The sequence below is a fragment of the Myxine glutinosa genome, chromosome 1 (assembly GCF_964187855.1).
Source record: "Myxine glutinosa chromosome 1, kmMyxGlut1.1, whole genome shotgun sequence".
Classification (NCBI taxonomy): Eukaryota; Metazoa; Chordata; class Myxini; order Myxiniformes; family Myxinidae; genus Myxine; species Myxine glutinosa.
Window position 1 is genome coordinate 405,004,690 of NC_136261.1, and position 72,089 is coordinate 405,076,778.

The window sequence follows — 72,089 nt, forward strand, 5'->3', positions numbered from 1 at the left end:
AGACCTCGACTCCTGAGGTATTTGACATTGTGGAGCAGTATCGATTTAAACCCTTACACAAAAGCGGACGAACCGATGGTAAACCGATTCCGGATTCCCAGTAACGGTTATTACAATTTATGTTACAATAAGGGAAAACAATAAAGGTCAGTGACCTTTCAGTTTCAATTTTATAAATACCAGAATGTTTTACTTTTCATACATTAAGGCTGCATATCTTGGGCAGTTTGCTGGAAACTTTCAGAAAAATGAAACGAAGGGGTATCTACCTAGAAGACGAATTGTAGACCAGAAAAGTTAATTTTTACCCAAAAAATGACAAAAAATTATTATTTTTTGCTCAAAATTGTGTAAACCTTTTAACATATTGATTTGTTTTAGGTATCACCATGTCAGATATGTTCTTAGCTTTAAAATGAGCCTACTTTGAATAATTTTGATGCTTCCTGTCGGATACTGTGACCCAGAATGTAAATATAAGAAACATTTGATCTTAAAAAAGGTAATTGACCGCTGTTGACCCCTGTCACGGGTTCCCCTAGGGGACTTGAATTTAAACTTTTTGAAATGTGTTAGTGGACACCCTTACAAACACATTGGTGAAGAAATTTCTTGGTAAGGAATTTGTTCCCAGATTTCCCAGATTTCTGATAATATTCCCTGACTAATAACGCACATGACCAACCATAAACAGATTTTCGCAGGTAACAAACAAACAGGGATGAAAACATAACTTCCGTCCACCTTTGGTGGTGGAGGAAAAATACTTTGATTCGATGAAAGAAACAATCATTTTATTTATTCTTCGTGCATGAAAAAGGAATTTTACCAAAACGAGATGAGCATTGAAGCATCTGCCTCGTGATGAGGCCAAATGAAGCACCCTCCGACAAACTTGTCGTTGCAGAAACAAGATTGAGCTCAGCAAACGAGACCAACTTGTGAAATTCACTCCTGGTTTGCCGATTACTCTCCTGACTGCAACACATCCTCTTCCTATGTCATCGTGCCCCGCCCTTCCTTCTTCATCTAAATTACATTTCATCCCGGTAATTTCAACAAAAATCATCATTTCCTCAACGTGTCGTGATCCTGCTACCTCGCGTATGCAAATGTCACATCTTTCATCACTCAAATTGATCCGGAACAATCGGTCCTCCGAACCTTTCTGTCTCTTCCATTTTCCCCTTCTCAGGTGGTGTGTAAAGCTGAGAGCAATCCATTTTGTGTTGCAGATCCTCCGTAAGCCTGTAAATAAAGAAATTTTTAAAAGTTGAAGGGGAAGTGGGACGTGACCAAGTCGAGCAGAGTAGGCGTCATTGGGAAAAATGTAGGATTGAAATCCAATGGATCCAGGATGGCATGAAGTGCAACAAATGGGCCTGGCTGCATTACCATGGGCAATGGACTGAACCGAGGACTGAAAACAATCAAACTCTTCGATTCTATTAAATAAATAAATAATCTCTATGGATTCTCTCAGTTTGGCACTTCAATTTCTCCAATTGTTTTTATTGGCCCATTTCCTTTCTCAATTGCAATTTGCCTTTTGGGTCTGTTCCCATTGGTGCATGGACGTATATCGGGATGGCGAACAATGTCGATTTTGCTCCAGAGGGACGTTCTCGGTGGCATTACCTGAGTGCGGAGGTTGTTCTCCTCACCCAAATTGCAACGCTCTTCCCGATTCAGTCGGCCTGCTCTTCAATCAGTTTGTGCTGCTCCTCTTCCTCTTCATTCACTCAATCGTTCCTCTCCTCAATCAGCATTCCCATCCACTGCAGTGCCTGTTTTTTTTTGCATGTGGCACTTCTTCAGAGTTGAAGAGACTTTCTCTTTGTTGTCCCTAAATGTGGATGTGAATGTGACTTTTCAGGCTAACGGACAAGACAGCGTCAAGGTACCAACATCATGACCGCATGGATGCTCATTTGTGTGTTCGCATGTGTCGCTTGCAGTGCACCAACTGTATGAATGCTTTGCCACATATGGCACACTTGTATGGACGCTCCCCTGTGTGAATAAACATGTGCCTCTTTACGTTTGCATACAGGCTGAATCCTCTGCCACAAATGTGGCATGTATGTGGCCTACACACAACAGAATGAGTGTGCTTATGGTACAATGTGGAAGCTCGAGACAAGAACGTCCTCGAACAAACTTCGCAACGGTATTGATGCCCTTTCAAGAAGTGCGATTGCACGTGTTCCCAAAACAGCGACGACCGATAGAAACTCTTCTTCTTGCACAACGGACAAGTGTACAGTCGACCCCCATTGTGAATTCGCACGTGTCGATTGTAGCGCCATGGCTGAATGAACTTTTCAGCGCACACACCGCAGGTGTACCGCTTCCTTTTTGCATGGATCCGAGTGTGTCTCGCAAAGATGCCTTTATAACGCGTGCTGTAATAGCAATCTCTGCATTTGTACTTTTTAATGGTGGCAGCTGCTCGATGTCCGTTCCTGTGCCTCTTCAAAGCGGTCTTGGTTGGAAAGCTGAATGCCAATGAAGTGCACGGGAACTTCCTGCTGAGCTTTTCATGCAAGCCTGTGAAGATCGTTCACAAAAAAAGAAAAGAAGAGAAGTCATTTATCAGGCCCTGTTGCATTGGAAAGACTATACACGCATCTCAACAAGCACATTGATCGCAGACAGCCTAGAAATTGGGTCAAAACCTTAATTGTCTCTTTAATCCGAGACACTAATAAATGTCATCCCAAATGTCATCTCCAGGCACCTTCTTGCAAATCGGGATAACGTCGGCAACTTTCAACGATGAAGACGATTGACTTTCCGAAATCTTGCAGAGTATCGACAATTAAAATAAAAAGGAGAAAATAAAAAGGAATAAAACTACAGTTCATAGAACACTTTACCCCACGTGGTCTTGAGAATAAGGACATAGGGGTTCATTTTTAGGTAATCTCATCTTGATTCTTGAAGAGATCATCTTATAAAATTAGTCGTGATGTCCGGACATCTGTCTGTCCGGTCGTCCGTCCATTAACTTTGCCATTTCTACTACTCTTCCCTTATCATCCAACTGATTGTTTTGAAACTTTGCACATGAACAGAAGACAGTGGCCCACACAATCACTTCATAGGGGCTTTCAAGGGAGAGGGGGAGTGGTAAGGGGGTTACCCCCCAAACTTCGGAAACCATTCTCTTCCCTTATTCAATATTAACAAGCGTTATGCCTAGGTCCCCCATCGGTGAAGTGATGTGAGTTGACAAAGTGGAAGATGCAAGGTGGCCATCTTGGATTTTGACGGGGCGACCCAATTTTCAATAGCATTCTCCCTTATGCGTAGATACACCCACACAGCAGATTAGAAGTTGGTACTTCGTTTATTTTTCAAGATATTTCGCTCACAAGTTTCAGACATATATATGGTGGCGGCCATCTTGGATTTTGACGTGGCGACCCAATTTTCAATAGGGTTCTTCCTTATGCCAAGATACACCCACACACCAGATTAGAAGTTGGTACTTCGCTTATTTTTAAAGATATTCCACTCACAAGGTTCAGACATAAATGGTGTCGGCCATCTTGGATTTTGACGTGGGTTGCACCCACACACCAAATTAGAATTCGGTCCTTCGCTTATGCACGCACGCACGCATGTACGCCACGTACGGGCGGACGCATGCACGCACGGAGGGGAGAACCATAGTCCCCCTTTCGCTCCGCGGTGCGACGGGGGACAATTATTCTCCTCTCCCCTATGTGTGATCCTCTCTTCTCCCCCGATTGCGGTCCCCTCCCTCCTCTCCCCTGTGTGTGATCCTCTCCCCAGTGTGTGATCCCCTCCCTACTCTCCCCTGTGTGTGATCCCCGCCCTCCTCTCCCCTGTGTGTGATCCCCTCCCTCCTCTCTCCTGCGTGTGATCCCCTCCCTCCTCTCCCCGTGTGCGATCCCCTCCCTCCTCTCCCCTGTGTGTGATCCCCTCCCTCCTCTCCCCTGCGTGCGATCCCCTCCCTCGTCCGCCCTGCGCGCGATCCTCTCCTCATCTCCCCTGTGTGCGATCCTCCTCCCATCTCTCCCATGTGTGATCCTCTCCTTCCTTGCCCCCTACCCCCTTACATGATCGATCCTCTCCCCATCTCCCCTGTGTGCAATCGTCTCTCCATTTCTCCTGTGTGCGATCTTCTCCCCCATCTCCTGTGTGTGATCCTCTCCCCAGTATGCGATCCTCTCCTATCTCCCTTGGATGTGATCCTCTCCCCATCTCTCCTGTGCGCGATCCTCTCCCCCTCTCCCATGTGCAGTGTGTGTGATGATGGGGGAGGAGGGGAGGGAGGAGGGAGGATTTGAGTTCTCGAAGTCAGATTTTAAATTACGTATATTACAAACTCAAGACATTACAAACTGTATTTCCCGTATTCATGGACATGTATTCACATATTAGGTGAAGTAAATGAATTGTGTTGATTACATCATTTCTGGATCTGTGGAGTTGCCAGCAATTACATCATTTCTGTAAAACTGAATGTGCATCATCTAACTCAATTGTCCAAATGTCACACACGTCACTGCCAGTGGGTTTCCCACGGGTGCCAGACTTGTATCTCTATATAATAAAGCAGGATGTCTATCCATCCATCCGTCCGTCCGTACATCCCAGAAAAGTTATACGACTGCACCTCAAGTGGGAAATACCTCTACAGTATTGGAATGTACCTTTTAAACCATGACATCCATTAGTTAGACTGTTGAAGACCCTTTAGACCAGCAAGACCCTTTCGACCACAAAGACCCTTAAGATCACAAAGACCCATATGACCCCTAAGACTCCTCAGAGCCCAAAGACTTTTAAAACCCAAAGACTCTGAAGGCCCTTTAAGACCTCGAAGAGTCCAAAGGCCCATTACACCCTTTAAGACCTCAAAGACCCCGAAGACCATTTCAACCTTTTAGACACGTAAGACCCTTAGAACAAGACTTTTAAGAGCCCAAGGACCCTTAAGACTCCTAAGACACCTAAAACCCTTTGAGACTCTTCAATTTAGACCCTAAAGATATTTTAGACCTCAAAGACCTTTAAGACCCCTAAGAGCTCAAATACCCTTAAGAGCTCAAAGACCCTTAAGAGCTCAAAGACCCTGAAGAGCTCAAAGACCCTTAAGAGCTCAAATACCCTGAAGAGCTCAAAGACCCTTAAGAGCTCAAAGACCCTTAAGAGCTCAAAGACCCTCGAGACCATCAAAACCCTTTAGACCGTCAAAACCCTTTAGACCATTAAAACCCTTTAGACCCCAAAGGCCCTTTATTATTATTTTTATATTTTTTTGTATACAAGATCGAGGCTCGTGTAAGAGCTAACATCGATCCCCCAAAATAAAAAAACGGACACACAAAACATACAAAAAAGGGAGCGGGAGACAAGATGGGGAGAGAGAGGAAAGCACACAAGTACAACAGCAGAGAACAGGGACGACGGAAGATCCGTGGGAGGGAGAGGGCTTGTGAGGAGGAGGCATGGGAAGGCGGGGGGGGGGGGGGAAGTATAAAACACATGGACACTGCTGGAATTTCCAGGAAAGAAAACAGTCGGTATTTCCAAAAAAAAAAAGTGGATCTGGGTTGAATTAACAGGGGTAGAAAAGATCAAGGTTTTGAATGGGGGAAGATAAGAGATGGTGGTGAACAGCTGTTTTAAAGACCTGGAGGGAGGAGTGGGATTGAAGAGAGTGAGGGAGTTTGTTCCAGAGGCAGGAGAAAAGAGGAATGAAGGAGTGAAGGTCAGCAGAGAGTCTTGATTTTGGCAGTTTAACCATAAGAAGGTTGCTGGAAGATATTGTGCGACCTGTAGGAATATTTGGGGGACAGAGCACAGATAGAGCTGGGGGAGCTAGGCCAGATAAGAGTCGGTAGAAGACAGAAAGGCCACCAACCTGCCTGTGGTGAGTGAGTGAAAGGCCCTCGGAGTTAGCTTCATTGCGGGAGATTCCAATGATTCTGAAAGATCTGAAAGACCTTTAGACCTCAAGGACCCTTTAAGACCCTATAAGATGTCAACAACCCTTTAAAACCCCATATACCCTTCAGACCTATAGGACCCAAAAGACTCTTTAAACCCCAAAGACTCTTTAGACCCAAAAGACCCTTTCGACCCCCAAAGACCCTTTAAGACCTCAAAGACCCCTAAGCCTCTTTAAGATCCCATACACCCCTAAGACCAAAAGATCCTTTTCACCCATTAGACCCCAAAGACCCAAATTATCCATAAGATCCCAAGACCCATAAGACCCTTAACACCCCAAGAAACATAAGACCCCAAAACCCCACAAGACCCTTAAGAACCTCAAGACCCCAAGATCCTCAAGACCTTTTTCAACACTTCTTCAGACACCTTTAGATCCCTTCACCCATTAGACCCTATATACCCCTTTAGACCCCAAAAACCTCGAAGGCCTTTACACCCCTTAAATTCCTTTGGACCCCTTAGACCTTAACCCCATTTAGACAGATTAGACAGCATGGACCCTTAACCATTTAGGGCTTTACACCAATTGGACCTTTTTAGACCCTTCCTACTTGCTTGAGAGATTAGACCCTTACGACCCCTTAGATGCTAACTACCAATGGAACATACCCTTTAGACCTTCTAGAACCTTTTAAGCACACACCACGCAAGCATCTATAGTCTTCTTGCAAAAGACAGACTATTATTGTATTCAGCAAGTAATGCACAAACTCGACACACCCAGGGGGTTGGTACTCAGATAATAAAAGTACAAAATCAAGTTCATCGTGAACGGCCTGCAGTCCATGCAACCCACCATTTTTCAGGTGCTTTGCCTCCTCTTCAGGAACAATAGAATACTTTTCTTTCAAATTATTCCGCAGGACTCCAGCATGTCCTCTCGTCTCATCGGCATCCTTTGAACAACTGGGCACAGCCGGCCGTTCAGCCCTTTGCCCTGCACGGCAGCTCTCCATGAAACGGCAGAGATCAACATACATATTGGAGGTGAACTTTTCTGTGACCAAAGAGCAGAGTCGAAGCCTTGCCTGAGCGGGCTCAGCTCGGGCACAGAGCGCTCCGAAGATCTCGACCCCCATACCAGTAACTGCGGCTTGGAGAGACTCCTCCATCAAGCCCTGGGTCTCCAGCCAGGACGGGATGGGAACGAGGCTGCCCCGAGCTTTTGTGTCCATTATCTGCAGAAAAAGGCACTGCGATATTCAAAATCAAATCAATAAATTATACACATGATGTGCATTCAACTTTCCCTACTTTTTGACAAGTTATATTTGTCTAATACAAGCAGAATTACCCGGCGTTGCCCGGAAAATAAATAGTCAGTCACGTCTGTGTAGTGGGCTTTTTATAGTCAGAGGAAGCCACACCCCGCTACCACGCCCCTTGGGCACGCTCCTAGTCCAAATCTGATGCGCCCATGTTTTTTGTCATGAAAAGCTACCCCCCCCCCCCCCCCCCACCCTCCCCCGCCCATTGGACCCCTCTTCTCTCTCCAAGTCACTTCCTTAGGCTGTCCATGAGGCACAACCGAACAAGCAGACGTTCACAAATTGGGTTATAGATACAAGATATGAGAATAAGAATATAGATAGAAAGATAGATATAAAGCTCTTTTTAAGCACTGACTGACTGATATTAATGTTCGGTACCTTCCGGGTGCCGTAGAAAGCTGAAATTGGGCGTGCCGATGGACATCGAAGCCAGTACACCGGGAAAAATCACAGAACCGTTGGAAAGTGTCCGTGAATTGAAAATTTACATTAAAAAAAACCGTAAACGCATATGTATAAAAAGAAAAAAGAAAATAAACCTCAATCAATATCTAGCATTTGAAAATTGTAATTTATTAGTCCCCTACCGGGGTACACCGGAGGGGACTATAGGTTTGCACTTCGTCCCTCCATCTGTCAGTCTGTCAGTCTGTCACGCAAGGAACAGTTTTCCGGACTTTTTTTCTAAACTCTTAATGCTAATGATTTCAAACTTGGCACATGGTTTCCTCATGATAAGTTACAGATCAAGTTCGAACTTCACGACGTTTCGATCATTTTTGACAAAGTTATGGCACTTTGAACTTTGGTAATTTCCCCAACAGTTTTCCGGATGACAGACTGCCGGTAGGGGACATGTATTGCAGCGCAATACTCAGAATGCTTGTTTAACTGCAAACTGTGAAATAAACATGACCATAATGTCCATAAATGAAAAAAATATAAAGCGTCCATAAATGAGAAGTTACGTTAAAAAACACAAGCGCAAACATTAAAAAAAACTAGATGGTATTCATAGAATACTTACCTCACAGTCAACTTGGTGCGAGCCAACTCTTCTGTTTTTGAAGCGTTTTTTTTCCTCTTTGATCAAATATGGCTGCCAGACCATGTGAGCGATGACGTCATAAATTTACATTCTCTGATATAATTGTTGCGTAAAGCACGCCCAATAAATTTCAAACTGATCACGCTAAGCATTGTCCCTGTCATATTATGACGTCATAATTAACACTTATTCCCCATGCGGAGTTCTTTCCAATGAGCCATGCTTCATTTGTTTCCATGGAGCAGTTTAGGAGAAAGGTGAAACGTTTTTCCAAGATGGCGTGCGTACCATGTGACCTATGACATCATAATTATGAAAAAAAACTACAACAATGCGACTGTGTCACCAATATGCCTCCGCATAGTCCCACAACGGGTAGATGCCATCACTTGTGTCCCCTGTGTCATATCCCCTGTGTGCGATCCCCTCCCTCCTCTCCCCCACGTGTGATCCTCTCTTCTCCCCCAAGTGTGATCCTCTCTTCTCCCCTGCGTGCGATCCTCTCTTCTCCCCTGCGTGTGATCCCCTCCCTCCTCTCCCCTGTGTGGGATTCCCTCCCCCCTCTTCCCTGCGTGCAATCCCCTCCCTCCTCTTCCCTGTGTGCGATCCCCTCCCTCCTCTCCCCTGCATGCGATCCCCTCCCTCCTCTCCCCTGCGTGCGTTTCCCTCCCTCCTCTCCCCTGCGTGCGATCCCCTTCCTCCTCTCCCCTGCGTGCGATCCCCTCCCTCCTCTCCCCTGCGTGCGTTCCTCTCTTATCCCCTGTGTGCGATCCCCTCCCTCCTCTCCCCTGTGTGCAATCCCCTCCCTCCTCTCCCCTGTGTGCAATCCCCTCCCTCCTCTCCCCTGTGTGCGATCCCCTCCCTCCTCTCCCCTGTGTGCGATCCCCTCCCTCTTCTCCCCTGTGTGCGATCCCCTCCCTCCTCTCCCCTGTGTGTGATCCCCTCCCTCCTCTCCCCTGTGTGCGATCCCCTCCCTCCTCTCCCCTGTGTGCGATCCTCTCCCTCCTCCCACCTGCATGCGAACCCCTCCCTCCTCTCCCCTGCATGCGATCTCCTCCCTCCTCCCCCCTGCGTGCGATCCCCTCCCTCCTCTCCGATTCAGTCCGATTATTTCCCTCCAAAACAGGTAAAGGTATCCGAATGATGAATACGAACATCAATCTGTACTCCACCACGGTGTTTATGTGGTAACATGACCACCTCTCCCCTGTGTGCGACTATGTCACTCCTACCCTGAAGGTTTAGTCTCAATCGGACAAAATGGCTGTCATCATCATCATTTATGTGGTAACATAACCACCACTACGGACTGCAGCGCACACATTCCACCTCATGGCCGACCCACGTGGTACGGTAATCTCGGTACTCACATCATTGCATATGTTGGGGTTAGTGGATCAGGTTTGTGAAGTTTCGTGTTGATTGGATAAGGTTCGTTTTTCTATCCAAGATGGCCAAACCACGTGACCTACGACATCATCATTTTCAAACTATATGCAACTCTGCTGCTAGATGACATTTGTAAAATTTCACATCGATAGGGTGAGTGGTTTGAGAGATATAATTATTTAATATTTTCCCTTATTCCAAAATGGCTGCCAAACCATGTGATCTATGATGTCATACGTTTAATATTTCAATACAAATGGGTCATAGATCATGTGTATGCAATTTCAGATTTTTAGGATAAGGAATTCGATTAAAACATTTTTGGCCTATATACCACTTCACCTATGATGTCATCATCATCATGCTTTTGTTCCCCATTGGGAGTACTTGACAATGTGCCAAGTTTCAAATTTTTCCATTTAGCGGTTTCCGAGAAATAATTTATTTAATTGGCTTTTAATCCAAGATGGCTGCCATACCACGTGACCTATGACATCACAATTAACATAAAAACATTCTGGATGGGTGTCACTCCTACCCTGAAAGTTTAGTCTCAATCGGACATATGGTTGCTGAGAAAAAAGACGTCGAGCCCGGGCGGACGGATGTACGTACGGAAGGACGGAAGGATGGACAACCCGAAAACATAATGCTTCCCACGACTTTGTCGGCGGAGCCATAAAAATTCTAGAGATGGAGGCGCTCCTTTGGTAAAATTTAGTGTCATTCGGACCAACGATTTCCGAGAAAATGAACTTTTAAAATGCAGACACGCACGTACGTACGCCACAGCACAAGTACACACGTAACCGATCGCTTAACCCTGTCCTTCGCTTGGCGAGAGCAAAAAAACAAACAAAAAAAACCCCTCAATCAATATCTAGCATTTGAAAAATGTAATTTATATAACTAAACTTTTAAATAAAAATCTCAATGAAAATTTACGTTAAAACCGTAAACGAGTCCGTAAAATAAATAAATAATTTTATAAAACCTAAATTTATATCTAGCAGGAGGTCGGTGATGCTTGCCTATAACCATAAAGTTTATATTTATTATGTACCTACGTACAAGCCATGTTTGTTATTCCTTACACTACTTTAAACATAAAATCGAGACTCGTGAAAGAACGAGTTGGCAAATGGTCGAATGGCAGTGTAATCACACTGAGGTCCACGTTAGACACACCAAGAAAGGGAATGAGCTAACGTCAAAAAAGCGAGTGGGTGGGGTGAGGAGGAGAGAGACCGTAACCTGCAAGTAAGAGGGTCGCAGTGAGGTAGTGATACGTGTGTACGATGTCGATCTACCTGTTGAGAAACAAGAAGGCAAGGTTTACCTTTTCCACAGTGCAAGAGTCCATTTATCTATCAAGTACACATGGGATGGAGTGGAAGGGGGCGGGGTTACCTCCAAATCCAGATCATGATCATAATCCTGACTTGACAAATCTATCTAGTCCACTGCAGGATGGTCTCCCTAAACACGAGCGAACATTTCCAACTCCTTTCAAAAGCATACAATGTTACAACTAGGATTCACAGGTGGACAGGGTGGCCTGAAAGGCGCTTTACCCCTCCCCCAAGTAAAGCATTAATTCTCGAGTTCTTTCAATATACCTGCACAGGTTTTATTGTGGCATGTGCAGTACTTACAAATGATAGGTGACAAGGTATCAACTGAAGATCTTTTTTCATGCAAGTTTGCAGAGTGGTCCATGATATGTCGAGTTCACTTTCTCAGCAACATATCAACCGACGCCAACACAGCAGTGCACGTGTTTCGTCCTGTTATCGGTCTTCCAACGCGCTTCTTTTTCTTCATACTTCCTGTTTCAACAACCCTTTTTCCCACCGCAACAACGTCTGCTTAGGTGAAGGTTTTCCGAAGCATTCCGCAATCGTTTGGCCCGTGTGTGACTTTTCATGCAACCAGACACAGCAAACAACCACTCTTCAACACTGGAATAACTTGTGTCCGCCATGCCATCTAAAGTCCGACTGACTCACGTGTCAGTGAGTCAGTGTTTCCGCAGAGAACGGCGGGGGATGGGAAGGGAGGTGCAAGTAGTTTATCAGGGGCAAAGCGACTTCGAGGCCACCCTGTATATCATCCACTAATCTAACCCAAAATCCTGCCCTTTTACACCAACTTGCACACGAGGAGATGATATTGACCTGAAACTACCTCACGAGACCACATGACGAGGGCACCGGGACGATCCTCGATGAGGCACAGAGGCCACGTAGTGTGCTACTCGTGGATGAAGAGAAATGTCGGACAGCAAGGCAGCAGTGGTGGGAAGAGTGTGATCGGGTGTTGAACTGACAAACAAGTATTGTGATCCCCAAAGTGGTCGTGTGCCCCCACCCACTCCCAAAACTGGTTGTGCTATCCCTAAACCTTGCATTCCCCAAACCGCCGGTCGAGCGTTCCCCAAACCACCGGCCGAGCGTTCCCAAAACCGCCGGCCAAGCGTTCCCCAAACCGCCGGCCGAGCGTTCCCCAAACCGCCGGCCGAGCGTTCCCCAAACCGCCGGCCGAGCGTTCACCAAACCGCCGGCCAAGCGTTCCCCAAACCGCCGGCCGAGCGTTGCCCAAACCGCCGGCCGAGCATTCCCCAAACCGCCGGCCGAGCGTTCCCCAAACCGCCGGCCGAGCGTTCCCCAAACCGCCGGCCGAGCGTTCCCCAAACCGCCGGTCGAGCGTTCCACAAATCGCACACGCATTTCCGAAAAGCGGTCGTGAGATCCGAAAAGCGGTCGTGAGATCCGAAAAGCGATCGTGGGATCCGAAAAGCGATCGTGGGATCCGAAAAGCGGTCGTGGGATCCGAAAAGCGGTCGTGGGATCCGAAAAGCGGTCGTGGGATCCGAAAAGCGGTCGTGGGATCCGAAAAGCGGTCGTGGGATCCGAAAAGCGGTCGTGGGATCCGAAAAGCGGTCGTGGGATCCGAAAAGCGGTCGTGGGATCCGAAAAGCGGTCGTGAGATCCGAAAAGCGGTCGTGAGATCCGAAAAGCGGTCGTGAGATCCGAAAAGCGGTCGTGAGATCCGAAAATCGGTCGTGAGATCCGAAAATCGGCCGTGAGATCCGAAAATCGGCCGTGAGATCCGAAAATCGGCCGTGAGATCCGAAAATCGGCCGTGAGATCCGAAAATCGGCCGTGAGATCCGAAAAGCGGCCGTGAGATCCGAAAAGCGGTCGTGAGATCCGAAAAGCGGTCGTGAGATCCGAAAAGCGGTCCTGAGATCCGAAAAGCGGTCGTGAGATCCGAAAAGCGGTCGTGAGATCCGAAAAGCGGTCGTGAGATCCGAAAAGCGGTCGTGAGATCCGAAAAGCGGTCGTGAGATCCGAAAAGCGGTCGTGGGATCCGAAAAGCGGTCGTGGGATCCGAAAAGCGGTGGTGGGATGCGAAAAGCGGTCGTGAGATCCGAAAAGCGGTCGTGAGATCCGTAAAGCGGTCGTGAGATCCGTAAAGCGGTCGTGAGATCCGAAAAGCGGTCGTGAGATCCGAAAAGCGGTCGTGAGATCCGAAAAGCGGTCGTGAGATCCGAAAAGCGGTCGTGAGATCCCAAATGCGGTCGTGAGATCCCAAAAGCGGTCGCGGTCGTGAGATCCCAAAAGCGGTCACGGTCGTGACATCCCAAAAGCAGTCGTGAGATCCCAAAAGCGGTCGTGAGATCCCAAAAGCGGTCGTGAGATACCAAAAGCGGTCGTGAGATCCCATACAACGTCGATCGATCAGGATCAATCGATCGCCTTTACGCTCGTAAAGTGTGAAGCAAACACCGGAGAGAATATTCATACTACGTGCACCACATTCTTGCTGCTCTCTGCCAATCCGCAAGCAGCACCTCGTCTGCCAATCACCATCTTGCATGTACTCTCCACAGATCAGCGTCACTCATGTTCTCCCTCAAACAGGTCTTCTCAATCTATCTAATCATACATCGGGTATTCTCCCCTCAATCCATGAACACAAACCCACATCAACCTTACATGGAGCAGTATGGAGGACGCGTGTTGAAAGGTAATGCCTCCGATCATTTCCCTCCAAAACAGGTAAAGGTATCCGAATGACGAATACGAACATCAATCTGTACTCCACCACGGTATTTATGTGGTAACATAACCACCACCACGGACTGCAGTGCACACATTCCACCCCGTAGCCGACCCACGTGGTACGGTAGTCTCGGTACTCACATCATCGCAAAATTGGTCGCCATACACGAGTTTCATTCTCCGTTTAATATCCGCAGGAGGAACGTTCTCGGCCGTGAGAAACTCCATAACAGCAGTCTGCTTTAACCGCACCGACATCGTCCATGCTTGGTTGCTCCCCGCTGACATCTTGACCGACATCGACGGGATCAGAAATGACGGACTGCGCTTCGTTTCAATCGAACACCTTTACCTGTTTTGCACAAAAAAAACAATAGGAGGCATTACTTTTCAGCATCCGGTAAACGAATAGTTCGTTAGGACAGTCGAAGAGTGAAGAAGAGTGAGGATGGTAGTAAGAGAGGGTTCCCAGAGGTATCCCACAATGCCTTGCACGTCGCCATGTTGGTTGCATTCACTTCCCTTGCCAAGGACGTTTATCTGGTTATTCTGACTTAGTGCAATAGAAGGTTACGCTAATTATCTGGCCTTGTTTACCTTTTCGCGCCAACCAACATGGCGCCCGCGCACTGCATCATGGGTAGTGAAACCCCTCCATTGGCAGCTTTAATTCGAGTGGTGAACAGTTCAGTCAGTGGGTTGTTCTTTTTTTAACCAGTATGTAAATTATTGTCACGTGGTGCACCAAACGAATACAGTATAGGCGAGATCGACCTCCACGTCTGAAGCGACCGGTTTGCTGCAGCCATGATGGTGTTATCAACTACTGTAGCAAGTACCTTTGTTTTTTTTTTCAGCAACTTTGAGCACCAGAAATTATTTAGCACAACATAAACCTAAACCACAATCACAGCTACATCGTGTGCCACACCCTCCCCAAACACATTCGCACAGCCTTCAAAGAGCGTGGCAATCGCCTTACGTGACGCCATTTTGTATCCAATTGTACGGCCATTATTGATGCAAATCCACGGACAAATGGACACGTAACACGCAACAGGCTTTGTATGATAGAAAAAAAACCTGATTATTAAATTCCAAATACCTGGCATGGGGTCCTGCATTTATTTCTGATGCAGATAAACTGGAAAGGATTTTAAAGAAGATATTGTGGCGGACACGATGGCTCGCTGGTGCGGTGACATCATTCTGCGCACCAAGAGGGTGTCGGCCACGCCCGAGGGGTAGGCGTGGCCTCGGGATATACACGGGGCGCGCAGCCCCAGCACGTCAGTGCTAGAGTTGAGCTTTGGAATAAAGACTCTTTATGGTTACCCGCGTTGTTGCTTATCTTCTTGGCAAACAAGTCGTGCGCATAGCACCGCACTTCATTGGTGACCTCGACGCTGGTTCAGCCGCCGCTGACCAACAGAACACGCCATGTCAAACAACGCGGTTGCGGTGAAGCTCCCTGAGTTTTGGGAAGCTCAGGCCGAGGTATGGTTCGTGCAGGCCAAGGCACAGTTCCAACTTCGAGGCGTAACGGCGGATGAGACGCATTATTACCACGTCATCGCCACCCTCGGGCCCGGCACAGCCGCCCGCGTCATGTCCGTCCTGGGGAACTCACCGGCCGACCACAGGTACGAGGCGCTCAAGCGTCTCCTCATCGCCACGTTCGGCCTCACGGAGTGCGAACGGGCCGACCGCCTCCTGGACCTTCCCGAACTCGGCGACACACGACCATCGGTCCGGATGGACTACATGCTGTCGCTGCTGGGTGACAAAGCCCCGGATTTTTTATTCCGGGCGCTCTTTCTACGCCAGCTACCGGCACAGGTATGCCTCGCGTTGGCCGGTTCCAAAATAAAGGAACCCCGCGCTCTGGCCCTCCAGGCCGACAAGTTTTTTGCGGCTTGTGGCACGCGGGCGAGAGTCGGTGCGGCCGTCGCGGATCCCAAGGCTGATGCTGCTGCACACCTCGTGGATCCCGAGGCTGATGCCGATGCACACCTCGTGGCCGCCGCCACGCCCCGCCCACCACCACCGTGAAAGCCGCGGCCTCCGCCTCCGCCGCAAACCTGGTGCCGTTTCCACGCCAGGTTTGGCCACAAGGCGAGGAATTGTTGCCCGCCGTGCTCGTTTGGCAAGTCGGGAAATGCCCGGGCCGGCGCTCGGTAGCCGCTTTGAGCGTCGGCCTTTCCGGCAGCCTCCTTTTTGTCACAGACACCTTGTCCGGGCGTCGCTTCCTATGCGACACAGGCACACAGGTGAGCGTTATCCCCGCCTCCACGTCCAACAAGCGAACCGCGGGCCGGGGCCCCACGTTGCTTGCAGCCAACGGTACACCCATACGCACATTCGGGAAGCGCTGCCTCTCCCTGCAGTTCGGAGGGCAATGCTTTCAATGGACGTTCATAACCGCCAGCGTGCCCATGGCATTGCTCGGTGCGGACTTCCTATGTGCAAATGGGTTGTTGGTGGACGTGAAGCACAGACGCCCCGTCCAGGCCGAAACGTTCAGCTCGCTTGCTTGCGCGCTGAGCAGTTCGTTGAGCAGCTCCCTGAGCGGCTCACCAAGCGGCTCGCCAAGCGGTTTGCTGAGCGGTTCGGTCCTGGCGAGGTTGGTCTGTACGCTTCCGGCAGCGGACGAGTTCACCCGCCTCCTCGCCAGCTTCCCGGCCCTCACGCGGCCCACCTTCTCGGTGGTGGCCGTCAAGCACGGGGTGGAACATCACATCCCCACCGTCGGGCCACCGGTCTACGCCCGGGCACGCCGCCTCGAGCCGACGAAGCTCGCGGTGGCGAAGGCGGAGTTCGCTACGCTGGAGCGGCTGGGCATCGTACGGCACTCCAAGAGCGCTTGGCCGTCGCCACTCCACATCGTGCCGAAGCCCGGTGGGGGATGGCGGCCGTGCGGAGACTACCGCCGCCTCAACGATGCCACCACCCCCGACCGCTACCCGGTCCCTCACATTCAGGACTTTTCCTCCCGGTTTTCGAAAATGTCCTTCTTTTCTAAGGTGGACCTCATTCGCGGATACCACCAGGTCCCCGTCAGGCCGGAGGACATACCGAAGACAGCCGTCATTACACCATTCGGCCTCTTCGAGTTTCTTCGGATGCCCTTCGGGTTGAAGAATGCGGCCCAGGCGTTCCAACGGTTGATGGACAGCATCTTGCGCGACTTGGATTGCGTTTACGTCGACCTGGACGACATCCTCGTCGCAAGTGCGTCCCGCGAAGAGCACCTCCGCCACCTCCGCATGCTCTTCGAATGCCTGGGCCAGCATGGCCTGATCGTAAACCCCGCCAAGTGCCGGTTCGGCGTCGCCGAAATCGACTTTTTGGGGCACCGCGTCACCAGGCACGGGGCCACCCCCTTACCGGCAAAGGTGGAGGTGGTCAAGGGGTTTCCGTGCCCCCGCACGATCAGGGGGCTCCAGGAGTTCCTGGGCATGGTGAACTTTTACCACCGTTTCCTGCCCCGCATCGCCCAGCTCCTGCGCCCCCTGCACGAGGCCCTCCGGGGGAAGCCGGGCAAAGGTGACGTTGTTGGACCGAGCAGATGGACGCGGCATTCGCGGGCGCGAAGCTCGCCTTGGCTAACGCCACCATGCTCGCGCACCCGGCGCTCGATGCACCGATCGCCCTCACCACCGACGCGTCGGACTACGCGGTGGGCGCGGTGCACGAGCAATGGGTGAGTGGTGCTTGGCAACTGCTGGCGTTTTTCAGCCGGCAGCTTCACCTGCACGAACGCCGGTACAGCACCTTCGACAGCGAGTTGCTCGGGCTCCACCTGGCGGTCCGGCACTTCCGCCATCTGCTCGAGGGCCATTCGTTCACGGCCCTCGTCGACCACAAGCCCCTGGTCTTCGCGATGGCCAAGGTCGCCGAGCCCTGCCGGTCGGCCCGGTCGGCCCGGCAGCAGCGTCACCTCTCGGCCGTGTCCGAGTACACGACGGACATCCGGCACGTCGCGGGAAAGGACAACCCGGTGGCGGATTGCCTTTCCCGGTCCGTCGCCCACGCGGTCCACCTCGGGATCGACTATGCCCGGATGGCGGCGGACCAGACCGCCGACCCCGACGTCCAGGCCTTGCGGACCGCTGTCACGGGCCTCCGAGTCACCGAGGTGCCGTTCGACGGCGTGGGCACGGCCCTCTTGTGCGACGTCTCCCTCGGGCGGCCTCGCCCCATCGTGCCCGCGGGCTGGCAGCACCAGGTTTTTGATGCCATCCATGGCCTGTCCCACCCGGGCACAAAGGCCTCCCAGAGGCTGGTCGCCGACAAGTTCGTCTGGCATGGCCTCCGGAAGGCCGTCCACGATTGGACCAGGACGTGCCTCGCGTGCCAGCGCGCGAAGGTGCACCACCACACCCAGGCCCCGTTGGCCCCGTTCACAGTGCCCGAACGTCGGTTCGACCACGTTCACGTGGACTTGGTGGGACCTCTGCCCCCCTCGCGGGGTTTCACCCACGTCCTCACCATGGTGGACCGCACCACCCGGTGGCCGGAGGTCGTGCCTTTGGGGGCGACGACGGCAGCGGACGTTGCGCAGGCGTTCATCGCCACCTGGGTTGCCCGGTTCGGCGCCCCCTCGGACATCTCGTCCGACAGCGGCCCCCAGTTCACCTCGGAGCTCTGGGGGGCGGTCGCGCGGGGGCTCGGCGTCCAGCTGCACCGCACCACGGCCTACCACCCCCAGGCCAACGGCTTGTGCGAGCGCTTCCACCGCTCCTTGAAGGCCACGCTCCGGGCCACCCTCCGCGATGGCGGCTGGGCCGACAGGCTCCCCTGGGTCCTGCTGGGCCTCCGGACGGCGCCCAAGGACGACCTGCGCGCATCCGTGGCGGAGATGGTCTTCAGACAACAGCTGCGGGTGCCGGGCGAGTTCCTCCCCGACTCCACGGCACCATGGTCCGTGGCGCAGCAGCGCTCCGCACTGCAGGAGACCGCCCGGAGGTTCGCCCCGGTGCCGACGGCGCACCACGGGTGCCCGCCAACGCACGTCGCCCCGGAGCTTCGCACGGCGGAGTACGTGTTCTTCCGCCACGACGCCCACCGGACACCACTGCAGCCCCCGTACAACGGGCCCTTCCGCGTGCTGGAGACCGGGGCGAAACACTTCACCCTCGACATCGGCGGTACTCCTGACCACGTTTCCGTGGACCGTCTCAAGCCGGCCCACCTCGACGTGGACCAGCCCCCGCCAGTGGCTCGGCCCCCGCGTCGGGGCCGCCCCCCGGCGGGCGGACCTCCGGCACCGCCCAGCCCCGCCGGCACGCCCCCCCCCCCCCACCCCCGGTCCTGCACCCATCCCAGGTGCAGCCGGAGGCATCCCAGATGACATCCCGGCATCCCAGATGCCGCCAGCCGCCAGAGGGCACTTCGGCCGGGTCATCCGTTTGCCCCGCAGGTGCGCGGGAATTCTGGGGGGGCGCGTGTGGCGGACACGATGGCTTGCTAGCACGGTGACATCATTCCGCGCACCAAGAGGGTGTCGGCCACGCCCGAGGGGTAGGCGTGGCCTCGGGATATACACGGGGCGTGCAGCCCCGAGCACGTCAGTGCTATAGTTGAGCTTTGGAATAAAGACTCTTTTTGGTTACCTGCGTTGTTGCTTATCTTCTTGGCAAACAAGTCGTGCGCATAGCACCGCACTTCAATATACTAAGCTTGTGCTCTTGTTCAGCTATCGACCATATCAAGGGAGGTTTATTGTCCCCCGTCGCACAGTGGAGCGAAAGGGGGACTATGGTTTTCCCCTCCGTCCGTGTGTCGTCCGTCCGTCCGTCCGTCCGTCCGTCCGTCCGTCCGTGCATGCGGGCGTGCGTGCGTGCGGGCGTGCGTGCATGCGTGCGTAAGCGAAGGACTGCATTCGAATTTGGTGTGTGGGTACAACCCACGTCAAAATCCAAGATGGCCGCCGCCATGTATGTCTGATGCCATGTATGTCTGAACCTTGTGAGATGAATATCTTGAAAAATAAGCGAAGTACCAACTTCTAATTTGGTGTGTGGGTGTATCTCGGCATAAGGAAGAACGCTATTGAAAATTGGGTCGCCACGTCAAAATCCAAGATGGCCACCGCCATGTATGTCTGAACCTTGTGAGATGAATATCTTGAAAAATAAGCGAAGTACCAACTTCTAATCTGGTGTGTGGGTGTATCTCGGCATAAGGAAGAACGCTATTGAAAATTGGGTCGCCACGTCAAAATCCAAGATGGCCGCCACCATATATATATATATCTGAACCTTGTGAGCGAAATATCTCGAAAAACAAGCGAAGTACCAACTTCTAATCTGGTGTGTGGGTGTATGTATCTAGGAACAAGGAAGAACGTTGTTTAAAATTGGGTCGCCACGTCAAAATCCAAGATGGCCGCCGCCATGTATGTCTGAACCTTGTGAGTGGAATATGTTGAAAAATAAGCGAAATACCAACTTCTAATCTGGTGTTTGGGTGTATCTAGGCACAAGGAAGAACGCTATTGAAAATTGGGTCGCCACGTCAAAATCCAAGATGGCCGCCTCCATGTATGTCTGAACCTTGTGAGCGAAATATCATATCATAGCATGTTTTCTGCGTCTTCCACTTTGTCAACTCACATCACTTCCACGACGGGGGACCGAGGCGTAACGCTTGTTACCATTAGAAATTTGGCATGCACTCATTAAAGTATTGACGCAAGAAAAGAGAGGTAACATGACCCTGGTCTTTAAAATCTCAAATAGCTACGACAGGATTTCTCAAGATCATTTACTTTAAAAGGTAAGATATCAACCTCACTAAAAATATATATATATAGGTACAAGATATAGGCTCGTGAAAGAGCTAGGACACAGAACAGATCAGGATGGCAGAGGGAGAAGGTAGATGGAGATGGACAAACAAGGGATGCAGGTACCAAAGAGGGGTAGAGGACAACAAGGGGGTAGAGAAAGCAAGGGGAGTAGAGGAAGCAAGGGGGGACAACATAGATACATAAGCAACATTTTTGAGAGGGGTGGGGGTGGCTTAACAGGTGCCGAAAAGATCATGGCTTTGGATGGGGGATGACTTGAGATGGTGGTGAATAGCTGTCTCTTGAAGACCTGGAGGGAAGAATGAGATTGAAGAGAGTGTGAAAGGTGGTTCCACAGGTGGGAAAAAGAGGAATAAAGGAGTGGAGGTGAGCAGTGGTTCTGGCTTTGTGTAGTTTCACGAGGAGGGGGTTCCTGGTGGACCATGTGCATCCTACAGACATCTGGAGGGGACGGAGCACGGAGAGGGCAGAAGGTTCAAGACCAGAAATGAGGCAGAAGAAGACAGAGAGATCACGGACCTGTCAGTGATGGCGAAGTGTTAGGCCCATAGATTCAGCTTTGTCGGCAAGCAATTTCAATGATCTTATAGACCTTGGTTTCCGTGGCGTCAAGCTGAGAAAGATTTGAGGCAGGAGCACCAGCCCAGAGGGGAGAGCAGTACTCCAGCTAGCTGCAGATGTTCATGCCTTGTAGGTGGATAGGAGTTCAGGTGTGCCAAGGAAGAACTTTGCATGACGGAGGATGTCTAGTCGACATCTGGCTTTCAATGCCAACTTTGAAATGTGGCTTGCCCAAGAGACATCATGGCTAAGAGTGAGACCCAGGAGTTTCAATGACTGAAAACTTCTTTGGGAGGGTTGTTGAAAAAGTAGATGGGAGGGTTTTCCGTACGGTCCTTTCGGAGAGGCAGAGTGAGTGTGTGGGATATCTCAGCATTGAAAGACATATTCCAAATGTTTGACCAGTTTCGTGTTTACAAAATTATTTGACTAAAGCCACATTTTTATATTCATTGACGAATGACTGACAGACTGATGTGCCATAATCTGTTACATCAATGGTTCCAGCAAAGTAGTTTCCTGGCCAGTGGTCATGTTGGGCGGTTTGCCAACCTTCTCCTATCAGTGGTCATGTTGGGCGGTTTGCTAACCTTCTCCTATCAGTGGTCATGTTGGGCGGTTTGCTAACCTTCTCCTATCAGTGGTCATGTTGGGCGGTTTGCTAACCTGCTCCTATCAGTGGTCATGTTGGGCGGTTTGCTAACCTGCTCCTATCAGTGGTCATGTTGGGCGGTTTGCTAACCTTCTCCTATCAGTGGTCATGTTGGGCGGTTTGCTAACCTTCTCCTATCAGTGGTCATGTTGGGCGGTTTGCTAACCTTCTCCTATCAGTGGTCATGTTGGGCGGTTTGCTAACCTTCTCCTATCAGTGGTCATGTTGGGCGGTTTGCTAACCTGCTCCTATCAGTGGTCATGTTGGGCGGTTTGCCAACCTTTTCCTATCAGTGGTCATGTTGGGCGGTTTGCTAACCTGCTCCTATCAGTGGTCATGTTGGGCGGTTTCCCAACCTTCTCCTATCAGTGGTCATGTTGGGCGGTTTGCCAACCTTCTCCTATCAGTGGTCATGTTGGGCGGTTTCCTAACCTGCTCCTATCAGTGGTCATGTTGGGCGGTTTGCTAACCTGCTCCTATCAGTGGTCATGTTGGGCGGTTTGCTAACCTGCTCCTATCAGTGGTCATGTTGGGCGGTTTGCCAACCTTCTCCTATCAGTGGTCATGTTGGGCGGTTTGCTAACCTGCTCCTATCAGTGGTCATGTTGGGCGGTTTGCCAACCTTCTCCTATCAGTGGTCATGTTGGGCGGTTTGCCAACCTTCTCCTATCAGTGGTCATGTTGGGCGGTTTGCCAACCTTCTCCTATCAGTGGTCATGTTGGGCGGTTTGCCAACCTTCTCCTATCAGTGGTCATGTTGGGCGGTTTGCTAACCTGCTCCTATCAGTGGTCATGTTGGGCGGTTTGCCAACCTTCTCCTATCAGTGGTCATGTTGGGCGGTTTGCTAACCTGCTCCTATCAGTGGTCATGTTGGGCGGTTTGCTAACCTGCTCCTATCAGTGGTCATGTTGGGCGGTTTGCTAACCTTCTCCTATCAGTGGTCATGTTGGGCGGTTTGCTAACCTGCTCCTATCAGTGGTCATGTTGGGCGGTTTGCTAACCTTCTCCTATCAGTGGTCATGTCGGGCGGTTTGCCAACCTTCTCCTATCAGTGGTCAGGGCAGGAATTTTGGTGTTCAGGGTGGAGGCGATAGCTCGACTACGCTTCATGAAGGGCTCCGTGAGATCTTCAATGCCCACCAACTAATAACAGCAGATATTACTCCATAGCAGAAGAAGAAGAAGAAGAAGAAGTCAGGGCCACGACAAAGTTAGAGAGAGCGAGATCGAGACGAGACAAGAGGAAAAGGGCCGGCCGGTCCATGGGGACTGATCGGCACTCTGACGGATCCGGGCAGCAGGGAAGAATGGGGAAGTTTTGGCCCCAGACTTGCGTTGGGTGGTACAACCACCACGAAGAGGTGTCCCAGATAGTTGTAGAACTATAGTGATGACGTATGAAGGCAAAGATGAACTGATGATGTTGAGTCTCCTTGTGCAATAATGGCGTTTGCCATCATATTGCCTTTCTGTGGCTGGTACACACAGGTAAGTGTGTGGTATAGACGGGGGGTCGCCACTCCTCTCCGTCTCTCTGCTGGCCGTTGGGGAATTCACCCTCTTCCGCCCGTGCTGTTGGAGTCGACTGGACTCTCATCCACCAGATGTGCAGAGCCATCTGCCATTTAAACCGCATGGCTGCGGACCGTTACCCTGGTAAGGGGGGCTGACAGGTACTACACTTTGCCCACAACTACCGACCAACTACCAAAGACGAACTACCGACCGATGAGACGCAGAATAGATGCTCCAACCACAATGCCAACAAGTCTGGTTGGGTAAATCAATAAATTGCATAAATAAGTGGACCTGCTACTTCATGCCCTTGCAGCAGGTGTACACTTCATGAACTAAACAATTACTTTTGAGCCTGTATTGTGGAACAACTACACAACAACTACTATATTATCATGGACCAGAGTCGGTTTCAGACCTTAATGTACCACTGTACCAGCATCACATGCACGCATTTGGGAAAAATTTCGGTTTCTTCGAAAACATATCCAATCTATTTTTACTGAATCGGATCTAGCTTTGCTTGACAACATGTCAGCCAACAGTATACAGTGCATTCAGAAAGTATTCAGACCCCTTCACGTTTTTCACATTTTGTTATGTTGCAGCCTTATGCTGCAATCGTTTAAATTCATTTCTTCCCTCATCAATCTCCACTCAATACCCCATAATGACAAAGAGAAAACAGGATTTTAGAAAGTTTTGAAAATTTATTAAAAATAAAAAACTGAAATATCACATTGACATAAGTATTCAGACCCTTTGCTATGACTTGAAATTTAGCTCAGGTGCCTCCCATTTCTATTGATCATCTTTGAGATGTTTCTACACCTTGATTGGAGTCCACCTGTGGTAAATTCAATTGATTGGACATGATTTGGAAAGGCACACACCTGTCTATATAAGGTCTCACAGCTGACAATGCATATCAGAGCAAAAACCAAGCCATGAGGTCGGAGGAACTGCCCGCAGAGCTCAGAGACAGGATTGTGTCGAGGCACAGATCTGGGGAAGCCTACAAAAAAAAAAATCTGCTGCATTGAAGGTTCCCAAGAGCACAATGGCCTCCATAAATCTTAAATGGAAGAAGTTTGGAACAACCAGGACTCTTCCTAGAGCTGACCGCCCGGCCAAACTGAGCAATCAGGGGAGAAGGGCCTTGGTAAGAGAGGTGACCAAGAACCCGATGGTCACTCTGGCTGAGCTCCAGAGATCCCGTGTGGAGATGGGAGAAACTTCCAGAAGGACAACCATCACTGCAACACTCCACCGATCTGGGCTTTATGGCAGAGTGGCCAGACGGAAGCCTCTCCCCAGTGAAAGACACATGAAAGCCCACTTGGAGTTTGCAAAAAAGCACCTAAAGGACTCTCAGACTGTGAGAAACAAGATTCTGTGGTCTGATGAAACCAAGATTGAACTGTTTGCCTCAATTCTAAGCGTCATGTCTGGAGGAAATCAGGCACTGCTCATCACCTGCCCAATACCATCCCAACGGTGAAGCATGGTAGTGGCAGCATCATGCTGTGGGGGTGTTTTTCAGCAGCAGGGACTGGGGGATTGGTCAGGGTTGAGGGAACAATGAACGGAGCAAAGTACAGAGATATCCTTAATGAAAACTTGAAACAGAGCGCTCAGGACCTCAGACTGGGCCAAAGGTTCACCTTCCAACAGGACAATGACCCTAAGCACACAGCCAAGACAACGCAGGAGTGGCTTGGGGACAACTCTGTGATGGTCCTTGAGTGGCCCAGCCAGAGCCCTGACTTGAACCCAATCGAACATCTCTGGAGAGACCTGAAAATGGCTGTCCACCGACGGTCCCCATCCAACCTGACAGACCTTGAGAGGATCTGCAGACAAGAATGGCAGAAAATCCCCAAATCCAGGTGTGCAAAGCTTGTCACGTCATACCCAAGACGACTCGAGGCTGTAATCGCTGCCAAAGGTGCTTCGACTAAGTACTGAGTTAAGGATCTGAATACGTATGTCAATGTGATATTTCAGGTTTTTCTTTTTAATAAATTTGCAAAACTTTCTAAAATCCTGTCTTCTCTTTGTCATTGTGGGGTATTGAGTGTAGATTGATGAGGGAAAAAATGAATTTAAACGATTTCAGCATAAGGCTGCAACATAACAAAATGTGAAAAAAGTGAAGGGGTGTGAATACTTTCTGAATGCACTGTATATCCCACTCCACACCTGGTTGGCAGAGGTACTCCATGCAAACAACCAACATTTGGCTCCTTTGGCTCATTCAACAACGCTCTGTCATTTTGAGGCCATTGTCACCTGTGATGCATCCTTCTCCACCAAAATGACAGGTGGGCTCTGCAACATCCATCAAGAATCAGAGACCATCAAGAACTGGTCCACCACGTGAAATATCTTTTAAACCAGATAAATCAGATGTCCTTCCTTTGTCCCACCAAATAAAACCACCTTGCATTTCTCATATCGGCAACAGTCGCCTGTTGAAGTCGGGTCTCTTGAGCCTCTGAGTCCCAACATCAGACCATTCCATCCACTGGCTTCAAAAGATGGGATGCAATCTGAGTATACTCCCTTGGGCGAAATTCTTTCTTCGGCACTCCTCACAACTTGCAAGTCTCAGAAGATCACACAGAATCATATGGTCATGGACTCCATTCACTGTTCTATCCTGTGGAATTGCCCAGTTTAGCAAAATTCCCCCCCCCCCCCCCCCAAAAAAATGACGTACCTTGATGCTCCGTTGTTGGTATTTGTCTTTTTTGAAAAAGAGTAAGTCAGTCCCTCCCACTCAAAATGAATGTGATGAGTCCTCCCTTGAGTTGTGGCACCAGGTTTCATCTCCAGCAGTGATGGATTTCAAGAAGTGTCACATTTTGAACTACAGAGTTCATAGAACACATTACCCCACGCAGTCAGTCACATATTCTAATTTTGTATTTTTAATTATCTTTCAAAAATTTGTAGAATTTGTTTTTCACTTGGAAGTTGTGGGTTAAGATGTGTAAATAAAGGTGGAAAAAAAAATCTGATTTAATGCATTTTAATTCGAGGCTAAAAGGCAACAAAAGGTGGATATTTTGAAAAGGGGTGTAGACTTTCTATGGGCACTGTGTACATGTATGAAATGAAACAAGAAAGAGCAATCAGAGATTGCAGACACTTGCCTGGACGTCTTTTAATGGTTTTTAAGGCTTTTGTGTTAAATCAAATATGGTGGCCAAACCACGTGACCGATGACCACATTATTTTTTTGTCTCCACCAATTTATCCATAGATGACGCTCAAGAAATTTTATCTTGATCGGATGAAGTTTTGCACTTCTCGAATTTTGACGTCATAATGGAGGCACCTATGACATCATCATCAACATATATTCCCAATTGAGAGTTCTTTACAATGAGCCATGTCTCAATTTTTTCTGGGCAGCACTGTCGTTGATAGAGGTGCAATGTTTTTCGGTTTTTCCAAGATGGTGCCCATACCACGTGAAATATGACGTCATAATTATATATTTTAAAAATATACAGGAGGTGGTGCACCTCTGGTGAAAATTTCCTGTTAATCGGACCAACGGTTGCAGAGAAAATCATATTTATTCTGTGTGGACAAACGAGCAAACAGACAAACAAACAAACGGACTCAAATGCAATTCTCTCTCCTCTGGCGAGTGTAATAAATGAAAGGTTTTAAAGGCTGGAGAAAAAAAACCTTTATCGGAAGTTTACCGCCATTGATGCAGCGTCTCTCACGCCACCTTATTTAACACGGTGCATTAGTTCTTCGTGCCTGTTGTTTGTGTCCTTTATGACGTGTTTAAAAACAACAGGTTTCCTGTTTGGAATGATTTTCAATATCGTTTGACTCCCAGACAAAGCAAAACAACCACCTTACTCTTGTGTGCGCTCGAGACGAGATTCCCTTCAATTTGACATATTCAGAGCCAAAGTACTGCTGGACTGCAGGTTCGTGTTAAAATTAACATTCAGTTGAAATTAAGTTTCGAATTTCTTGATTATAAACTGATGTCTGCAGACAGACAGACAGACCGACAAAGACAACCAGATGCTTAACCCACCTTTTTCATGCGTACAGGGTAATAAAGATGATACTGTTGCAGTTTTGAGTTTTGTACAATAAAGGTTAATTTCCCCCTCATAGTTTAGTCACACTACAACATGTAGCCTCGCGATAGTGCAGTTATTTCTTAGTATTTTTGAGCATAGTCCTTTTGCTGTGTTAGTTTTGCGTTGAGTAGAATAATGAGAGTAGGTCCTTTTCATTGCTTCATTGCCTTATGCCGCCTCCATTGCCGTACGCCTCCGTGTGCTGCCTTTGGCTTTTTGGCGCGAATTAACACGAGGCAGGCCTGGCAAATCGAACAGGGATCGAATGAGGGCGGCAGAGAAGCTGACGGTAAGCCCGAGTCACCAATCAGGGCTCAAAGGGAGTGGCTGCGGCAATGCGTCACAGGGCATGGTTGGAACGTTCGAGAGGGCTCAGGGCGTGGCAATAAAACCTGTTGCGCGAAGCCCCCACGAGCAGTTCGGGGTGAGGAGTCCTTCAGTGGAGAGGTGAGCTTGCAGTTTTGCGAAGGGAGGCGCTTGACTGAGGATTGATGAGAGTTATGAGTTCGGAGAAAAGACGTGCATGAACCAAGTATAAGCGCTCGTATTAAAGTGGACGCTCGGTTGAGCTTGAGGCCGAGCCTCTATTGGGTTACATGAGTGATAGCGCGCTGGTAACTCGACGCGCTGTGGAAAGCCGCCGAGAGACGCGTACATTCCCTCCCGCATTCCTGCCTCATCTGCCCCTTTGTTTGAGAGACGCGCTACGAGGATCCTTTCCACCACCTGCTTGCCTTCATCGCGGGACATGCTGTGATCGTGGAGAGCCACGCTGGGCGACGCCGCCGTTCCTGGACGACCAAAGCAGCGCGTGAACATCATCCTGCCTGTATTTCCCCTTTGTGAGTGTGATCGGGCCCGTGTCTGGATGGGGGAGGATAAGAGATGGTGGTGAACAGCTGTTTTAAAGACCTGGAGGGTGGAGTGGGATTGAAGAGAGTGAGGGAGTTTGTTCCAGAGGTGGGAGAAAAGAGGAATGAAGGAGTGAAGGTGAGCAGAAAGTCTTGATTTTGGCAGTTTAACCATAAGAGGGTTGCAGGCAGATCTTGTGCGACCTGTAGGAATATTTGGGGGACAGAGCCCACAGAGAGCTGGGGGGGCAAGGCCAGAGAGGAGTCGGAAGAAGACAAAGACCACCAACCTGCCTGCGGTGAGTGAGTGAAAGGCCCTTGGAGTTAGCTTCATCGCGGGAGATTCCAATGATTCTGAACGCTTTGGTTTCAACAGCGTGAAGACGAGCTAGGTGTGAGGCAGGAGCACCAGACCAGAGGGGAGAGCAGTATTCCATAGAGCTGCGGATGAAAGCCTTGTATGTGGTGAGGAGCTCAGGTGTGCCAAGGAAGGACTTCGCACGACGGAGTATGCCCAGTCGGCGACTGGCTTTGGAGGCCAGATTTGAAATGTGGTTTTCCCAGGAAAGATCATGGCAAATAGTGAGACCCAAAAGCTTGAGTGACAGAACTTCTTGGAGAGGATTATTCAGAAAGTGGATGGGAGGGTTGTCCAGTCGGTCTTTTCGGAGAGACATCGTAAGAGTGTGAGATTTATCAGGATTGAAAGACATGTTCCATTTGTTTGCCCAGTCTGTGATTTTGTCCAGGTCTGCAGAGAGCGAGGAGGCTGCAGACTGCCTATCTGAGGGATGAGGAATGGAGCGACAAAGAGTAGAGTCGTCAGCAAAGAGATAGAGAGAATTTTCAAAAGAGTCAGAGAGATCATTGATGAAGACCAGAAAAAGCACAGGGCCCAGAACACTACCTTGGGGAACTCCAGCCTGAACAGGAAGAGGAGATGAGAGAAACCCATTCAGGGCCACACGTTGACTACGACCAGAGAGGAAGTCCGCCAGCCATGCATGGACATTTCCATGGATACCAAAGGAGGAGAGTTTGGTGAGCAGAGCAGGGTGCCAGACCGTATCGAAGGCACGTGAAATGTCAAGGGAGACAGCTCTAATTTCCTGTTTGGCGTTGAGGACCTCCAACGGTCCTGCACGGACCACGTGGTACGCAATCCGCTCGGTGTACCCAAATTACATGTGGCTTGTGCGAGGCTTGGTTCCCCGCTTCCGTGGCGGCGCAGGTATTTAGGTACGTGCGAGACTTGTCCCGAAACCCAACTTGCGTTTGCCCGGAAGGGGCGTTTCAAGTCTCGGTTACACCGGCCCAGAAAGAACAAGGGGCTTAATCTCCCCTTGGTAAGGGTAGGAAGGGCGGCAGGAAACCGTAACAATACATTTCACACTATTTCAGTATCCCCTCCTCTGTGAGTACACATGGCACCCTTTCCTTCCCCAGATCCACAGTGACGCTCTGTTACATTGAAAGTTCCTGACTGTCACACTTTCTTGAATTGCGATGTGTGTTTGTGGAAATGTCTGATCTGCCTTGCCTCACCACAGCCGGGCAGTGTTGTGAGTAGAGACAATATATTTACACAGCAAGGCTTTGAAGTTGGTTTACCAGCATAAACCATGTAATTATGGCTTATTTAATTTTCTCAGTCCGAGATGAAAAGGAATTGTTTCAGATCACGTCCTCGCTCGTCTAATGTTTTTCATCTGACTGGCGCTGTATATTTACCTCCGCCACCAAAGGTTATATTTTCAACCCTGTCTGTCTGTTTGTCCATTTGTGAACAAAATATCTCAAAAAGTTGTCGACGGATATGGACGAAATTCGGCAGAGATGTAGCGTTTGTGACAAGGACTAAATGATTAGATTTTGATGAAGATCCGGATTCGGATCCGGCTTGTAGAATTTTTAAAAGTGATTCTTCACTATTGGGAGATAGGGCCAAAAACGATACATAGCAGGACGTCTCAAAAAGTTATGGACTGATTTGGACGAAACTTGGTGGACCGGTTGGGTGTCTCACGAGGAAGAATCGATTTGATTTTTGCGAAGATCTGAATGTGGATTTGGATATGATAATTATTTAATTTTTAAGTATTCTTCACCATTGGGAGATAGGGACAAAACGATACATAGCAGGCTATCTCAAAATGTTTTGGATGGATTTGGACGAAACTTGTTGGACAGGTTGTGTGTGTGACGAGGAAGAATCGATTCAATTTTGGTGAAGATCCGGATCCGGCTAGTAGAATTTTAAAAGTGATTCTTCACTATTGCGTGATATGACCAACCAGGTGGAGGTATGCTCTCTACTGAATGTCGTGCTCGTTAATTTATGGAACTGCACCTGCTGACGTGAATCGGTTTATTCATTCAAGTTTACTTAGAGACTATAGAAGATACTCAATATATGTGCTTTAATACTTAATGATTATATCGATTATTTATGACATTCACTTAAAAAAACCCACATCTGGTTCCCTTTGCAAACAGACAAATGGCCTCTGGTATGCAGGGAAGGGAGGGCCCATGCCACGCAACCTGCTGCTTCATCGAGACGTTGGCATGACCCCTCAAGGTGGCCTCACATACATCCAAGCCTGATAATCCATAGGTGTAAGTAATTGTAATTACATTTAACCACGACACTTTCCTCAAGGTAACAGTTTGTTAACAAGTGACATTGTCCAGCGCAAGGCCTGCCTGAATGAGTTTCATTCCAGAAAACCGACACCCATCGTTTAACGATTCTAAAATGCAGACAAGTATTGCGGAGATTTGCAGAAACATTTTGGTGGATTAAATGCGCATTTCTCTTGTGCATCACGATTAATTTAAGAGTTTGGACGTCTCCTTGAGCGAAGATGTGGGCCATGTCCTGGTATTTGGTAAGGCATGCCAGGACCAACTCTACAGATTTATCCCAGACAGGCCAGAGTATAACTCAACAGTAGATAACAACAACTATCGGGGATGCCTCTTCGTGGTGCTTGTACCCCCCAATGCAAGTCGGGGGCCAAATATTCCCCATTCTTCCCTGCTGCCCAGATTCGTCAGGGCAGCGCAGTCACGGTCAGAGTGCCAATCGGTCCCCAATCCCCATGGACCGGCCCTTTTCCTCGTGTCTCTTCTCTTCTTCTTCTTCCTCTTCTCTCTCTCTCTCTCTCACTCTCTCTCTCACTCTGTCATGGCCCTGACTTCGGGAAAGCATGGGTACACCATCCTGGATGTGGGAGATCTCTGGGTCGCTCCTGCGAGATTGATCAGCTGTCTCCATGCCACGGGCTTGTGCAAGTGAACTGTTTAGGGCCATAAACAACAACAACAACAACAACAGCAGCAGTAGACATCTTTCCTCACACTGCCACAAACCACTGCTGGAGATTTTTGGCCTTTAATTATTTGCTTTTTATCCTCCATCGACCAAGTCGCCTTAAGAATTATGTTTTCAGGTTGTCCGTCCAGCCGGCCATCCGTGATAGGTTTTCGTTACCGCGATAGCTTGTGAACCAGCGATGAGATTCTGACCAAAGTTGGGACAAGTATGTATTATGATGCAAAGATGACCTGATTAGATTTTGATGTCAAGAGGTCAAATGTAAAATGTCAGACATCCAGTGAGGTCAAACTTGTGCTACGACATAACTTGTGAACCAGTCATGGGATTTTCACCAAACTTGGTATAATTATATATGATTATGCAAAGATAAACCGATTCGATTTTGGGGTCAATAAGAGGTCAAAGGTCAGAGGTTATGTTAAGTTACAATTATTTAGTTACCCATGATAACTTAAGAACGGCTGAAGGGATCTTAGTCAAACTTGGTGCAGGTATGTATAATGAGGTAAAGATGAACCGATTCGATTTTGGGGTCACGAGGTCATAGGTCAGAGGTCATGCTAGGTAACATTTCTGTAACCACGATAACTTGTGAACCAGTGATGGGTTCTGACCAAAGTTGGTACAGGTATGTATTATGATGCAAAGATGAACTTATTCGATTTTGGGGTCAAGATGTCAAAGGTCACAGTCTGTAATAGGCATACAACTTGACAACAACTGTAGGGATCAAATTCAAACTTGGTACAAGTATGTATAATGATGTAAAAAATTTAAATTAGATTTTGGGGTCAAGAGGTCAAAGGTCATGTTAAGGAAAATTTATGTTGCCATGCCAACTTGTGAACAAGTGGTGGGATTTTGAGCAAATTTGGTACAAGTATATATGACGCAAAGGTGAACTGATTGGATTATGGCATAAAGAGGTTAACGGTCAGAGGTCATGTTAGGCAAAAATGTGATAACTTGTGAACAGCTGAAGGGATTTAAATTAAAACTTGGTACAGGTATGTATAATGATGTAAACATGAACTGATTAAATACAAGTATTACAATGATGTAATAAATATAGGCGGAGGCATATCGGTCGACGTCGTGACGTCGAAGAGTTCAGTTCTAGTAATCTAGTTCATATTGTGTTCTAAATGAAGGAAAGCACAGGCTCGTTTTCCATGAATGAATAGAAAAGACAACACAGCACATTAACCAGATTTGTTTATACACCATCTCAAGGTTCATCAAGCCGCTTTATACAGGAATGATAGATAATTTGAACGTCAAATACAGAGAAGGCGATTCTGCCCATCGATCCCGTAGCATATTTTTCACTCAAACACTATAATACACATGTACTCCAAGATTATAGTGCTAAAAACACAATGCCACTTGACAAGTGTAATGATGTAAGAAACAATTAACATCCCAATAACGACACGTTTCCTTTGCATAAAATGTGAGAAATTATTGGTGGAAATGGAACGTCAGAAAAGAGCAGAGGGAAATTAGAAGTGGGGGGCAAAGGGGGCAAAGGCAAACATGATGACGGTACACACAAGCAGCCCAGCACAGGTGTGTGCAGCAACGCCTACCTGTTCAATCCCACTTCATCTAAATATTTCATCACTTTTTTAACTGATCGATTGTCTTTGCTTTTAAAATTCTTCCTGACAAACTATTGCACGCACCATCTACTCTTGGAGTTTCAAAAGAATCTCAGACCTTACTATTCCTGTATCCAAGATGTGCACCTTCGATGACTGGATGTATCCATTCTCCCTTAGCCCCGAGCATCATGGCAAAAACATTCATCCATTCATTCTCATTTATAATTATTGAAAGGACCTCTATTAAATCCCAACATCAATTTATCCCCCTCACCCAACCCCCTCAATCTTGTTTCCTAGCCTTCTTTAATCCAAGATGGATTCCTTGATTCAAACATCCCGGTCTTCTTTAATCCAAGCGAGAAGCCCCGATTCAAACATCCTGGTCTTCTTTAATCCAAGATTGAATCCCTGATTCAAAATCCCGGTCTTCTTTAATCCAAGATTGAATCCCTGATTCAAAATCCCGGTCTTCTTTAATCCAGGATTGAATCCCTGAATCAAAATCCCGGTCTTCTTTAACCCAGGCTAGAATCCCCGATTCAAACATCCCAGTCTTCTTTAATCCAAGATGGAATCCCCGATTCAAACATCCCTGCCTTCTTTAATCCAAGATTGAATCCCTGATTCAAAATCCCGGTCTTGTGTTGTGATCCCTGTGATTCAAACATCCCGGTCTTCTATAATCGAAGACAGCTGTGGATATATTCGATATAACCCATATCTTGTGAACCTCTTAGAGTCCAGGCTTTGTCTTGCAACTCGTGTGGTCTCCCCTTCCCACACGGCCTTTCCTATTATTACTTCCAAACCTGTGGATACATTCGAGTTACCCCTTTGTTGTTTTTTCTGTGTGAAGGGGCTCGCACATCTATTACATAATCGACGAGGACATAAGGAGACGTAATAAATACTTCCACATGAATACGACATTGGTACATAAAGGTAGAATCAACACCGCACACGTGAGAGTTGTACCTGGGATCCCGCAATACAACATGTACTCAAAAGGGAATGCTGCACGAGCAAACATAAGGATTATTATCGACAATAAGAGTGTTTTTTGTGCAATTCTTCCATCAGGACCTCTTGGGTGCAGCAGGAAGTTCCCAAGCTCATGACAAATCCATACAGCTAATTATAGTACGTACCATCTATCGTACATTAAGCTATAGTATCCCTTTAAAATTTAATACTGCCTCACCAAGTTCCCAATATTCATTGCACGTACCTTGTTTAGTATTGAAGTTAAACTTAGTGGCTGAGCATCTGATGATGTGAGAAAGGAGGGGGGCGGATGGAGTCAAAATTACTGCCATGTTGCACGCACAACATGTAGACATCCCAAACCCATGTCTTGTGAACCTCTTAGAGTCCTGGCTTTGTCTTGCAACTCATATGGTCTCCCCTTCCCACACACGGCCTTTCCTATTACCTCTAAACCTGCTCACTCTGTCTAAACTCTAAAGATATAACTTTTCTGCTCATCCAATGTCCGTCTTTTTGCCTCGATCCTGTCATTGGCCGGACATCAGAGATAAACCCATGAAATGGAATCGTTTGGGTTGTCCCGTTTGGTATTCCCGCATGAGTCCGTGGTTTATGACGCTGGAATCCTTGGTTCAAATCCCACATACTGTAAAGATTTGTCCACCATTTCCAAGTGTCTTTGTCCTACTTATCATAGATACAAAATCTACTTATCATAGGTACAAAATCTTCCATGAGCATGAAATAATCGTTTGAACAATACCGATGCAGTGAAAGAACAAGTAAAGGAAAAAAAAAAAAACTTTTTAACATTATACTCTGGCCATTTTTTTATTTTTATTTTTTGTATCAAAACTTTTGTTATTTTTTTCATTAAATTTTGACAGAGGAAATTTTACCAGAAAAAGAGGACCTTCTTCTCAGCCTTCCTCAACGACAACAAGTTCCCAACCCTACTTTCGTTGAACTCGAGGAAGACCGAGAAGAAGGCCTATTTGGCCTGAAAGCTTGTCTGAAAATAAAAGAGAGATCGTCTTGTAGCTACGTGCGTAAATTATTTAATTTCTTTTGATTATATATATGTCGTGAGTGTGACAAGAGTGAGTGACAGGTTGATGATGGTGAAAATGATGATTGGAAAGCTCTTGGTGAACGTCATCTCGGGATATGCTCCGCAGGTTGGTCGGAGCGATGAAGAGAAGGACAAGTTCTGGTGTGCCATCGAGAAGCTGATGGAAAACGTGAAAGATGAGGAAGTTGTTGTGGTAGGAGGAGACCTAAATGGACATGTGGGAAGGAGTACTGACGGTTTTGAGGGAGTTCATGGGGGTTACGGATATGGTGTGAGAAATGGAGAAGGTGAAAGGATTTTGGAGTTTGCTGATGGAGCTGATTTGTTGATTTGTAATACTCAGTTCCAGAAAGAGGATTAATAAGCTTGTTACATACACGTCAGGTGGGTCGACGACAACCGTTGACTACCTGATGGTGGGTAGGCGAGATAGGGGACACCTCCGGGACACAAAGGTGATCCCGGGGGAGGAGGCTGTTTCACAGCACCACTTGGTTGTCTGCGACATAAGGGTGAAAGGTATGAGGAGAGCTCGGCGGGTGAAGTACCAACCGAGAATGAAGGTGTGGAGGTTGAAAGAGGTGACAGTAAGGGAGGCATTAAAAGAGAGGCTGAGCAGGGTAGAGGATGATGTGGTTGAGCTTGAAAGTGGTTGGAAGTCAATGAAAGATAGTCTGTTGGGAGCTGTTGGTGAGGTATGTGGATGGACAAAAGGACCACCGAGGCACTCGGAAACATGGTGGTGGGATGATGAAGTTGGAAAGAGGATTGACTAGAAGAGGAAGAAGTTCAAGGAGTGGCAGAAGGCGAAGGGTACGGGAGCAGAAAAAGCAGAGCATGAAAGTTATAAGGCAGCCAAGAAGGCTGCAGAGAAAGAGGGAGCAAAGGCGCAGGAGGCATGTAGGAAAATGTTCGGAGAACGCTTGGATTCGGAAAAGGGTCAGAGAGCGGTATTCAGGATTGCAAAGCAGATAGCGAAAGAGAGGTGTGATGTGATGGGGGTGAGTTGCTTGAAAGATGAAGTGGGACAAATCGTTGTGGACACAGATGGAATTAAAGGAAGATGGAAAAGATATATGGAAATGCTGTTGAATGCAGAGAATGAATGGGATGGCAACATAGAGAGTAACCCAGTTTTAGGACCGGCAGAGAAGATAACTGAGAAGGAAGTTGAGGAAGCGATAAAAGCAATGAAGAGTAGAAAAGCGGGAGGGCCGACGAGAGTTGTGGGAGATATGTTGAAGGCAGCAGGAAGTTGGGGCGTGAAGAGAATGACAGAGATCTGTAATCTAGTGTTTAAAGAACGCCGCATTCCAGTGGAGTGGGAACTGAGTACCCTCGTCCCTCTATACAAGGGGAAAGGTGACCCTCCGGACTGTGGCTCATATCGAGCGATAAAGTTATTGGAGCATGGAATGAAGGTATTGGAAAGGGTGTTGGAGAGGGGGATAGGAAGAAAGTGAAGATCGATGAAATGCAGTTTGGATTTATGCCAGGAAGAGGAATGACAGACGCGCTTTTTATTGTGAGGCAGTTGCAGGAGAAGTACATGGAGAAGAGGAAGAAGTTGTTTCTTGGGTTTGTTGATCTGGAGAAAGCATTCGATCGGGTTCCACGTGAAGTATTGACATGGGCATTGAGGAAGTTAGGAGTGGAGGAATGGTTGATCAGAATAGTGATGGCAATGTACAAAAGAGGGCGCACAGCAGTGAGGACGAAGGACGGGAACAGTGGTGAGTTTGAGGTGAAGGTGGGAGTGCATCAGGGGTCGGTACTAAGTCCACTACTATTTGTAGCTGTGAGGGAGGTGCTGGCTCAGAACGTAAAGGAGGGTTTACCATGGGAGTTGTTGCATGCAGTTGCAGTTGATCTGGTGTTGATTGCGGACGGTATGGATGGACTGAAGGAAAAGATGAACAAGTGGAAGGAATGTATGGAGAAAAAAGGTCTGAAGGTGAATATCGGAAAGACGAAGGTGATGGCAAGTGGTAAAGCATGTGATGAGGTGGAAAGAACTGGGAAGTGGCCATGTGCTTTGCGCAGGAAGGGTGTCGGAGTGAACTCCATTCAATGTACAATGTGCGCTGAGAGTGGGTTCATCAAAAATGTCGTGGTCTGAGAGGGTTCATCAAAAATGTAGTGGTCTGAGAGGGTCATTAACCAGTGTGGCAGCTACATTCAAATGTGAGGTGTGCACAGAGGGAGCTGCAGATGGAGGAAATGTTGAGTTGGATCCTGGAGACGGCGTGAACCTGGAAGGTGTGAAAACATTTTGCTACCTCGGAGACATGTTGAATGGAGAAGGTGGATCAGACTCGGCAACGGTTGCTGGAGTGAGATGTGCATGGAAGAAGTTTCGGGAACTGAGTGGCGTGCTGATGAGGAGGGGAGTGTCGTTGAAGCTGAAGGGAAAGGTGTGTGCGGCATGTGTGAGAAGTGTTATGATTTATGGGAGCGAGACATGGGTAATGAGCATAGAGCAGCAACGAAGGCTGGAAAGGGTGGAAATGTGAATGGTTCGGTGGATATGTGGAGTATCGTTGAGAGAGAGGAAGACAAATGATGAATTGCGAAAGATGATGGGAATAGAGTCTGTGATGGATGCTGTGAAGAGAAACAGTTTGAGATGGTTTGGTCATGTGTTGAGGAAGGATGAAAGTGACTGGTTGAGAAAAGTGATGGAAATGAATGTGGAAGGAAGTAGAGGACGGGGAAGACCGAGAAAGACTTGGCTGAAGATGGTGGAAGAAGAAATGCGGGCAAGGGGGTTAACAAGGAGAGATGCAGAAAATAGGGCAAAATGGAGAAGATCGTCATGGGGACCGCAAGGCTAACCCCCGCTCTAGCAGGGAAAATGGCCTTCACATTTTTGGGCTTCTTGAAAAGCGCTATATAAAATAAATGTATTTTTATTATTAATGCATGTTGTTGTGTTGTTGTATTCTTGCTGCATGTTGTTGTTTTGCATGCAACCTGTGGCTGCTGGTTTGCATCATTTCTCTGGAAGTGCGTTTTTTTGTGCCACTGATGCAGTGCCCCAATTACCAGTGAGCTGGTACTCAATGTGCCGACCTCGGAAGGATGACAGGCTGAGTCAACCCCCCTGGCGTTAATTGAACGACTGCCCGGGATTCAAACTCGGGATCCTAGGATCCCAAGCCAGCACTCCAACCGCAAAGCCAACACCAGGCTCCATTCTTGCTGAATGTATGAGATAAACAGGGCGTTGATCGAGTTATGATACGGTAAGCTGATGTTTCAGGCATTCACCCTTCGTCGGAGCAAAAGGGCATGGAGAGTTAACGCCCGTAATGTCAGCTTCACCTTGCATCCCATGGCGGCTAGCCTGCCTCGATCAATGTTGTGTCAATTCCTTCCATTGGTCCAGCTGTCCGCCGATGCAGATCGACACATGCCTTCACAAACAAGACTGGCTATGGTCCATTATATTCGACTAGCAACGGTACCCGCCCTGTGGGCGGGGCTTCAATTGGGAGGCCCAAATGAAAAGGCAAAATGTCAGAAATTGAAGGCTTTTTTTATATTTTAAACGATTTATATAAACATCCGTCAAATCATATCACACGCAAGTCATCAAAATCTAAACAGTATTTGTAGAATTTCAATAAAAGCCACATCACTGTTCATATTGGTAAAAATTATTCCATTGTGTTTGGGAAAACTGGAAAATTGGAAAAACATTATAGCCTATTTTACTCCAGGGGTCCGAGGAGTACCCACCCAAAATATCGTTGCGATCGGTTCAGCCGTTTTTGCGGTACCTGGGAACGGACGGACAGACGGCCATTTGGTGAATTATAATAAGATTGCTCAATCTGATATAATTTTGTTGCACCATTATAAGCTTTGGTAAGAAAGTGAGAAAGAAAAGAAAGAATCTTCATATAAATTATTCTGCAAAATTACCGGTAATTTTCAACAGGGAAGGCAAAAAAGAAGCTCAGTTGTGAACTGAGACGAGCAAACGACACGGAATAAGACGAGCAAAGTGCTTCTACAAAACTAACCATCCTCCCCTACGTAAAACAAGAAACTTGTATTTGATCGAGACAAACGGAAAACGAGAAGGGAGCTATCAGATATGAGGATTGCATCCAAAGAGAGTCAAAACAATAAAGAGATTGTTACACTGTTTGTTTGTTGTCTTCTTCGGTATCTAAGGCTTATGGAGAAGCTTATAAATATATTATTATAGGTAGGACTACACCTTTAGGATTCTATGGACAACTCAACATGATAAATAGGATACCAGGTCATGATTTGCCAAAAATAATGCAAACAAGGTAGGGATGGTCAAAATAAATTATAATGTGGAACCATCCCCATATATTTCTTTAAATAATAGTCGTTCCCTGTCCATCCATAGATACTTTTGCATAATAATAATAAAAAAATTACTTGTGCTGTACTTTTTGTGTAAGTTTAAAGGATTTACATGCGGAAAATGTTTTCTTTGATTGCACTATTAAATATCTTATCATCAAATATTCCGGTTGAATACAAACAGAGGAACACATACGATACTAGAACGGCACTCGGTAGAGTGCATACCTCCGCCAGGCTGAATAGTTTATGTTTCGTATCCCACTTATAGGCCGGATCTGGATTCGGACCTGAACCAAAATCTAATCGGCTTGTTCTTGTCACCTGACCAACTTGTCCACCAGGTTTAGTCATAACTTGTCCATAAGGTTTTGAGACATCGTGCTATATATCGGTTTTAGCCCAATCTCTCAATGGTGAAGAATCACTTATAAATTAAATAATTCAAGTATTCGAATCCATATTCAGATCTTCACCAAAATCAAATCGATTCGTCCTTGTCACACACACACAACCTCTCCACCAAGTTTCATACAAATCCGTCCACAACATTTTGAGATATCCTGCTATATTTCGTTTTTGGCCCTATTTCCCTTTGCTGAATAATCACTTTTAAAATTCTAGTAGCCGGATCCGAATCCAGATCTTCACCAAAATGTAATCATTTCGTCCTTGTCACATACACTACCTCTCTGCCAAATTTCGTCCAAATCCATCCGCAAATTTTGGAGATATCTTGTTCACAGACAGACAGGGGTGAAAACATAACCTCCAACCACCTTCGGTGGCGGAGGTAATAAAGACTAAACCGTAGTCAGATGTAAAGGAGACAAACTTGAAAATGGATTTCTGTTGTCGGACTGTAGTTCTACGTAATATTCCACTGGTAACTACACCCATATAGGTGTGATTCGTCCTCGCGGCCAATTGTGTCACAGTGGGCCTGCCCCCACCAGGCTAATTTGCATGCATTATCCCGCCCACCCCTCTTGGCCCTTCACTGTCCCAAGTGTAGGGGTGCAGCTGTGCCGACTTTGTGGAATCCTTTAAAGTTAGGAAAAATTTGAGTAGTCATGGATCTTTCCACTGTTAAATGCAGCGGATTCGTGTTTAATCCAACGACTGAGCTTAAACCAATTTCGAGTTAGGCTGTTCGAACAGAAGAAGAAGAAGCAGAAGAAGAAGAATTACAAACAGGCTGTTTTGGGTCTGTCAGTTTTGAAGCTCGGCGATGCTGTCCAGGAGCTTCATGAGTGTTGGTGACCATGAAATCCTCCACAAACGAGTGGCAAATACCTTATAGGTTTAGAAGTTTCTATCTTGGTGAATTTTTGAGGATATGTGTTGTATTAAATATATGGAGTGTCCATCCATGCGATCCCACAAGTTGTGGGTTAATATCTGACGAAAAGCAGCAGCAGTAATCATTGAGACTCCAAGCTTCTGGAAAGTTTTGACAAAAATGTTGAAAAAAATTAATAAATTAAAAGCCCAGGTGTCTCACTGACCCTCAAGGAAAAGTGCATTCCATCCACCATCTTCTCAGGCTGGTCTAAACTACAAGGAGTCTCTCTCCTCAGGCTTAAAACGGAATATGCACAGGTGAGGGTGCTCTCCAGTGCATGATGTTGCAACCATTGAGGAATCAAAGAACATTTTCTTACACACTGTGCATGAAGAGACACTAGGCCATGTGAATTCGCATGTGGTTTTGACAGTGCGATAACTGACGGAATTCCTTAAAACAAACACTGCAGGAATATGGCTTCTCCCCCGTGTGAATCAGTTTGTGCTTCCGAAGAGTCGATGGGTCGGCGAATGTCTTTCCACAAACCATGCAAGCATATGGCCGCTCCCTCGTATGAACTCGCAAGTGATTCTGACATTGCGACGAGGATCTGAATCCCTTGCCGCACACACTGCATGCATACGGCTTTTCCCCCGTGTGGATCCGTGTGTGCTGTTGAAGGGTTGAAGAATCGGAGAAGCTCCTTGCGCAAACCGTGCACGTGTACGGGAGCTTTCCCGTATGAATTCTCATGTGCTTCTTGCAGCTCGATGAAAAACTGAATCCTTTATTACACACAGTGCAGATATAGGGCTTTTCTCCCGTGTGGATCCGTGTATGCTGTTGAAGACCGGACGAATCCGTGAAGGTCTTCGCGCAAACGGTGCACGTGTAAGGGCGCTCTCCCGTATGAACCCGCATGTGTTTCTGACAATTCGACGACTGACTGAATCGCTTGTCGCACACACTGCAGGAATACGGCTTCTCCCCAGTGTGTATGCGCATATGTTTCATCAAATACTTTTTGTGACAAGTGATATAGGGACAATCGCTGCATTTGTAACTTTTCTCACTGGAAACCTTTTGGTGGCATTCCATGTGTGCTTGCAAATCGGCTGGAACCGTGAAGCTTTGAGAGCAACAGATGCAGAAGAACTTCTTCATCAGCTCGAAAGGTGCCCCTGTGAAGATCATTCCACATGACAAAGGGAAATAAGTAATTTCTCAATACATTGTTAAGAAGCCTGAAAAGGCACGTTAATATCACAGACATTCAATTTGAGGAGAGGTGTTAGTGTAGATCGTCCTCGTAAAAGTTGTGCACATTTCCTTTCCAAGGATTGTCAAATAATCTACAGTCACGTGAAAAAGTAAATACACCCCATGTAAAGTTTTGACTTTTTCAACATATTTCAACATACAGCTATTAGAGGGGTCAATGTATGGTTAAACCCCAAATAAATTGATACAAAAGGTTTTTCAATGGATTCTGGTACCATTGGGCATGCTAAATAACATACTAAAAATCTAGTAACATCTGACTTCCGGAAAGGGGTCATTTTCAAGATGGCGTCCAAGATGGCCGCAGGGAGCTTAAAATGGCCATATCTCAATTATTATTCAACCTAGAAAGGTGGTTTTGGTGTCTAACCCTAGGTTTTAGGGCCCAAGGAATCCAATTGAATCAACAAAATTACTATCAGTTAATTATTTATTGACAAGTCCAAGATGGCATCCCAAGGTGACATCCTGATCCACTAAAATGGCTCTGTCGAATAGTAGTCAACCTAGAGAGATATTTTCAGTGTGTATACCTAGGTTTAAGGCACCCAGGAAATCATCAAAATTACTTAAATAAGCACAAAGTAATCAAGTAATCCAGTAAGCCAGGTTTACCAGCCCATTAGGCATTTGTTGTCTTATACAGTTAGTCGCTATTCTCGTCAAAACTCAAGGTGGGGAACCCGATCGAAGCAAGGGTGGAAATCACTCCATTTATGATGACGAGAAGTCTGATGCCCAACGTGGAGATCGGTTTCTGAATTTTGGGACATGGAATGTAGGGACAATGACAGGGAGATCAGGAGAAGTGGTGGAAGTATTGGTCAGAAGAAGAGTGGACATATGTTGTGTGCAGGAGACGAGATGGAAGGGAAGTGGTGTGAGAATGGTGAAGGGCAGGCAGGGACAGAAATACAAGTTTGTGTGGTAAGGGTGCCCAGAAGGCGTGAATGGTGTTGGTGTCCTGTTTTCTGAGGAGTTTGTAGACAGTGTGGTGAGTGTGATGAGAGTGAGTGAAAGGTTGACGATAGTGAAAATGATGATTGGAAAGCTCTTGGTGAACGTCATCTCGGGATATGCTCCGCAGGTTGGTCGGAGCGATGAAGAGAAGGACAAGTTCTGGTGTGCAATAGAGAAGCTGATGGAAAACGTGAAAGATGAGGAAGTTGTTGTGGTAGGAGGAGACCTAAATGGACATGTGGGAAGGAGTATGGACGGTTTTGAGGGAGTTCATGGGGGTTACGGATATGGTGTGAGAAATGGAGAAGGTGAAAGGATTTTGGAGTTTGCTGATGGAGCTGATTTGTTGATTTGTAATACTCAGTTCCAGAAAGAGGATAATAAGCTTGTTACATACACGTCAGGTGGGTCGACGACAACCGTTGACTACCTGATGGTGCGTAGGCGAGATAGGGGGCACCTCCGGGACACAAAGGTGATCCCGGGGGAGGAGGCTGTTTCACAGCACCACTTGGTTGTCTGCGACATAAGGTTGAAAGGTGCGAGGAGAGCTCGGCGGGTGAAGTACCAACCGAGAATGAAGGTGTGGAGGTTGAAAGAGGTGACAGTGAGGGAGGCATTAAAAGAGAGGCTGAGTATGGTAGAGGATGATGTGGTTGAGCTTGAAAGTGGTTGGATGTCAATGAAAGATAGTCTGCTGGGAGCCGTTGGTGAGGTATGTGGATGGACAAAAGGACCACCGAGGCACTCGGAAACATGGTGGTGGGATGATGAAGTTGGAAAGAAGATTGACGAGAAGAGGAAGAAGTTCAAGGAGAGGCAGAAGGCGAAGGGTACGGGGGCAGAAAAAGAAGAGCATGAAAGTTATAAGGCAGCCAAGAAGGCTGCAAAGAAAGTGGTAGCAAAGGCGCAGGAGGCAAGCAGGAAAATGTTCGGAGAACGCTTGGATTTGGAAGAGGGTCAGAGAGCGGTATTCAGGATTGCAAAGCAGATAGCAAAAGAGAGGTGTGATGTGATGGGGGTGAGTTGCTTGAAGGATGAAGTGGGACAAATCGTTGTGGACACAGATGGAATTAAAGGAAGAGGGAAGAGATATATGGAAATACTGTTGAATGCAGAGAATGAATGGGATGGAAACATAGAGAGTAACCCAGTTTTAGGACCGGCAGAGAAGATAACCGAGAAGGAAGTTGAGGAAGCGATAAAAGCAATGAAGAGGAGAAAAGCGGGAGGGCCGACGGGAGTTGTGGGAGATACAGTCACGTGAAAAAGTAAGTACACCCCATGAAATGTTTTGACTTTTTCAACATATTTCAACATACAGCTATTTGATCTTCATTTCAACAATATTGCTAGATAAAGGTGATATAATATAACAAATATCATGAAACATTTACATTTTGTCGTCCATTGTATCATTTAAATAATAATAAATGCAAATTTCACATGTGGAAAAAGGAAGTACACCCTTGGCTCTAATAGGTGGTATTTCCCCCTTTGACAGAAACAACCTCAAGTAGGCGTTTCTTATAACTGTCTACCAGTCTCTGACATCGACTGGGAGAAATTTTTGCCCACTCCTCCATGCAGAATTCTTTCAGCTGTGCGATGTTTGAGGGGTTTCTTGCATGCACAGCTCGTTTCAAAACCCCCCACAACATCTCGATGGGATTTAGATCTGGGCTTTGACTTGGCCATTCCAGAACCCTCCATTTCTTTCTTTTCAGCCATTCCTTGGTGGATTTACTGGTATGTTTAGGGTCATTGTCATGTTGCAAGGTCCACCTTCGGTTGAGCTTCAACTTTCCGACAGATGGCCTCACATTATCCTCAAGCACACTCTGGTACAATGAAGAATTCATAGTGGATTCTATGATGGTGAGCTGCCCAGGCCCTGATGCAGTAAAGCTGCCCCAAACCATAATATTTCCACCACCATGCTTTACAGTTAGTATCAGGTTCTTGTGGTCAAAAGCTGTCTTCGGTTTTCGCCAAACATGTCTTCTGGTACTGTGGCTAAATAGCTCTACCTTTGACTCATCTGTCCAGAGCACATTGTTCCAGAAGTGCTGGTCTTTGCCTCGGTGTTCATTGGCAAACTTTAGTCTTGCCCTGATGTTCTTTCTCGACAGGAAAGGTTTCCTCCTGGCACACCTCCCATGTAGATCAAATTTGTGCAGCCTCTTTCTAATGGTAGACTCGTGCACTTTGACATCAACAGTGGCAAGAGCTACCTGTAGGTCCCGTGATGACATTCTGGGTTTCTTAGTGACTTCTTTCAGCATCGTGCGGTCTGCTCTCAGGCTGAACTTGCTGGGGCGGCCTGGCCTGAACAAGTTGGCAGTTGTTTGGAATCTTCTCCACTTGCAGATGATCTTCCGGACAGTCGAATGATTGATTTCAAATTGTTTGGAGATCTTTTTAAATCCCTTCCCAGACTCGTAGGCATCTATAACCTTCTTTCTGAAGGCCTCAGAGAGCTCTTTTGATCTAGGCATGGTGACGCCGCACACTTCAACAACAAAGAGCAAACCAAACTAAATGTCTGAGGTTTAAATAAGACAGGTTCCTCCAAGATCCTCTCTAACGATGTTCTAATCATTTGCACCTGAGCTGGTGCACCTGATTCTAATTTTAGGTATTTGAAGTAGTGATAAATGTATGGGTGTACTTACTTTTTCCACATGTGAAATTTGCATTTATGTATATTTAAATTATACAATGGACTACAAAATGTAAATGTTTCATGATATTTGTTATATTATATCACCTTTATCTGTCAATATTGTTGAAATGAAGATCAAATAGCTGTATGTTGAAATATGTCGAAAAAGTCAAAACTTTACATGGGGTGTACTTACTTTTTCATTTGACTGTATGTTGAAGGCAGCGGGAAATTGGGGTGTGAAGAGAATGACAGAGATCTGCAATCTGGTGGTGAAAGAAGGCCGCATTCCAGTGGATTGGGAAGCGAGTACCCTCGTCCCTCTATACAAGTGAAAGGTGACCCTCTGGACTGTGGCTCGTATCGAGCGATAAAGTTATTGGGGCATGGAATGAAGGTATTGGAAAGGGTGTTGGAGAGGAGGATAAGGAAGAAAGTGAAGATTGACGAAATGCAGTTTGGATTTATGCCAGGAAGAGGAATGACAGACGTGCTTTTTATTGTGAGGCAGTTGCAGGAGAGGTACGTGGAGAAGAGGAAGAAGTTGTTTCTTGGGTTTGTTGATCTGGAGAAAGCATTCGATCGGGTTCCACGTGAAGTAGTGACATGGGCATTGAGGAAGTTAGGAGTGGAGGAATGGTGATCAGAGTCGTGATGACAATGTACAAAAGAGCGCGCACAGCTGAAAGGACAAAGGACGGGAACAGTGGTGAGTTTGAGGTGAAGGTGGGAGTGCATCAGGGGTCGGTACTAAGTCCACTACTTTTTGTAGCTGTGATGGAGGTACTGGCTCGGAACATAAAGGAGGGTTTACTGTGGGAGTTGTTGTATGCAGATGATCTGGTGTTGATTGCAGAAAGTATGGATGGACTGAAGGAGAAGATGAACAAGTGGAAGGAATGTATTGAGCCAAAAGGTCTGAAGGTGAATATCAGAAAAACAAAGGTGATGGCAAGTGGTAAAGCATGTGGTGAGGTGGAAAGAACTGGGAAGTGGTCATGTGCTATGTGCAGGAAGGGTGTCGGAGTGAACTCAATTCAATGTACAATGTGCGCTGAGTGGGTTCATCAAAAATGTAGTGGTATGAGAGGGTCATTAACCAGTGTGGCAGCTACATTCAAGTGTAAGGTGTGCACAGAGGGAGCTGCAGATTGAGGAAAAGTTGAGTTGGATCTTGGAGACGGCATGAAGCTGGAAGGTGTGAAAACATTTTGTTACCGAGGAGACATGCTGAATGGAGAAGGTGGATCAGACTCGGCAACGGTTGCTCGAGTGAGATGTGCATGGAAGAAGTTTCAGGAACTGAGTGGCATGCTGATGAGGAGGGGGGTGTCGTTGAAGCTGAAGGGAAAGATGTATGCTGCATGTGTGAGAAGTGTTATGATTTATGGGAGCGAGACATGGGTAATGGACGTAGAGCAGCAACGAATGCTGGAAAGGGTGGAAATGCGAATTGTTCGGTGGATGTGTGGAGTATCGTTGAGAGAGAGGAAGCCAAATGATGAATTGCGAAAGATGATGGGAATAGAGCCTGTGATGGATGCTGTGAAGCGAAACAGTTTGAGATGGTTTGGTCATGTGTTGAGGAAGGATGAAAGTGACTGGTTGAGAAGAGTGATGGAAACGAATGTGGAAGGAAGTAGAGGATGGGGAAGACTGAGAAAGACTTGGCGAAAGATGGTCGAAGAAGAAATGCGGGCAATGGGGTTAACAAGGGGAGATGCAGAGAATAGGGCAAAATGGAGAAGATTGTCATGGGGACCGCAAGGCTAACCCCCGCTCTTGCAGGGAAAATGGCATTAAAATGCCTGTTGTTGTTGTTGTTGTTGTTGTTGTCTTGTGCCTAGATACACCCACACACCAGATTAGAAGTGGGTACTTCTCTTATTTGTCAAGATATTCCGCTCACAAGGTTCAGACATATACATGGCGGTGGCCATCTTTGATTTTGACGTGGCGACGCAATTTCCAATAGGCTTCTTCCGTATGCCTAGATACACCGACACACCAGATGAGAAATTGGTACTTCGCTTATTTTTCAAGATATTTCGCTCACAAGGTTCAGACATATATATGGTGGCGGCCATCTTGGATTTTGACGTGGCGACCCAGTTTTCAATAGCGTTCTTCCTTATGCCGAGATACACCCACACGCCATATTAGAAGTTGGTGCTTCGCTTATTTATCAAGATATTCCGCTCACAAGGTTCAGACATACATGGCGGTGGCCATCTTGGATTTTGACGTGGCGACCCAATTTTCAACAGGGTTCTTCCTTCTGCATAGATACACCCACACACCAGATTAGAAGTTGGTACTTCGCTCATTTTCAAGATATTCCGCTCACAAGGTTCAGACATCCATGGCATCAGACGTACATGGCGGCGGCCATCTTGGATTTTGACGTGGGTTGCACCCACACACCAAATTCGAATGCGGTCCTTCACTTACGGATGCACGCACGTACGCACGCACGCACGCCCGCACAGACACACGGAAGGAGGGGAAAACCATCGTCCCCCTTTCGCTCCGCGGTGCGACGGGGGACAAAAAATATATGAAATTCAAAAAAGAACCTCTCAGCACATACATACGGGAGGGGCAGGTGCAGACTGGAAGTTTGGGACGATTACACCTCACCACCACGTAATTCAAAACACCTCACCACCACGTAATTCAAAACACCTCACCACCTAGTAATTCAAAACACCTCACCCCCATGTAATTTAAAATACCTCACCCCCACGTAATTTAAAACACCTCACCCAATCTAATTTAAAACACATCACCACCAAGTAATTTAAAACATCTCACCCCCATGTCATTCAAAACACCTTACCCCTCATAATTTAAAACACCTCACCCCCACCAAATTTAAAACACCTCACCACCACGTAATTCAAAACACCTCCCCACCACATAATTTAAAACACCTCACCACCACATAATTTAAAACACCTCACAACCACATAATTAAAAACACCTCACCACCACGTAATTAAAAACACCTCACCACCACGTAATTATAAATACCTCACCACCACGTGATTTAAAAACACACCACCATGTGATTTAAAAACACCTCACCACGTCACTTAAAAACACCTCACCACCACATAATTCAAAATACCACACCACCACGTGATTCAAAACACTTCACAACCACGGAAACCAAAGTTTGAGGGAGTAGTTAAGTGACAACACAGACACTGCCCAGACATGTAGATATCTATCTATAATTCCAGTAATCTCTGTGTGTTTGTTTGTTTGTACGTTTGTACGTTTGTCTGTGACCGCTGTTTCTCGACAACCACGGGTCCGATATACTTTAAACTTGCCAGGTATATTGCTGGGGACCCGAGGATGTGCCTTTTCAAGGTTTCATATTAATCGGACAATTACTTACCGAGCTATGTCCAAAAAACGATTCAACCAATCAGAGAGCAGCGAGCTATCGCGTGTGCCGAACGTGGCGGACACACTCTGCCTCGGATGGCACATTTGAGAGCGTATTCATTTATTTCACGTTTGCAAACTATGTTGGCGCTATGTTGGCGTTAAACTATGTTTTAAAACTAATAAAAACCCCGGGGGGATTGTCACTGTACTCGCAAGCCGTTCGCCGTTCGCTTTGGCGTTGCGAATGGACCAAAACATTTCATGCACCAAACCATTTCATGTAAAGCGTTCGCCGTTCGCTTTGGCGTTGCGAATGGACCAAAACATTTCATGAACCAAACCATTTCATATAAATAGAGGGGGGGATATAATTTTAGATATAGATATAGTACGGGCATGCCCTAGTATAGATAAATGACCGTACCCGAGTTGCCGTTTTGTCATGGTTTACACCATCATAATTCAAACAATTATTTTGCACAAATGTATTTGTAATATACGTGATATCACATTTTATAAACAATTGAAGTTGAAAAAAAAAAAAAATTCCCCAAATTTGCAAAAAATAAAAAAAATCAGGAAAATTTTCCAAAGGGTACCCTGAGGACATACCGACGGGAGAGATATGTGCATACCAGAAGTTTGGTAGGATTTCACAAAAGTTTGAGGGAGTAGTTCAGTGACAAGACAAGACACAACATAGACTGCACAGATATGTGCAGCACGAGCTTGGCTGGCTCGCTGCGCCCGCCTCACCACGCGTCGTTACTGAGGAACGGGCTTATTTTAGCTGAGGCTAATGACTGTACCTGAGTTGCTGTGTTGTCATGATTTACACCAATCATAATACAAACAATTACTTTGCACAAATGTATTTGTTGTGTTTGTGATATTACATTTTTATCGGCAATTTAGGTTGAAGATTCAGGATGAATGTTTTTTTTTTCAAGAAAGAACCCCTCTGCACATACATAGGGGAGGGGTAGGTGCAGACTGGAAGTTTGGGATGATTACACCTCACCACAACATAATTCAAAACACCTCACCACCACGTAATTTAAAACACCTCACCACCAAGTAATTTAAAACACCTCACCACCACGTAATTTAAAACACCTCACCACCGAGTAATTCAAAACACCTAACCACCAAGTAATTTAAAACACCTCACCACCAAGTAATTCAAAACACCTAACCACCAAGTAATTTAAAACACCTCACAGCCATATAACACGTAATAAAAACACCTCACCACCCCGAAATTAAAAACCTCACCACCAAGTAATTTAAAACACCTCACCACCAAGTAATTCAAAACACCTCACCACAAAGTAATTCAAAACACCTCACCACAAAGTAATTTAAAACACCTCACAGCCATAAAACACGTAATAAAAACACCTCACCACCCCGAAATTAAAAACCTCACCACCAAGTAATTCAAAACACCTCACCACAAAGTAATTTAAAACACCTCACAGCCATAAAACACGTAATAAAACACGTCACCACCACGAAATTAAAAACCTCACCACCAAGTAATTTAAAACACCTCACCACCAAGTAATTCAAAACACCTAACCACCAAGTAATTTAAAACACCTCACCACAAAGTAATTTAAAACACCTCACAGCCATAAAACACGTAATAAAAACACCTCACCACCACAAAATTAAAAACCTCACCACCAAGTAATTTAAAACACCTCACCACCAAGTAATTCAAAACACCTCACCACAAAGTAATTTAAAACACCTCACAGCCATAAAACACGTAATAAAACACGTCACCACCACGAAATTAAAAACCTCACCACCAAGTAATTTAAAACACCTCACCACCAAGTAATTCAAAACACCTCACCACAAAGTAATTTAAAACACCTCACAGCCATAAAACACGTAATAAAAACACCTCACCACCCCGAAATTAAAAACCTCACCACCAAGTAATTCAAAACACCTCACCACAAAGTAATTTAAAACACCTCACAGCCATAAAACACGTAATAAAACACGTCACCACCACGAAATTAAAAACCTCACCACCAAGTAATTTAAAACACCTCACCACCAAGTAATTCAAAACACCTAACCACCAAGTAATTTAAAACACCTCACAGCCATAAAACACGTAATAAAAACACCTCACCACCCCGAAATTAAAAACCTCACCACCAAGTAATTTAAAACACCTCACCACCAAGTAATTCAAAACACCTCACCACAAAGTAATTTAAAACACCTCACAGCCATAAAACACGTAATAAAACACGTCACCACCACGAAATTAAAAACCTCACCACCAAGTAATTTAAAACACCTCACCACCAAGTAATTCAAAACACCTCACCACAAAGTAATTTAAAACACCTCACAGCCATAAAACACGTAATAAAAACACCTCACCACCCCGAAATAAAAAACCTCACCACCAAGTAATTAAAAAAACCTCACCACCAAGTAATTTAAAACACCTCACCACCAAGTAATTTAAAACACCTCACAGCCATACAACACGTAATAAAAACACCTCACCACAAAGTAATTTAAAACACCTCACCACCAAGTAATTTAAAACACCTCACAGCCATACAACACGTAATAAAAACACCTCACCACCAAGTAATTTAAAACACCTCACCACCAAGTAATTTAAAACACCTCACAACCATACAACACGTAATAAAACACGTCACCACCCCGAAATTAAAAACCTCACCACCAAGTAATTTAAAACACCTCACCACCAAGTAATTCAAAACACCTAACCACCAAGTAATTTAAAACACCTCACCACCAAGTAATTTAAAACACCTCACCACCAAGTAATTCAAAACACCTCACCACAAAGTAATTTAAAACACCTCACAGCCATAAAAACACGTAATAAAAACACCTCACCACCCCAAAATTAAAACCCTCACCACCAAGTAATTTAAAACACCTCACCACCAAGTCATTCAAAACACCTCACCACAAAGTAATTTAAAACACCTCACAGCCATAAAACACGTAATAAAAACACCTCACCACCCCGAAATTAAAATCCTCACCACCAAGTAATTTAAAACACCTCACCACCAAGTCATTCAAAACACCTCACCACAAAGTAATTTAAAACACCTCACAGCCATAAAACACGTAATAAAAACACCTCACCACCCCGAAATTTAAACCCTCACCACCAAGTAATTTAAAACACCTCACCACCAAGTAATTTAAAACACCTCACAGCCATAAAACACGTAATAAAAACACCTCACCACCAAGTAATTTAAAACACCTCACAACCATAAAACACGTAATAAAACACGTCACCACCACGAAATTAAAAACACCTCACCACCACGAAATTGGAAACACCTCACCACCACGAAATTAAAAACACCTCACAACCACAAAATTAAAAACACCTCACCACCACATAATTATAAATACCTCACCATCACGTAATTCAAAACACCTCACCACCACGTAATTCAAAACACCACACCACCACGTGATTTAAAAACACCTCACCACGTCATTTAAAAACACCTCACCACCACATAATTCAAAATACCTCACCACCACGTGATTCAAAACCACTACCACGTTATTAAAAACACTTCACAACCAGGGAAACAAAAGTTTGAGGGAGTCGTTAAGTGACAACACAGACACTGCCCAGATGTGTCGATATCTATCTATAATTCCACTAATCTCTGTGTGTATGTTTGTTTGTATGTTTGTATGTTTGTATGTCTGTGACCGCTGTTTCTCGACAACCACGGGTCCGATATACTTTAAACTTGCCAGGTATATTGCTGGGGACCCGAGGATGTGCCTTTTCAAGGTTTCATATTAATCGGACAATTACTTACCGAGCTATGTCCAAAAAACGATTCAACCAATCAGAGAGCAGCGAGCTATCGCGTGTGCCGAACGTGGCGAACACACTCTGCCTCGGACGGCACATTTGAGAGCGTATTCATTTATTTCACGTTGGCAAACTATGTTGCCGCTATGTTGGCGTTAAACTATGTTTTAAAACTAATTAAAACCATTTCATGTAAATAGAGGGGGGGGATTGTCACTGTACTCGCAAGCCGTTCGCCGTTCGCTTTGGCGTTGCGAATGGACCAAAACATTTCATGGACCAAACCATTTCATGTAAAGCGTTCGCCGTTCGCTTTGGCGTTGCGAATGGACCAAAACATTTCATGGACCAAACCATTTCATGTAAATAGAGGGGGGGGATATAATTTTAGATATATATATAGTACGGGCATGCCCTAGTCTATCTATAATTCCAGTAATCTCTGTATGTGTGTTTGTTTGTTTGTTTGTTTGTTTGTCTGTGACCGCTGTTTCTCGACAACCACGGGTCCGATATACTTTAAACTTGCCAGGTATATTGCTGGGGACCCGAGGATGTGCCTTTTCAAGGTTTCATATTAATCGGACAATTACTTACCGAGCTATGTCCAAAAAACGATTCAACCAATCAGAGAGCAGGGAGCTATCGCGTGTGCCGAACGTGGCGAACACACTCTGCCTCGGACGGCACATTTGAGAGCGTATTCATTTATTTCACGTTGGCAAACTATGTTGCCGCTATGTTGGCGTTAAACTATGTTTTAAAACTAATTAAAACCATTTCATGTAAATAGAGGGGGGGGGGGGGATTGTCACTGTACTCGCAAGCCGTTCGCCGTTCGCTTTGGCGTTGCGAATGGACCAACACATTTCATGGACCAAACCATTTCATGTAAAGCGTTCGCCGTTCGCTTTGGCGTTGCGAATGGACCAAAACATTTCATGAACCAAACCATTTCATGTAAATAGAGGGGGGGGGATATAATTTTAGATATATATATAGTACGGGCATGCCCTAGTATAGATAAATGACTGCACCCGAGTTGCCGTTTTGTCATGGTTTAAACCAATCATAATTCAAACAATTATTTTGCACAAATGTATTTGTAATATACGTGATATCCCATTTGTAAACAATTGAAGTTGAAAACTTAAGTTGAAAAAAAACTTTTTCCAGAAAAAATTCCCCCAAAAAAAAAGATTGGAAATTTTCTCAAAAAAATACCCTGAGGACATACCAGAAGAGTTATATGAATACCAGAAGTTTGGTACAATTTCACAAAAGTTTGAGAAAGTAGTTCAGTGACGAGACAAGACAAGACAACACAACACAATACAGACACTGCACAGATACAGTCACGTGAAAAAGTAAGTACACCCCTACATTTATCACTACTTCAAATACCTAAAATTAGAATCAGGTGCACCAGCTCAGGTGCAAATGATGAGAACATCGTTAGAGAGGATCTTGGAGGAACCTGTCTTATTTAAACCTCAGACATTTAGTTTGGTTTGCTCTTTGTTGTTGAAGTGTGCGGCGTCACCATGCCTAGATCAAAAGAGCTCTCTGAGGCCTTCAGAAAGACGGCTATAGATGCCTACAAGTCTGGGAAGGGATTTGAAAAGATCTCCAAACAATTTGAAATCAATTATTCGACTGTCCGGAAGATCATCTACAAGTGGAGAAGATTCCAAACAACTGCCAACTTGTTCAGGCCAGGCCGCCCCAGCAAGTTCAGCCCGAGAGCAGACCGCAAGATGCTGAAAGAAGTCTCGAAGAACCCCAGAATGTCATCACGGGACCTACAGGTAGCTCTTGCCACTGTTGATGTCAAAGTGCACGTGTCTACCATTAGAAAGAGGCTGCACAAATTTGATCTACATGGGAGGTGTGCCAGGAGGAAACCTTTGCTGTCCAGAAAGAACATCAGGGCAAGACTAAAGTTTGCCATTGAACACCTAGGCAAAGACCAGCACTTCTGGAACAATGTGCTCTGGACAGATGAGTCAAAGGTAGAGCTATTTGGCCACAGTACCAGAAGACATGTACCAGCTTTGTACCACAGTACCACAGTACCACAGTACCACAGTACCAGCTTTGCTGCATCAGGGCCTGGGCAGCTCACCATCATCAAATCCACTATGAATTCTTCCTTGGACCAGAGGGTGCTTGAGGATAATGTGAGGCCATCTGTCAGAAAGTTGAAGCTCAACTGAAGGTGGACCTTGCAACATGACAATGACCCTAAACATACCAGTAAATCCACCAAGGAATGGCTGAAAAGAAAGAAATGGAGGGTTCTGGAATGGCCAAGTTAAAGCCCGGATCTAAATCCCATCGAGATGTTGTGGGGGGATTTGAAACGAGCTGTGCATGCAAGAAACCCCTCAAACATCGCACAGCTGAAAGAATTCTGCATGGAGGAGTGGGCAAAAATTTATCCCATTCGATGGAAGAGACTGGTGGACAGTTATAAGAAACGCCTACTTGAGGTTGTTTCTGCCAAAGGGGGCAATACCACCTATTCGAGCCAAGGGTGTACTTACTTTTTCACGTAACTCCAAAACGCCTGAAAGGATCGAGCCCAAACTTTGCAGGCAAAATCGCATGCCCATGACGAACAAAAAAGTCAGGGAGCATGACGTCATGCGTCACATGGTTTCGGAGTTATGACGTTTTTAAGCATAAACCTTTAAAACCTAGCTCCTCCCTTATTTGTGATCCAATTGAGGGAAAACCACACAGATCTGTTCAGCATGTCAGTCTACTAAAATGTCCTTTTGTAATTTGCGATATGTCACGTGGTTTGGCAGATATCGTTAATTTAACGAAAATATTTTAAAAATGGACATCTCTTGAATCGCTTCTTTGATCAACGTGAAACTTCAGACTGTAGTAGAAGTCATGAAGTGTAACAAGTGTGCAAAATTTCAAGATGATTGGATTTACGGTCTGGAAGCTAGAAGTTGTTATTGCGTGAAGGAGAAGAGGCTTCGAGTGTGCCCCATTAATTAATTTATCACCTGCACAGACATGAAGGCATCGTTTGTTTAACACGATCTCACAGGGTAATTTTAAACTCAAATAAAATTCTAATTCCAGATTTGTCAATGGCTGAGGTATATTAACAAACCAATAAAACAGATTTGGCAAAATTCCGATTTTTTTTTTTTTAAGAGATCGCATGTTCACTCAGTTGTGAGATGCTGAAGAAGAAGAAACCTCGCATGGGCTTCTCACAGCAAATAAATAATTCTGGCTCTGCGATTTTCAGGTTTATTTTCTTTTAAAAATAGCTTTCTCTGCAGTCATTGCACGGATTGACATGAAATTTTCACCACAGGTGTGCCTGGGCATGAATAATCTTTTGAGGATTATGATGACGTCACAGGTCACGTGGTACAGCCGCCATCTTGGGAAAACCTAAATTTTTTACATCCCCATATCTCCAAAAGCGCTGAGTAGAAAAGATTGACACATATCTCATTGCAAAGAACTATCCATGGAGAATCCTCTTGGTAAGCCGTGACGTGACGAGCGCGTTTGGACCCGGAAACAGAATTACGTCACGGCTCGCCAAGAAGATAACAACAAGACAGGAAGTCTAACAGCGGTGAAGCCGGGCTTGTAAAATATTATAAACAATAAACATATTATTAGCTTTTTAAATAGTCGCTAATGCCGTTTATAACATTAAACAAAGAAATTTTGAGGAATCCCGACATCTGTGAGGTACGTTTTACTTGCAGCACTGAGCGAAGATCTACTGTGATCAATATACCCCACAAGGGTTGGGTAATAACATGATCCTTCTGCCGGGCCTATAAGTACTGTGTCGTTAGAAGACCAGTAACGCCGATGCGTTCGATAATTGATATTCATTTTAACAATTGGTTTGTTTGTTTTTCACACTGAATGAAAAACTTCAAGGTAGAGCATATCAATTGTGATATCCTCTTGGTAAGCCGTGACGTTACGCGCCGCGTCATAATTCTGTTTCCGGGTCCAAACGCGCGCGTTAAGTCACACTTACCAAGAGGATAAGCCTTGTGAACTATGATGTCATATTTGCCTCCATTATGACATCATAATTCGGCAAGTACAAAACTTCATCCGATCAGGATGAAATTTTTTGAGCATCATCTCGTGATAAATTGGTGGAGAAAAAAATATGATAATGTGAAAGCGGGGTTGTTGTAAAATGTGGGGAGGGTGTGTGTGTGTGTGTGTGTGTGTGTGGATGTGTGTGGATGTGTGTGGGTATGTGTGTGTGTGTGTGTGTGTGTGTGTGTGTGTGTGTGTGTGTGTGTGTGTGTGTGTGTGTGTGTGTGTGTGTGTGTGTGTATAAAAGAGATAGAATTGTGAGGAACAGAAATGAAAAAACGAGATGTGTGTGTGTTTGTAGGGGGGGATGTGTGTGTGTGTGTATATGTGTGTGTGTGTGTGTGTGTGTGTATGAGGGGGGGGGCTGGGAGGGGGGGATGTGTGTGTGGGGATGTGTGTGTGTGTGTATGTATGTGGATGTGTGTGTGTGTTGGGGGGGGGGGGGTGGATATGTGTGTGTGCGTGTGTGTATGTGGGGATGTGTGTGTGTGTGTGTCGGGGGGGGGGGTGATGTGTGTGTGTGTGTGTGTGTGTGTGTGTGTGTGTGTGTGTGTGTGTGTGTGTGTGTGTGTGTGTGTAGGTGTGTGTGTGGATGTGGGGATGTGTGTGTGTGTGTGTGTGTGTGTGTGTGTGTGTGTGTGCCTGTGTGTGTGTGTGTGTGTGTGTGTGTGTGTGTGTGTGTGTGTGTGTGTGTGTGTGTTGGGGTTGTATCCACCAAGGGGGGTTGTATCAAAGCATGTCCAATGAAAGTGGGGTTGTATGAAAGCGGGTAATCCGGTCATCTGCCAGCAGTTTTAAAGTGGCAGTTCTAGTTAATATTAATCCTTTGCCCCCAAATAGAGAAGACAAACAACACCAAAGCTGCATAGTGTGAAAATACAGCCACAGGTCACATTATTATGATGGGGGAGTTTCAGCTACTATTTCATAACAGTCCAAGGAAATTGTACTGTGACATCACTTCATGCGAACTTGTATAACAATGAAAAGGTTTTTTTGGGGGGGTGGGGGGGGTTTTACTTAAAATATTTCTGAGTTCTTTATTTATATGCAGCCCATGGCTGCTTCATGTTCTGGGGTCACGGCTGAGCCACTGATGCAGTGCCCACTGTTACAAGACCAGACCAACTCATTTTGGTAAATGAATCTTCTTCTTTATAACATGGCACCCTGCTCTGCTCACCAAACTCTCCTCCTTTGGTATCCATGGATATCTCCACGCATGGCTGGCGGACTTCCTCTCTGGTCGTAGTCAACGTGTGGCCCTGAATGGGTTTCTCTCATCTCCTCTTCCTGTTCAGGCTGGAGTTCCGCAAGGTAGTGTTCTGGGCCCTGTGCTTTTTCTGGTCTTCATCAGTGATCTCTGACTCTCTTGAAAATCCTCTCTATCTCTTTGCTGACGACTCTACTCTCTGTCGCTCCATTCCTCATCCCTCAGATCGGCAGTCTGCAGCCTCCTCACTCTCTGCAGACCTGGACAAAATCACAGACTGGGCAAACAAATGGAACATGTCTTTCAATCCTGATAAATCTCACACTCTTACTATGTCTCTCCGAAAGGACCGACTGGACAACCCTCCCATCCACTTTCTGAATAATCCTCTCCAAGAAGTTCTGTCACTCAAGCTTTTGGGTCTCACTATTTGCCATGATCTTTCCTGGGAAAACCACATTTCAAATCTGGCCTCCAAAGCCAGTCGCCAACTGGGCATCCTCCGTCGTGCGAAGTCCTTCCTTGGCACACCTGAGCTCCTCACCACATACAAGGCTTTCATCCGCAGCTCTATGGAATACTGTTCACCCCAATGGGCTGGTGCTCCTGCCTCACACCTAGCTCGTTTTCACGCTGTTGAAACCAAAGCGTTCAGAATCATTGGAATCTTCTGCGATGAAGCTAACTCCAAGGGCCTTTCACTCACTCACCGCAGGCAGGTTGGTGGTCTTTCCGTCTTCTACCGACTCCTCTCTGGCCTTGCCCCCCCAGCTCTCTCTGGGCTCTGTCCCCCAAATATTCCTACAGGTCGCACAAGATCTGCCTGCAACCCTCTTATGGTTAAACTGCCAAAATCAAGACTCTCTGCTCACCTTCACTCCTTCATTCCTCTTTTCTCCCACCTCTGGAACAAACTCCCTCACTCTCTTCAATCCCACTCCACCCTCCAGGTCTTTAAAACAGCTGTTCACCACCATCTCTTATCCTCCCCCATCCAAAACCTTGATCTTTTCTACCCCCGCTAATTTCGGTCCCCTTGTGTTTTATACCTCTCCCCCCCCCCCCCCCCCTTCCCACGCCTCCTGCCCCCAAGCCCTCTCCCTCCCACACTTCTCCCTGCTCTCAAATGTTGTGGTTGTGTGCTTCCCCTTCTCTCCCCATCTTGTCTTCCGCTCCCTCTTTTTGTATATTTTGTTTGTCTGGTTGATTTGTTTGTGAAATAAATGTTAGCTCTTTCACGAGCCTCGATTCAGTATACAAAAAAAAAAAAAAAAAAAAAAATGTCACATGGTACTCTCCCTTTCAGCAACACTCACCATCCGCTTTTCCCTCATCTTCAGGATCAGCCGAATCTTCTTCTTCGACCTTGATCCGCACAGCTCCTGTCGGTCCCTCCGTGTCCTCGACGTCCGCTCCACATCCGGGCATGACGGTCCGTTCATATTCCCCCACCGTAAGCCACGACTCCATGTACCGACAGAGCTCGGCGTGCATGGTGAAGGTGAACGGTCGTGCGGACAAAGACCGGAATCGAACCCTCACCGGAAGGGGCTCGGCCCGAGCACAGAGACCCCCAAGGATCTCGACCCCGAGACCCGTAACCGCGGCACGGAGAGACTCTTCCGACAAACCCTGGATGTCCATCCACGACGGGACGGGACCGAGGACGCCCCGACCTGTCGCCGAGTCCATTGTCCGTGAGGAACACGTGATGACGAGAGACCAAAAATAAATAAATAAATAAATAAATCCCCTGCCTCGCTCCGTTTCTTTGTCTTTCGAACCTCTCGCTGGTTTATTCAAACCATCAGGTCGGACACAATCTTTACGCAGACAACAAATTAAAAAACTTTAACCCTTTTCCTCATTATCTAATAATTATATTTTATTATTTTCCACAAAGGGCACCTTCAAGGTGGGAAGTGTGCTCCATTCTGAAGAGAATCCACTGGCTTCCCGTCCTCGATTTTTGTCGCTAATTATGGTTGTTCAGGTGATTAATCGTCACTCGTGGTTTCTTTGAAGATTTCACGAGAATATAACCGAAAATATACATATTTTAAACAACAATAAGTATTAATCTGTTTCCGGTCGAGATCGCTGCTTCCGGCGGACGATTTGCGGTTTCGCATCTTCAACAAACAAAACCGCGACTTTGAAATAATATTTTAGCTCTAACACGAGGCTCGACTGAATATACAAAAAACAACAACATATATATACATATAGGACTAGGAGAGCATATAGCGAGCATATATATACATATAGCGAGGGGCTAGGGGTTGGAGAGCGAGGCGCTAGGGGTTGGAGAGCGAGGAGCTAGGGGTTGGAGAGCGAGGAGCTAGGGGTTGGAGAGCGAGGAGCTAGGGGTTGGAGAGCGAGGAGCTAGGGGTTGGAGAGCGAGGAGCTAGGGGTTGGAGAGCGAGGAGCTAGGGGTTGGAGAGCGAGGAGCTAGGGGTTGGAGAGTGAGGAGCTAGGGGTTGGAGCGAGGAGCTAGGTGTTGGAGAGCGAAGAGCTAGGGGTTGGAGAGCGAGGAGCTAGGGGTTGGAGAGCGAGGGGTTGGAGAGCGAGGAGCGAGGGGTTGGAGCACGAGGGGTTGGAGAGCGAGGGGTTGGAGAGCGAGGAGCTAGGGGTTGGAGAGCGAGGGGTTGGAGAGCGAGGGGTTGGAGAGCGAGGGGTTGGAGAGCGAGGGGTTGGAGAGCGAGGGGTTGGAGAGCGAGGAGCTAGGGGTTGGAGAGCGAGGAGCTCGGGGTTGGAGAGTGAGGAGCTAGGGGGTTGGAGCGAGGAGCTAGGTGTTGGAGAGCGAGGAGTTGGAGAGCGAGGGGTTGGAGAGCGAGGAGCTAGGGGTTGGAGAGCGAGGGGTTGGAGAGCGAGGGGTTGGAGAGCGAGGGGTTGGAGAGCGAGTCAGCGAGGGGTTGGAGAGCGAGGCGGGAGGGGTTGGAGAGCGAGGCGGGAGGGGTTGGAGAGCGAGGCGGGAGGGGTTGGAGAGCGAGGCACGAGGGGTTGGAGAGCGAGGCACGAGGAGTTGCAGAGCGAGGAGCGAGGGGTTGGAGTGCGAGGAGCGAGGGGTTGGAGCGAGGAGCTAGGTGTTGGAGAGCGAGGAGCTAGGGGTTGGAGAGCGAGGCGCAAGGGGTTGGAGAGCGAGGCGGGAGGGGTTGGAGAGCGAGGCACGAGGGGTTGGAGAGCGAGGCACGAGGGGTTGGAGAGCGAGGCACGAGGGGTTGGAGAGCGAGGAGCGAGTGGTTGGAGAGCAAGGAGCGAGGGGTTGGAGAGCAAGGAGCGAGGGGTTGGAGAGCATGGAGCGAGGGGTTGGAGAGCAAGGAGCAAGGGGTTGGAGAGATGAGCTCGGGGTTGGAGTGCGAGGGGTTGGGGAGCGAGGAGCGAGGGGTTGGAGAGCGAGGGGCTAGGGGTTGGAGAGCGAGGGGCTAGGGGTTGGAGAGCGAGGGGCTAGGGGTTGGAGAGCGAGGGGCTAGGGGTTGGAGAGCGAGGGGCTAGGGGTTGGAGAGCGAGGAGCTAGGGGTTGGAGAGCGAGGAGCGAGTGGTTGGAGAGCGAGGAGCTCGGGGTTGGAGAGCGAGGAGCTAGGGGTTGGAGAGCGAGGCGCTAGGGGTTGGAGAGCGAGGCGCTAGGGGTTGGAGAGAGAGGAGCGAGTGGTTGGAGAGCGAGGAGTGAGGAGTTGGAGAGCAAGGAGCGAGAGGTTGGGGAGCGTGTAGCGAGGGGTTGGAGAGCGAGGAGCTCGGGGTTGGAGAGCGAGGAGCTAGGGGTTGGAGAGCGAGGCGCTAGGGGTTGGAGAGCGAGGCGCTAGGGGTTGGAGATAGAGGAGCGAGTGGTTGGAGAGCGAGGAGTGAGGAGTTGGAGAGCAAGGAGCGAGAGGTTGGGGAGCGTGTAGCGAGGGGTTGGAGAGCGAGGGGTTGGAGAGCGAGGGGTTGGAGAGCGAGGGGTTGGAGAGCGAGGGGTTGGAGAGCGAGGAGCTAGGGGTTGGAGAGTGAGGAGTTGGAGAGCGAGGAGCGAGGGGTTAGAGAGCGAGGAGCGAGGGGTTAGAGAGCGAGGAGCGAGGAGTTGGAGAGCAAGGAGCTAGGGGTTGGAGAGCGAGGAGCTCGGGTTTGGAGTGTGAGGGGCGAGGAGTTGGAGAGCGAGGAGCGAGGGGTTAGAGAGCGAGGAGCGAGGGGTTAGAGAGCGAGGAGCGAGGAGTTGGAGAGCAAGGAGCTAGGGGTTGGAGAGCGAGGAGCTAGGGGTTGGAGAGCGAGGCGCTAGGGGTTGGAGAGCGAGGCGCTAGGGGTTGGAGATAGAGGAGCGAGTGGTTGGAGAGCGAGGAGTGAGGAGTTGGAGAGCAAGGAGCGAGAGGTTGGGGAGCGTGTCGCGAGGGGTTGGAGAGCGAGGGGTTGGAGAGCGAGGGGTTGGAGAGCGAGGGGTTGGAGAGCGAGGAGCTAGGGGTTGGAGAGCGAGGAGCTAGGGGTTGGAGGGCTAGGGGTTGGAGAGAGAGGAGCGAGTGGTTGGAGAGTGAGGAGTTGGAGAGCAAGGAGCTCGGGTTTGGAGTGTGAGGGGCGAGGAGTTGGAGAGTGAGGAGTTGGAGAGCGAGGAGCGAGGGGTTAGAGAGCGAGGAGCGAGGGGTTAGAGAGCGAGGAGCGAGGAGTTGGAGAGCGAGGAGCTAGGGTTTGGAGAGCGAGAAGCTAGGGGTGGGGGGAGCGAGGAGTTGGAGAGTGAGTGAAGGGTTGGAGAGTGAGGAGCAAGGAGTTGGAGAGGAGAATGAGGAGCGATTGGAGAGGAGAATGAGGAGCGATTGGGGAGGTGATGTAGGAGCGATTGGAGGGGAGTGTGAGGGATTGGAGAGGCGTGTGAGGAAGTATTGGAGAGGAGTGTGAGGAGGTATTGGAGGGGAGTGTGAGCAGGAGTGGGATTGGAGAGGCGTGAGGATGGAGAGAGGAGAGTGTCAGGTGGAGAGGAGTGAGGGGTCACATATTATGTGAAATAAATAAATTGTGTTCATTGCACCATTTCTGGATCTGATGAATTGCCAGCAACCATTTTGTAAAATTTAATGTGCAACATCTAATTCAAGATGTCCAAATGTCACACACGTCCATGCCTGTGGGATTCCCACGGGTGACCCCACTAGTCTATCAATATTGTTGAAATGAGGATCAAATAGCTGTATTTTGAAATATGTTGAAAAAGTCAAAACTTTACATGGGGTGTACTTACTTTTTCACGTGACTGTATGCGACCAAGACGTCTTCTTCTTCGTCTTCAAAATATGTTTATAAACACCCTCTTAATTAACCCTCTTAATTACGTTTAGACTACTGTTACCCCTCAGACCTTTGACGACACTTTAATTTACACAAGACCCTTAATACCAACAAGACCCCCAAAGACCCCAGACACCCCAAAGACCCAAGACACCCCAAAGACCCAAGGCACCCCAAAGACCCAAGGCACCCCAAAGACCCAAGGCACCCCAAAGACCCAAGGCACCCCAAAGACCCAAGACACCCCAAAGACCCAAGACACCCCAAAGACCCAAGACACCCCAAAGACCCAAGACACCCCAAAGACACAAGACACCCCAAAGACCCAAGACACCCCAAAGACCCAAGACACCCCAAAGACCCAAGACACCCCAAAGACCCAAGACCCCCCAAAGACCCAAGACACCCCAAAGACCCAAGACACCCCAAAGACCCAAGACACCCCAAAGACCCAAGACACCCCAAAGACCCAAGACACCCCAAAGACCCAAGACACCCCAAAGACACAAGACACCCCAAAGACCCAAGACACCCCAAAGACCCAAGACACCCCAAAGACCCAAGACACCCCAAAGACCCAAGACACCCCAAAGACCCAAGACACCCCAAAGACCCAAGACACCCCAAAGACCCAAGACACCCCAAAGACCCAAGACACCCCAAAGACCCAAGACACCCCAAAGACCCAAGACACCCCAAAGACCCAAGACACCCCAAAGACCCAAGACACCCCAAAGACCCAAGACACCCAAAAGACCCAAGACACCCCAAAGACCCAAGACACCCCAAAGACCCAAGACACCCCAAAGACCCAAGACACCCCAAAGACCCAAGACACCCCAAAGACCCAAGACACCCCAAAGACCCAAGACACCCAAAAGACCCAAGACACCCCAAAGACCCAAGACACCCCAAAGACCCAAGACACCCCAAAGACCCAAGACACCCCAAAGACCCAAGACACCCCAAAGACCCAATACACACAAAGACCCACACCCTGAAGACCCAAAAGACCCCAAAGAGCCAAAACACCCCAAAGAGCCCAAACACCCTGAAGACCCAAAAGACACCAAAATGGTCAAAGATGCCTATCCCTCTGAAACAACGTGTGGTGAGGCGCCGAGTCAATATGCGCATATTGAGCATTGCGCGCCGAAAAACGCTAGTTTTGTTAAGAGTGTACATGGAAAACCGTTGAATGGAGGAAATTTAAACTTTACCACATGTTCCATGACAATTTGATATCGCGCATATTGAGCATGGATTAAAAACAGTCCAAAGGAAGAAATTGAAACTTTCCCACATTACATGACCATTTGATATAGCGTATATTAAAAACATTCCAATGGAGGAAATTGAAACTTTACCACATGTTCCATGACCATTTGATATAGCGTATATTGAGCATAGATTAAAAACAGTCCAAAGGAGGAAATTGAAACTTTCCCACGTTACATGACCATTTGATATAGCGTATATTAAAAACATTCCAAAGGAGGAAATTGAAACTTTCCCACGTTACATGCCCATTTGATATAGCGTATATTGAGTGTAGATTAAAAACATTCCAACGGGGGAAATTGAAACTTTCCCACGTTACATGCCCATTTGATATAGCGTATATCGAGTGTAGATTAAAAACATTCCAACGGGGGAAATTGAAACTTTCCCACGTTACATGCCCATTTGATATAGCGTATATTGAGTGTAGATTTAAAACATTCCAACGGGGGAAATTGAAACTTTCCCACGTTACATGCCCATTTGATAGAGCGTATATTGAGTGTAGATTAAAAACAGTCCAAAGGAGGAAATTGAAACTTTCCCATGTTACATGCCCATTTGATATAGCGTATATTGAGTGTAGATTAAAAACAGTCCAAAGGAGGAAATTGAAACTTTCCCACGTTACATGCCCATTTGATATAACGCATATTGAGTGTAGATTAAAAACAGTCCAAAGGAGGAAATTGAAACTTTCCCACGTTACATGCCCATTTGATATAGCGTATATTGAGTGTAGATTAAAAACAGTCCAAAGGAGGAAATTGAAACTTTCCCACGTTACATGCCCATTTGATATAACGTATATTGAGTGTAGATTAAAAACAGTCCAAAGGAGGAAATTGAAACTTTCCCACGTTACATGCCCATCGAGTGTAGATTAAAAACATTCCAACGGGGGAAATTGAAACTTTCCCACGTTACATGCCCATTTGATATAGCGTATATTGAGTGTAGATTAAAAACATTCCAACGGGGGAAATTGAAACTTTACCACATGTTACATGACCATTTCATATAACGCATATTGAGCGTACATCGTGACATTACGAAACGAGAATCATTGTAATCACCTCAGCCTTTATTGTGCTCGGCTGGTGAAAAAAGTGAAGCAGAAGTACAATTTGGCATTTCAACGCTCTCCTGCTCAAGAGTTTAACGATTCCCCATTTTAACGATTTAACGTTAAAAGGTTTTAACGTTAACTTTTTAAAGTCCTTTAAACTTTAAGTTTAAACTCAACTTTAAGTCCGTTAACTTTTAACGTTAACGTTAAGTTAAAAATTTAACGTTAAAAGCGACTTGGTAAAGGTTTATGAATGTACTCTGTAGCAGAATTTTCAAAGTTAAGTATAATTTGCACAAATTTGCCTCAGAAGTGTAGATTGATGCAATTACATATTTGCTGCCTCAATAAAACCAGAGGAGTTGGCTCGCACCAAGTCCTTCTCAAGACTGTGCGAGGTAAGTCTTCTATGAATACCATCTCGTTGTTTTTGTTTTTGCCCCTCTCCCGCACAGTGGGAGACGGACTTTTGCAATAACTTGTGTGTGTGTCCGGGTCGTAACTTTTTGCCATTTGAATTTTGTCTTCAAATTTTCAACAAAGCTTTATTATGAAAATATGAAGAAGACAAATTATTAATGATTTGTTCAAAAGGTCAAAGGTCAGCATCACATAAAATCATCAATTTTCATGCATTTGACCTAAACTTCAAATAATTTGCATATTGGGTCACCGAATTGGTTTACCAATCAAAAGCTAGAATACTATTATTATTTTTTAGAACAAAAGGTCATAGGTCAAGGTTGCATAACATTGTCAATTTTCATCTGATCGACCTTTAATTTTAAAAAAATGGTATATTGGGTCAATGAATTGATTTACCAATCAAAAGTTAGAAGCTGATTGTTTGTTTTTAGATCAAAAGGTGAAGGATGCAGGAAATCATCAATTTGCATCCAATTCACTTGAAATAAAATATATTTGATTCACTTGAAATTTCAGCAAGGTTTGCCTATTGCGTCACTGAAGCATTTTGCTTTTGAGGTCAAAATCGCCTAAAATCGTCAATGTTTTGTATTTTCTTCAGGTGTTTTCATGATGCTTAGCATCCGGAAGAAGTCTGAATACAACGCAGACGTGCTTTGCATTTTCAGATGCTTTCTCGTTTATTTTTTAATTAGAATGCCATGCTGTGGAAGGACCTATGCAATCACTGGCGTGGATAAGTAACTGCGTGATGATTTTTACCCGATTTCACCAAATTATGCGGCAAAATGGTTTACTGCTCCACACCTGTCCGAGCATGATGAAAACAGGTTCAGGGATCAGTTTTCACAGCTACCGTATTTATTCTACGAATCACTTTCACTCGTTAGAAATGGCATGGGAATGATTTGTTTGGGAGTGATTTCTGCAACGTGGTAGTGATTTTACCATACTTCGGTAGTTGATTTCATGAGATTACATGAGTAAACAAGCGGACTGTTTATGTGTTTTTGCCTGCGACATGTCACAGGTCCACAAGGGCTTCGCGTTGTGTTATTATTGGGGCTCTTGTTAAAGGTCATTTTTGAAATGTGCACTCATTGGTTGGACAGCTGCCGGACCACACCCACATCTGTCACTTGACTCCACCCACCATAGCGCCGAGACAAAATGAAATGGCTGCCATATTGGTTTTCTGGTTAGTCTAACAATTAGGCCTGAAGGCCTCTACTGATTATACACTGCCCGGGTTTATTGTGTCAGATTTCCATTGGCCTTGTTTGTGTCGAGTGTTATTGACGATGAGGGACTTCAGTGTTGAAGGAAAAGACGTTGAAGGCGTTCGGAGTCCGAATCAATCTTTTATAGTCCAGGAGCCTAACAGAACCCAAAATTGCTGTCCACACAATTTTTTTTATGGCCGACTATTGTTCATATAGGTCCCGAGGTCAAGAATCCAGAGGGTGTCAAAAATATTGCCAGGAGGCATTTTTAAAATGAAGATTAAAACATTTTTGTACGCATCCTTAAGCCTTATTGTTCCAAAGTGAAATATTGTTCTATAAATAGCGCAAAAACCAATATGGCCGCTAAAATCGACGTGAAAAGGAATTATTTTCTCATATAATCGTGCAGCACCTTAAACTGAAGGGAACGTAATGTAGAATCATAATACAGTAAGTAAAATGCAATGTTTTATTCATAGAACCAAGCAGATCCATTTCCAATGATTCACAATTCGTTTTGCTCATTACCTTCCATGTCACCAAAATCTTCAACATCTTTTGTCAGTGAGTTGCAGCATGATTTAACCCCTGAATATCCACAGAAAACATTGCTAACCAAGTTATTGTTCACACGTGTATCATGCTCAACACAAAAATCAGGTGCAAGTGGTGTGCTCACAATGATATTGAGAGAGATGAGACATCGGTTTTGATCAACTTTCTCCCAGCCGTGTCGAACTGGGTCGAGAGAGAGCCGGGTTCTGCACCATCGCACTCATCCAAACAAGTACTTGCTGATGGCACCCCTTCACATGTTCCTGGAATGCTTCTGAAGTCGGGAGCAACACACACAATTTGAGAGCAGATGTTAGGGATTTGCCCGTTTTCTGCACCCACGCCATCTGTCGGCACTCTATTATGATCTCGCAAGATGTCTGCCCGTAGGAGGCTGCCATGAAGCTGGTCGCTTGCTTCTCTATAATCTTCCATGGTCGATAAGGTATTCCCAATTTCAGTGAGCATGTGTCCTTTTCTGGCTACTTCAAGGGCAGTGACCTTGTCGATGCCATACGTGGTTGCAATCTCCTTGGCTGGGTAGCAGAAAGTGGAACAATGTCCTCCCACGACCCAAAGTGTCCCTCTTCCATTTTAGCCTTTTATTTCAAGAAGCAATATGTGATATTTTCCAGCTTAAGCATTAGAGCATTGATTTTCAGGTGTTCATTAATCATAGCATCTTTACTTCACGCAAGCGTTCATTCGAAGGTTACTAAGGAACAACAGACAGACTCCGGTTGCAACTTGTTAATTGTGATATTTCCTGCAATATTTAATTTGACCACTCCGGCACTCTCCTGTATTTCAGAAAAGACTAGAACGGCAGTCGGTAGAGAGCATCCCTCCGCCAGGTAAATTTTGTATCCCACTGATGGGCTGGATCTGGATTCGGACCTGAACCCAAATCTAATCGGTTTGTACGTGTCACCAAACCAACTCATCACCTAGTTCAGTCATAACTCATCCATAACTTTATTAAAATATCATGTTGTATATCACTTTTCGCCCGATCTCTCAGTGGTGAAGAATAACTTGGAAATTAAATAATCCTTGCATCCGAATCCATATTCAGATCTTCACCAAAATCAAATCGAATCGTCCTTGTCACACACAACTCAACCTCTCCACCAAGTTTCATCCAAATCCGTCCACAACTTTTTGAGATATCCTGCTATATATCGTTTTCAGCCCTATCTCCCAGTGGTGAAGAATCACTTTAAAAATTCTACCAGCCAGATCAGAATCCGGATCTTCACCAAAATCTAATAATTTCGTCCTTGTCACATACACTACCTCTCTGCCAAATTTCGTCTGAATCGGTCCACAACTTTTTGAGATATCTTGTTAACAGACAGACAGACAGACAAACAAACAAGAAGACATCATGCAGAGCACGATACTTGTAAAATGCACCCACCTCCCCGAAAAAATGGATGCAAATGATCCAGCAAATTGTCCATTTCATTAAGATCAAAATTGACGATCTTTATCAAAGCTCGGGTCAATTGGATGAAGTGATATTTTTAGATGAAAATTGATTTTGGAAGTTTGACCTTGAGTTGACCTTTGACATTTAAACCTCAAAAATAGTTGGTTTCCCAATTTAGTGACTAAATGCACAAATGCTGTTCAATTTTCAAGTCAATCGGATGAAAATTGACCGTTTTTCAAATGAAAAATGACGATTTTAGAAATCCGACCTCCAGATGACTTTTGACCTCAAAATCAATAGACTGCTCAACTGTGACGACCTCTACAACTTGGTGAAGTTTCATGACGATTCGTTTAGAATTGTGACCTGTAGGCAAGTGACAAACAAACAGACAGAATAACAAACGCAACTGACGTTGATACCTGAAAAATCTTCGATTTTGCAAGTAACAAACAGACAGACAGACAGGGGTGAAAACATAACCTCCATCCACCTTTGGTGGCAGAGGTAATAAAGGACTGAATCCTTCAGCACACACTGTGGGAATATGGACTCCCGTTGGTGGAAATCTCTACCTGTGGGTTTCAGAAGGTGGAATGGAGTCTTCCCAGGACTCAAAGTATGCACCTCCATTTCGGTGAAGGATCACGTTACATAGACCAAGTTGTGAAGTTTTGTTGTTCTCATATCTTTGTTCGAAGAGGTATTTTCACGATAGTCACTGAACACGAGACAGCCTCCAATTGTACTTTGTTTGCAGTAATATTCCCTGGTAGTGTTTTTCAGACCTCAGTGAAGTTCTTCTTAAGTACTTCCGTATCCAGTTGACTCGATCCCACCCTCTTGGTCTCGGGAATTTATTACGATTCGTTCTCCATCCCAGTTGAGCTGACTTCTTATGAGCCATTCCAATGAGCCTTTCTTGTTTTTCCCCAATATGTCAAGCTCTTTTTTATATTTATTTAATTACAGGTTTGATTCGGTAGTCTGTTGATCCGTGTGTACTGTGGAAAATCTGGTTAAGTATAAAACCTCTCTCTACCCAACATTTGCATGCGCATGGGTTCTCACCAGTGTGAATTGGCATGTTTCGTGCACCTTATTTGCCGGCTGAACCCCTTACCGCAGAAGGTGCAGATATAAGGCAATTCCCCTGTGTGAATTAGTGTGTGCCTACTCAACGTGGATTGATCAGAAAATGTCCTTGTACAAACTTTGCAACTGTACGGGCGCTCTCCAGTATGAACTCGAATGTGCTTCTGACAATTCGATGCCAAACTGAAGCACTTCCTGCACACACTGCAGGCATACGGCTTCTCTCCCGTGTGCGTCCGTGTATGCTGTTTAAGAGCTGATGAATCAGAGAAGCTCTTTGCGCATATCATACACGTGAACGGACGCTCGCCCGTGTGAATTCGCGTATGCGTCCGAAGGTTTGACGCTGAGAAGAATTCTTTCCTGCACACGTTGCAGGTATGCAGCTTCTTTCCGGAATGTATTCGAGTGTGTTTCGAAAAATCGCATTTCACATGTGTACTAAAAGGACAGTCGGTGCAGCAGTACATTTTATCCGTGGAAACTGGGAAGTGCTTCTCCATGTGCACTTGCAAAGTAGCCTTTGTGGTGAAGCTGTTAGAACATGAGGTGCAGGTGAACTTCTTGATGAGCTTTACCCTTCTTCCTGAAAAGATCATTCACACACAAGAAAAAGCAAGTGACTTAGTACAGTACTTATTGCACTGGACAGTCTTCTTTAAAATCAGGTCTTTGTCGCGTTACCGTTTATCATTCATTAAGAAATGATTTTATCACTTGTTTATTTCTTGTTAAAAAGAGGAACAGGGGGTGGTGGTGAAAAAGGGAGAATTTCTTTTTAATACCTACCATATAAAACACAATGAGTGTTTGTGTATTTGTACAGACATCTGTCCCCCTTCATAAGGGTAGGATTTAAAGGCCAATCTTTTAACACAAAAGTGTGTTCACTACGGTCAATTTTTTGAGGATAAAACAAACTCGAAAATTTTTTCCATTAAAGAGTAATTATGTCTTCTGATAGAAATGTAGATGGTGGCTTGCAAACCGAGCCTCAAGGGCAGTGTACAGTCGTGTTTTTTTTTTTTTAATAACATTAAATACAAGGTGCAGGAAGGTGAAATTAAATGACGCATGCATGAGCAATGCATGCAGAGTAAAACGAGTGTTCATTTACATCCGTAGGATGTGCCCATCCGTCAGGAAGGGCATCCGGCCATAACGACATTGCCTCAAAAAGAGAACCATGACAATTACAACTACATATGGGCAGGGTACAGCCCGAAGTGGAGATCGGTTTCTGAGGTTTGGGACATGGAATGTAGGGACAATGACAGGGAGATCAGGAGAAGTGGTGGAAGTATTGGTCAGAAGAAGAGTGGACATATGTTGTGTGCAAGAGACGAGATGGAA

At 46.5% G+C, this 72,089-nt stretch overlaps 2 protein-coding genes across 4 annotated transcripts in view; both read right to left on the reverse strand.

Annotated features, from left to right (window-relative positions):
• Positions 1-775: 775 nt before the first annotated feature.
• LOC137417071 (uncharacterized) lies at positions 776-60,363 on the reverse strand. 3 transcript variants are annotated; one of them, XM_078770437.1, is made up of 2 exons: positions 6,788-7,163; positions 776-2,550 (listed from the first exon to the last, which is right to left on the reverse strand). In XM_078770437.1, the coding sequence occupies exons 1-2, from the start codon at positions 7,101-7,103 to the stop codon at positions 1,928-1,930; spliced, it is 939 nt and encodes a 312-aa protein (XP_078626563.1). In that variant the 5' UTR covers positions 7,104-7,163; the 3' UTR covers positions 776-1,927. The 3 variants fall into 3 exon arrangements, with proteins under 3 accessions (XP_078626563.1, XP_078626562.1, XP_067958937.2); XM_078770436.1 differs by lacking the exon at positions 6,788-7,163 and adding an exon at positions 59,719-60,363 and having other exon boundaries at positions 780-2,550; XM_068102836.2 differs by lacking the exons at positions 776-2,550; positions 6,788-7,163 and adding exons at positions 32,819-42,099; positions 59,719-60,363.
• Positions 60,364-68,106: 7,743 nt separating this feature from the next.
• The window catches only part of LOC137417396 (uncharacterized), a 12,750-nt gene continuing 8,767 nt past the window's right edge, over positions 68,107-72,089 (reverse strand). Inside the window, exon 2 of the mRNA XM_068103300.2 lies at positions 68,107-71,322. Coding sequence (XP_067959401.2) covers positions 70,709-71,322 — 614 coding nt within the window. The 3' untranslated portion in view covers positions 68,107-70,708. The remainder of the gene's footprint in view (positions 71,323-72,089) is intronic.

Coding starts and splice junctions, on each gene's coding strand:
- LOC137417071 (XM_068102836.2), bottom strand. CDS start 60,094: ATGGACTCGGCGACAGGTCGGGGCGTCCTCGGTCCCGTCCCGTCGTGG. Junction 42,100..59,718: donor AGATGAGGGAAAAGCGGATG/GTGAGTGTTGCT, acceptor TGATCTTCACAG/GGGCACCTTTCGAGCTGATG.